Source organism: Mus caroli, unplaced genomic scaffold (genome assembly GCF_978045245.1).
Source record: "Mus caroli unplaced genomic scaffold, Mus_caroli_1 scaffold_16, whole genome shotgun sequence".
In the NCBI taxonomy this organism is placed as follows: domain Eukaryota; kingdom Metazoa; phylum Chordata; class Mammalia; order Rodentia; family Muridae; genus Mus; species Mus caroli.
Window position 1 is genome coordinate 90,898,550 of NW_028227271.1, and position 72,089 is coordinate 90,970,638.

A 72,089-nucleotide genomic window follows, 5' to 3' on the forward strand; every position below is an offset into this window, starting at 1 on the left:
ACATGTTTGTAGTACTAATATGATTTAGAAGCATTTCATCAGTTCAATAAGGGTCACTATGTAAATATATATATATATATATATATATATATATATATATATATATATACATATATGTATATATATATGTGTGTGTGTGTGTGTATATATATATATATATATATATATATATATATATATAATTTAAAACTCCAGAGCCTTTAACAAACTACAATTAATGAAGATTGCTTCTATGTAAAATGTATTTGTGTCAGAGAGAGGTACTAATGTAGCTGAGCAGGTGAATCTTCATTCACTGCATCATCACCTGATCCACAGAATTCTCAATTTTGCTGAAGTCTCTTAATGGAAGGACTTTTTGCCCTTTTTCCCTCTTTCCATTGAAAGTGTCCAGGAACGTGAGGCCTTGATAGTACTTCACTGAATTTACTTTCTCCCTACAGCTAAATAGTCATTAAGCCTATTTTTGTGAACAGCTAGAGAATCACCACCAGCCAGTGTCAGAATTGGGTTAGCTGACATACAGCAACCCCCATAACCTACTGAACTGACTTTGAAGTCATTGTTCTTTTTTCTGTCTTTCTAATATATATGTTTTGAGGCAATGGCTTTCTAAGTTTATTTCTAAAGCTTTCTCCCAAGCCTTAATCTTATCAAATCAGAGAAAAGGAATGAGACTGTCTTCCACCCTGGCAGCTTTCCCAGTAGATACCTGGGAATTTATGATGCTATGATCGGTCAGTCGGGCTTAATTGCATAGTGCCAACACCTAACAAAGTAATGGTACCTTAACTGGTTCAGTGTTAAATCGCTTCCCAAGCATCTTCACATATGTTATGTTATGTGATCACTGCAGAAGGCTCAGAGGTGGGCACAGACAAGCAGAGTGAAATCCCCACCGCTGCTGGAGCAGATGGGAAAAGAGGAAGCAGTTCTAAAATCCCAGTCTCCTGCATTCTTTCCCATAACACAATTCTTCTTATAGCATATGGAAACCGTTAAATGCATCTCTTGGGTGTCCCGTTTATGTTTGTATATTCTGGCACTGAGGCATAGGGACTCCATTTTAAGCAAATGGGTTGGGAACCAAGGATTTTGTGTCATCTCAAGTTGGTGATGCACAAGGAATGAAAGTTAATTCATCTTCCCTCATGTAATTAGTGACCCAAACTGCAAAGCTAAAGAGAACATTTATTTTCAAATTATAAATATTTACTGTTAGGTCTTAGTCTCTTCATTTCATTTTCCCATTTGCTTTTGACACAATGAATCAATGCCGCAAAGGTTCTTAAAATAGAATTTTTAGGAAATTCTATTTTAATACAATAGATCAATGTTCTCAAGGCTTCAAAGTATTAGGAAATTACATGCATTGAGTAGTCCAGATACCTTCTCCATTTTATAATTTAAATATTATATTCACATAGTTTCGCATTCTTGGTATCACATCATGAATGCTGGGTGTTAAAAGTGAAAGATGATACTGGAGTATATGGAAACTATCAGAAAGATGCAAGGCTGACTGGAAATCACCTGTGGGATGTTGCACAGCTTGTTCATACAGAGAGCAGTCAAGAATCCTCCACAACATATCAGTGCTTCAGCCAACAACACATGCATGGAGATCATCTCAAATGGAGATGAAAAACACTGTCCCCTGCCCCAAAGGCAATGACAGACAAAATCAATTTCATTTATGTCCTCTTATGAATCCAGTTTGATACTAGTTAAAACCAACTTTTTGTATTTAAATCTCAAGCCAAGTACCAGGAATAAACATCTATGCCCACTTTCAGAGTTCAGGCTAGCTCCACATTTCCTAAGCAATGAGAGTTCATCAGACCAAATGGATGGAGAAGCATACAATTATTCAGTAAATTGGTTTTGACCAAGAGAGCCGATCTGAGTAATTGAGGCCTTGTGATCTGTTTCCACTTGAATTTTCCTGAGCACATTCAACATAATACGTAATTATGCAACTCTCTGCTCCAACTGTTGGTCATGGATTCATTGCTAAGTGTGCGTTAGAGTTGTGAGATTACACTAATAGAAAAATCATTACAGAGATCCTTAAAGTTAACTGCTTTTGTGAACTTTTACTTTATTTTCAATCTTACAGTCTCATAGTGCATCTTGTCTATCTCTATATTAAGAAAAAAAAATCTCAAATATTAATCAAAGGCTGAAAATCGATTCCAACCAGTCTTTCTTTTATCAAATATATCCAGATTGATTTTACATTGCTTTGATGCATCCAATTAGTAATATTTCAATCGTAGGCAGAAAAGATATTTTAGTTCTAGAGACGTCAGAGACTCCTCCAAAATTATGTTCAGAAATGATTTATTGACTTTGGACATATCTGCCCTTTATCACATTTACTTGGCATGCTCTTACATTCTTTTATCCCAAAAATAGTTTAGTATTTTTCCTTGGAAAAAAATGTAGCATAGCAAAGGTGGAAGAAAAGTTTTGTCTATTTATGTTGGGTGAGTCAGAAGTCCACAGTCCCCAATAAAGATGGCTTTATATTGTTTTGTAATAAAAATAAGCATTTAGAAAATATCCCACTAGCAATCTGTCTCTGTAAGTTTCAGGGCAATGCTGAAAACATTATGATTTCTTTAGGCTTTAATCATATATAAAAGTATTAAATAATTCAACAGATGAATTATTTAATTATGAAGGTCAGAAAATATTAGTTTTATTATTACTAGTATTAGATTAGATTCTCTGAGGCAGTGTTGTTAAAAAAATGTGAAAGATTTTAATTAACTTCATGAAATCAATTATATATTTATAAATCATTTTCTAGTTAGATCTTTACAAACATTAATCACATGGCTCAGTAATGTGGGTAGGAGTAACCACAAAACAGTATATTACACAAAATGTCTTATGAGAAATTACGAAGGGCAACCAAACCATGTTGAGGATGATGGCTAGAAAGATATCAGAGTTCATGAAGTTTAGTTATAATTGATTAAGACTGAGACTTGTTCTGAATACACAGGCAATATTCTGCAATACATTGAAGCACAAGCTTGATACTTGCTAAAGAGTGGGAGCCCCTCAACCTCTGGTCCTTCCTTATGTACCCAGCATCACTCAGAAATAATAATAATAATAATAATAATAATAATAATAATAAACCCTAACACTCATCATTCCTATCGTGTTATTGGTTTAGAATTGATTCCATAAAAATATTCTAATTCCTAAGTGATTTGACCTGATTTATGAATGATGTAGTATAACTCACTGGGAAAAAAGGGGATGGAAAGTTATAATTCATTTTTGGTCTTAAGTTATTGCATATGACAAGGGTCATCTACCCAGTCAGATGCACAGGGAATCGGTCAGTCACCAAAACGTGGATACATAACCTCAGATTTTCAGGTACTAGGAAGTGTTCATTGCTCACTATTTACACAAGTGGGATCTCTAAAATCTCAAATTTCCTCACTCTTCCATAGATAATTGCCTAGCTAAACAAATTCCTTTTTACAAATAAAGGGAAGTGCAATTTACTATTTTGGGCAATAATAAACTTAACCAGAGCCATTTTACAGAAACCATGGTCCTTGCCTTTCCTAATTATCTCTGCAATTCCCATTAATGAGAAAACTTTAAGAAAATCAGAAGCTGCCTTTAAAACCCAGGGAGCTGCCTCTCAAAATCATCACTCCAGGATGCTTAGAGCCAAGCAGAAATTCTCTTTGGCCTTGGCCTCAAACAGCCTGGCTTCACTGTAGTGTCTGTCTATGTTCCCAGACAAGGAGTCATGACATAAACTTGGCTGTATTTTGATTGTCCCTCTGCAGCCATTCATGTGAATCAACAAAGGGTAGGCTGGGGGAATCAACCTTACACAAACTGACATATCTGAGTAGGTCAAAAAGGACCATGCTGTGGAGGGCAGCCCCTACACAGCAGCTTTCCAGAGATGGAAAATTGCCTCTGAGCTACTCCCCACTCTCTTTAGTACAAGTTTTCCTTTCATTTCTCATCCTGGCTCCTCTAGGATGGATCGGTTTTGGTTTTTTGTTTGTTTGGTTTTTTGTTTTTTTTTTTTTAAACGGTCAACTTAAAATGGAACTCTATTGTTTGTATAAAGCAAACAAAAACCAAAGAGAAAGAGAAAATAAACACATGCTACAAAAGAATAAAATATCATTATGCTGAGAGATATGCATAAAATAGTGAGATCAAAGAGGAGACAATGTAGAAAAGTAACCAAACTCAACTTCTGCCACATACTTGCTGGTCCTCGTTTTCACATTGAGTCGTTGAGATCTCTTGGCACTAACCATGATCTTCAGACATTTACCTATTCTTGACAACGAGACAACCCCTGCTAACTCAGACAACTGCTAAACACTATAGGACATTTCCCTTTTTAATCTTGAGCAGAATATAGATGTATTGGACCCAAAGGTCAAGTCACTAGGAGGTCTCTATACCACCTACTGTGGTTGGCTTTACTCTGGTTGAATTAATGTCTGCAGTCATTAATTAACTAATTAATTAGTGTCACCTTGATTATTCATCATGAGTTTCAAATCTTAGATTCTCATATGCCAGGGAAAATTGAAAGAATTATGCACATTTTATGGCATCAAAGACATTTCTTACAGTCACGTCAGGGTATAAATTTTTAAGAACAAGGTCCTTATTTTCGGGGTTTTCACTTCTACACAGCAGGAGATGGGCTCTCACAATGCATCAGCTCTATGAGAAGGTGGGAGACTCAATAAGTAAGCACTCCCTAGTAGGAATGCCCATTAAGATCTGATTGTGAAATGATAGCCATCATCTGCTGTGCCAAATACCTCCTGGTCTCACAAGTTCCCTGCTTTGCAGTTCTTAATGCATACCATCTTACACAGGCACTATCTATGGCATCCATAACTATAGGGCATTCCTAGCGGGCCATGTAAAGACCCTAATGAAAATCCAGTTCTCCTCTTCAAATTATGTTACAGAAAGTAACCCTGGGACCAATAGCTTCACAAATCCCGTTTCATGTAAAAATTTTAAAATCATTTCTTCTCAGTTTATGTTTTAGTCTCTCTAGTTATTTGAATAAACGTACATATTTGCATAGCTTAATGAGTGAAAATAATGTAAAACTGTGTAAAGTAATCCAACCTTGTCCTTATTAAATGTCAATTCCTTCAAGTTAACATAGTAACTATTGTTATTAACTCTGCCTGTCCTTCCAATATTTCATGCTTATACAAGCTAAGGAAACAATATTCTTAATTATCCATCCTTTAGAAATACTATTTTTATTAATTTTTTGAGAATTTCATACAATGATTTAATCATATCCATAATCCTCCCCCCACTCTTTCTAGCTCTTGCCCTACATCCTTACCCATCAAATTTCATGTTTAGTTCTCCTTCTTTGCCCCCTTTTTCCACTTGATAGGTAGCAGAATATACATCCCCATTGTGTCAGGAATTTCTTACTCAGTTTTGAGGGTTTGATTCTTTTCAAATTCATGATTTTTCAATTCTTTGATCTTTTTCTACTTTCTCTTGTTAATTATTTGCAAATTAATTTATTATGATCTTCCCAGGACTCAAACTCAGTTCTATCCTTCTCAGTCTCCACTAGAGTAAAGCATTCACATAAGCACAGTAAAGAAAACAGAAGTTGGAAGAAAACTACTGATCTTCCCTGGGGACAGGCTCTCTTTCTGGTCCAAAAAATGCTTTCTGGCTGCTGGAAGGCTGTGCTGAAGTTCTGAAATGAATTATGGAACCACAGGACCAGTGCATATCCACTAGTTAAAAGACAATCAGGTGGTAAATTTGTTTGCTGAAATGTATCAAAATTTAGGAAATATAGCCTGTATTTTCATTGAAATTATTTAATGGGCTGGGTAAGCAAACCCAATAGTGCTACATCATGAAACATATCATCAAAGAGGCAACAGAAACTCTCTCTCTCTCTCTCTCTCCCTCTCTCTCTCTCTCTGTGTGTGTGTGTGTGTTTGTGTGTGCATACGTGTGTGTATGTATATGTGTGTGAGAGAGGGATTAGGGACAAGCAGGTCTGTGCACATGCACATTCATGAGTGTGAATGCCCATAGGAGGTTAGAGGTGACCTTGGGTTTTAGTCTTCACCTTCCATCTTGCATAAGACTTGTGTTTGTTTGGCTGTTTGTTTTGCTTTGTTTTGTTTTGTTTTGTTTTGTTTTGTTTTGTTTTGTTTCTGCTGTATATATCAGATAAGCAGAGCATAAACTTCTGAGTAGTCTCCTGCCTCCAACGTCCTTCTCCTCACAGGAATTCCGAGATTACAAATGTTCACTCTATTAAATCCAGCTCTTACACGGTATATGGATATTTAAACACAGCACCACACTATTGCATTTTATCCACTGAGTCAATTCTCCTGCCCTCAAAAGTTGACTTTCAAATCTGAAAAGCCATTGTAACTCTAGAAGAGGTTTCACACTTTTTATTAATTTCTTTATTTAATCCATGAATTTATATATAATATGTTATATATTATATTATATATTACTCTTGCAACTGATTTTTGAAATTGTACATTACTCATATAGTTGCCTTTTAATATGCTTATACTCAACTTGAGTTATTCTGAGACTATCCACTATATTTTAATCATATGAATCACTGAATCAATATCATGCCAGGTTAAGTGCATGCCAAGGAACACCAAAATAAAGTTCTTTAAAACACCTCACCAAATTAACCCTTCTATCATTTAATTCTCCCTTGGAAATAATTAATAAACAGTAAAATTAATATAATATACACAAATTCAAGAAAACCTGATTGCAGAACCTAATTTTATGTAATTACATAGTTTAATAGAATATAGAAATATTGGCTCATTCTTCAAAGCCACTGGGTAAACTATGAAAATGCTCCTCTAAGTTATGATTTTGTGATTTACTGCTACTACTTAAAACTGTGAGATTTGTATTAGCATTATACTATGGGTTCTATGAAAAATTCCTAATACTCTCCAAACACATTAAAATAAATACGAAGGTGTGTGGGTGTTTCTTCTCAGAATCTAGTTTTTATTGCTTTGGGCAGAATAATGCAGCTATTTGACCAAATAATAGTTCTTGTTTCAAAAGAACACACATCTTTGGGAGAAATACAGAAAGAAAGAAAAAAGGAAAGAAGCCTCATCCCACCCACCCCTAAGAAGCCAGGCAGACTTGTAAGATTAATCCATGAATGATAAATGTCACATTCAAAGTGACTGGAAATCGTGCTAATGCTTCTGGCCCATGTCAACAAATAAATGGCCCGAACCATACCAATCCTCCTTGCCTTGGCTGTGCCAGACATTGCTACCTGATGACTGTAATCCTTCTGTGTTTAGACACAGCCCCAGAATGTGTTTCAGTATAGCATTGTGTGGTAGTCAGATTCCTGAGAAAGACACAAGCAATAGGATAGGTGAGAGGTGATTTATGAGAGGAACTGGCTAATATCAGTATGAAGGTCACTGCATCCCATGACAGGCAAACAAGACACTGGGATGCTGGAATCATAGCCCAATCCAAGTCTGAAGGCATCAGAAGGCATAAATTGAAGTTCATAGACTTCAAAGGACAACAGGTATAACTCTTAGAGCCCAGTCACCTGGAAGCCTGTAGTTTTGAGAACCAAGATGGACCAAGATTGTGTCTCAGCTTCAGGAGATAGGCGGATTCCAAATGCTCTCTCTTCCTCTCTCTGCTTTTGTTCTATCTGGTCCCAACCCTCTTGGACAGTGTCTGTCCACCTAGCAGGTGATCATACTTAGACTGACACGTAGCACACCTGGGTTTTCAAAAATACTTAAGTCACATACATTCTACCTTTTCCAAGGAATCCTCATAAGCCTTCTTGATATCTATAACTTTATAACAGATAATTAGGTTTTAAGAGCATCATTCATTTAGTCATAAAGTCTGGCTTGACTTCAGGAGTCAAACCACTGTCTAGTGTATTATAGATGTCCACCATTGTAGTGTCCTTTATTTTGTGTGCCTGGCCCTTTAAAGTATCCCTAGTTGCTAGGCAACTGTACCTTTAAGAGAACTGCTTAACCCTATGACCTCCAGTGTCAGTTGCCTCTTGGACTCCTGGGAACAAGAAAGGTTATCAAAAGCCAGTAGAGGCTGTGGGAGGAAGAGTAGGGTCCAAGTAGCAGAAGAATCGGGATAGAGAGTAGTGTTAGAGAAGACAGTTGATGTGGGAAGAAAGAAGATTGAATAGAGCCAAATTAGAGAAGACAGTTGTTGCAGAAAACAGATGCAGCAGAGTGAAAATATGGGATCATTGAGCCAGGAGAACCTGAGCTTGGCCAGAGAAGACATTGTTAGGAGACAGCTGAAAGTGAATTGGGATAGCAGAATGAAAAAAGGAGACAGTTGGTGACAGGAGACCCAGGAGAAGCTGAACTGAGCAGATAGGCTAGAAGAGTTACTATGGTTTGGAGGTGCTAGCATTGGGAAAACTGGGAGAAAAGACAGTTTCAGCACACTGTTGGGGACTGGGGGAGGAATGGCTGTTTGAAGAGTCTGTTCTGGACAGTGACCCACAGTTGAGGGAGAAACTAGAGAAACTTTTGATGGTGCTTGACTGAAACCTGGGATGATGGTTGGCAGGGACTTAAGAGAATAACTGGTCACTGTAAGAAAAGGAGACAGCATTAAAAGAAACATTTAAAAGAAAAACACATTTTATACACTGGCTCAGCCATCTGCCAAAGGCGCACATTAGCTGGCTATGATGCTGGGAAGTGGGCAAGGAAGAAAGATCCTCCAGCAGCCACACTGCTGATGTTCACAACTGAGGCATGATAGATTATTACAGCCTGGGACTGTCCCCTCTGGAGCAGGAAGAGTGCTTCTGAGAAGACCTGGCATTCTTAAAGCACCAGGAATATTGTAGACCTCCGAGGGTGGAGCTATCTTCATAAAACAGTGGGAAAAATTTGCTCAGCCTATATGAATTGCAACTTTTGTGCTGCTATGTATATATTTTAATAGATTTACTCTTCTTCCTTGGACGTTTCTCATTCACACAAGGTAGTAAAATCTTGCTCAAAAGTTCAGCACATCTTAGTTTTCTAACATACTTTCATCATTATTATATAGTTCAAAATTGAAGAAGAATCATAAAATATCTACCATGTTTCCTCTGAGACTTCCAAAATGGTGATTCCTCCAGAGGTTCTTTTATTGTTGAGAAGAGTTTTTGCTATCCTAGGTTTTTTGTTATTCCAGATGAATTTGCAAATTGCCCTTTCTAACTCAGTGAAGAACTGAGTTGGAATTTTGATGGGGATTGCATTGAATCTGTAGATTACTTTCGGCAGGATAGCCATTTTTCCTATATTAATCCTGAAAATCCATGTGCATGGGAGATCTTTCCATCTCTGAGATCTTCTTCAATTTCTTCCTTCAAAGACTTGAAGTTCTTGTCATACAGATCTTTCACTTCCTTAGTTAGAGTCACACCAAGGTATTTTATATTATTTGTGACTATTGTGAAGGGTGTTGTGCCCCTAATTTCTTTCTCACCCTGTTTATCTTCTGTGTAGAGAAAGGCCACTGATTTGTTTGAGTTAATTTTATATCCAGCTACTGCGCTGAAGCTGTTTATCAGGTTTAGGAGTTCTCTGGAGAAATTTTTCAGGTCACATATATACTATCATATCATCTGCAAATAGTGATATTTTGACTTCTTCCTTTCCAATTTGTATCCCCTTGATCTCCTTTTGTTGTCGAATTGCTCTGGCCAGGACATCAAGTACTATATTGAATAGGTAGGGACAAAGTGAGCAGCCTTGTCTAGTCCATGATTTTAGTGGGATTGCTTCCAGCTTCTCTCCATTTACTTTGATGTTGGCTACTGGTTTGCTATATATTGCTTTTTTTATGTTTAGGTATGGGCCTTGAATTCCTGATCTTTCCATGACTTTTATCATGAAGGGGTGTTGGATTTTGTCAAATGCTTTCTCAGCATCTAACGAGTTAATCATGTGAGTTTTGTCTTTCAGTTTGTTTATGTAGTGGATTACGTTGATGGATTTCCGTATATTAAACCATCCCTATATAGCTGTTTCTTGTGAGGCTATGCCGGTGCCTAGCAAACACAGAAGTGGATGCTCACAGTCAGCTATTGGATGGATCACAGAGCCCCCAATGGAGGAGCTAGAGAAAGTACCTAAGGAGCTAAAGGGGTCTGCAACCCTATAGGTGGAACAACAATATGAACTAACCAGTACCTCCCCCCCTCCAGAGCTCGTGTTTCTAGCTGCATATGTATCAGAAGATGGCCTAGTCGGCCATCATTGGAAAGAGAGGCCCATCGGTCTTGCAAACTTTATATGCCTCCAGAGGAACAGGGGAACTTCAGGGCCAAGAAGTGGGAGTGGGGAGGGGAGGGAAGGGGAGTGGGGGGAGGGTATGGGGTCCCTTTTGGGATAGCATTGGAAATGTAAATGAAGAAAATACCTAATTAAAAAAAAACATCCCTGCATCCCTGGGATGAAGCCTACTTGGTCATGATGGATGACCGTTTTTATGTGTTCTTGGATTCAGTTTGCGAGGATTTTATTGGGTATTTTTGCATTGATATTCATAAGGGAAATTGGTCTGAAGTTCTCTTTGTTGGATCTTTGTGTGGTTTAGGTATCAGAGTAATTGTGGCTTCATAGAATGAATTGGGTAGAGTACCTTCTGTTTCTATTTTGTGGAACATTTTGAGGAGATTTGGAATTAGATCTTCTTTGAAGTTCTGATAGAACTCTGCACTAAACCCATCTGGTCCTGGGCTTTTTTTGTTTGGGAGACTATTATTGACTGCTTCTATTTCTTTAGGGGAAATGGGACTGTTAAGATCATTAATCTGATCCTGATTTAACTTTGGTACCTAAAATCTCTGAACTAATGTCTATTTACATAAGTTGAAATAGTAGCAAATAATATTTACACAGGAACCCTTAAAGATGACTTACTATCTTACCAACACAAACACTGAAGAAACAGAACTATCCCCCATAATGTGAGAACTTGGAAGAGCAAAGCCGAGTTCAAATCTAAAACTCTTCAGCTCTAATTACTATATTAATCACCACACATTGCCAGTCCTGATTCAGACTTCCCAAACTAATATTTTATGTCATTGTTTCTATAATTGTACCAAGATTCATTGGCTAAACAAGGAGGTAAAATGTTTGCCATTCCTGTAATATTAAGTAGCCCTGTAGAATCTGTGACAATCACTCTTCTTACTGTGATTGCTATTGGGTAGATACTTGAACATGTCAAATGCTTATTAATTAAAAGTTATAGACCAGAATACATGTCACATGATCACAGTTTCATTTTTTGCACTAAAAGCAAAGCAGATGTTGTGCAGACCCACTTTTTTGAGTTCACTAGTCATATGCATTTGGAAATAGAAAACGATTGATTGTAAAATTCTTCTTTTATTCCTGGATCATAATGGGAAAGTTTGATGCTTCAAAATGAACTCTCAGTTTACTGGCTTGTCATATTTTATGCTGCTTGTTTTCCTTTTCTCTCCAATGAACCATGTGAAATTCAGAGGCAGCTACTTTCCTTGTCTTAGAATCATTGATAATGAATTATCTTAGAAATCTTCCTTTTTTGTAGCTGAAAATTTGTAAGCATGTGTTTCCCAGCATAATTTAAAAACTGGTATTCCCTGAGTTGTATCTTTAGAGAAGATAAGAGAAAGGTAAAGATTAAAAGATGTGTGTGTGTGTGTGTGTGTGCGTGTGTGTATGATTTCCAGGAATCTGGCAATGGAATTTTTGTGAATTTATGTTCTACCTTTCTCAAATGTCAACGCTTCAAATTGTGATAGTATTGTTATGCACCTGTATGTTTTGTTTTGTTTTGTTTATTCATTTCCTGAAATCAGCAGCATGGCCTGTGGTTATTATAGATTTTGTTTAAAACCAGAGTTGTGTCTTGCCCATGAAACAGCACTGACAAAAAGAGAGAGGCGAGCTTCTCCATTAATATACAGCTACCACAGCACAGCTGGACTCACCAAGAGCAAGCTCTGCTGCAGTTCACATTCTTAATGTGAATGTGAACTTTGCAATAGCTGCATGTTGTCATTCTTATTTCTCACAGTGTGTGTGCCCTGCCAACCCATCTAGCACGAAAGATAACATGTCTACCATACACAAACCTACTGTTCACTTGTTTGGGTGGTTTTTCCCAAAGATTGAAAAAAAATTGAGGATCACAATGCATTCAGATGCTGAGACACCTGTTATATTCTGATGTTTTGACATGAGCAATCTGTGGACATTTTTTTCAGTGCACAGGGAATAAATCAGCCTTGTCAGAAAATTATTGTTCTAGGCCTTTTACATCAGACATCTATTCGGTTTCTTCAGTATTTAGTTCTTTCTAACAAAATTTGCTCAGAATTGCATTACTATGTAGATATCGCAACTGTTAAAACTCCAGAAATAAAAGTATAATCAATAGTTGAATGGGCCAAAAATTAAATTACTTAATATGTTTCTGGTAGAATTTATTTAGGTCACTAGACTTCCATTTCTGCTGGCAGCCAGCATGATTTCATATCCCTGTATTGTCATAATAATACATGCTTCTACGTGGCTGCTATCTTACAGCATGTCAGATCAGAGGGCAGTTTAGCTGTGTTTTCTGGGGTTTTGTGAAGCTTAGAATAAGCTGTGGTCAAAGACACGGAGAGAAATGCTGGTGAAAAAACATAGAGTAGTATTTTTTTTTAAATATGCTGGACTCACAAGAATATACATAATCCACTTCAACATAAGCTTCATAGTGTGAACCTATGTCAAATCAAAAAATCCTTTGAAGACAGCCACAGCTGAGTATTGTATGACATCTAATATTATGCCAAAGGAGTATGCAGATGTGTTCAATATACATGACTTGGCAGAATAAAATACATCACATAGCATTGCTAGTCACATACATAGGCATTTTCTTTTTTTTTAAGGTTATTGTTACATATTTGGTCATTAAATTTTATGTTTTCTAAGGAACTATCATGCTCTTGAAATGACAGAATCACTCCCACATTCTTCAGTGTTCTTTGTAAGTCATTCGACCCAAAGAGAAAGGAGTCGATTCAATGGTGGCTTTTAACCTCTGGCGTCGATCTCTAACCTATCTGCTAAGATATCTCACAAGGGCTCCACTGTCATCTTGTGAAAACCTTCTTTCATAAAGACATGAGATAGGCATGCCTGTGTGCCCCAGATGAACCCTGTCTGGTTAATGGGCAACATGCAGCCTCAATTCCAGTCTTGTTGCTCATTACTAAGTGTGCCCGCCAGCACCTGACTTGACCTGTGACCTCTGCCTCAGACCACAGGGTGACCAAGTCATCCATCGTGGATTGTCTAGCGATCTAAGACTCTTCAGTCCTCCTAGCTCTAGCTGTGAACAAGGACTCTAAATAGCTGACAGCTGTCAAATAAGGAGGTACTTGTTCAGTTGTTAAATGAGTGATTCTGTTACTGCTACTTTTATCTCTTTTTTGCATGTCTGTGTGTCTGTATAAATGCACGTGCAAACCACAGCACACACATGTGGAGGTCAGAGGACCACCTGTAGTCGATTCTCTATTTTCATCATGTGGGACACAGGCACCAAGCATTCTTTCAACTGAGCTACCCCACCTGCATTACTGCTTCTGAACTAGTGACCTTTTCCTATTGCTCAGCCTTCCTAAAGGCTGAAGATGTTCTTGTTATCATAACTGAATAGAAAGGTCTTTCATTTGTAACATTACTGTGCACACTACTCTGCACAAGAAAGTATGCAGTGGGAAGTTGCAGGAGTGAAGGACAGATATGGGGGTACAGGGGATGAGCTGGACTGGGGAGCATGATGTGAAACACACACATACACACACACACACACACACAATCAATAAAGAACTTCTCTTAAGTATGCGGCAAAAAAAGTCACCCAGATCAAAGTGTCAGCATTGACAAGCTGAGGCATTCCTCAACAGTGCTAACATAAGGCATGAGCTATTTTGTCAGGTATTGTACAGTGCAGTGTAACCTCACAGAAAAAAATGCAAAGTAAGCAGCTTACATGTCGTTTGTAAGCAAAGATGCACAACTACCATTACTCTAAGTCTCTTCTTACACAATAAGCCCATTAAGAGCATAGCTTACAAGTGTTTACTCATGGTGATATCAAAGAGTATTTATGGGCTGAAATTTACTCCAACTGAACACGCAGTCCCCCCCCCTCCCCATTCAAATTTCAAGAAAAGTAATTAATAGATTCTTCTCACCCCCAAAAGTATCAAATACTTGTTTTCTTGTTTTAGGAAGGGAAGAAGATTTTTTTAAGTAATATTTTGACTAAAACACACTATCAAAGTCATTATGTCTTGTCTACTTTAAGCTCCTCATTCTAATAAACAATCTTGATAAATGACCAATGATAAAGAGGGTCATTATATATTTGCTCTTAAGTAAATCACCTGATTTCAGACATGCAGTTAGGACTAAGGAAGATAAAGATCTGTCTCCTAATGCCTGTCCAGCAGGGCATCCCCAGAAATCTCTCCCAAACTTAGCTCAATTACCATCTCAATTCCAGCAATATCACAATATGCAGTTTTCTGCCACAAGAATCCTTTGGTCTCCAAAACAACCCACATAATGTCATCTCAACCCTGTCACTTTAAAATCAGTCCAAACTCAAATCCCCAAATAAATTTCTTGTCTCTTTCTGCACTCTATCCCTGTCCATCACAGTGGCTTGGAAAAGAAATAATCCATTTACCAGTTCTTTTGCTTCATAGCTTTTATTTATTTACTCACTTGTATAAACCAAGAACCTAGAAAATGTTTTTAGGAGTCCCCTCCTACTCTTACCATATGCCAATCCATCAGCTAGCTCTAAAACTTCTCTCATGGATATTTTTAACATGACACCACTTCTCTTCGTTTTTCCCATATTGCCTAAAGCCACAGGCCACCAACTGCACTGGTCTCTGCCTGACTGCCTTTTTCTTCTAAACTTTTATATTCTAGCCAACTTTGTGACATTATACTTGATGCTGTTTCTGCTCAACATATACTCAATTTATTCCTTTATAATTAGAAGTTTATAGTTTTGATTCAATTGTCAACTACCATGCCCTTTGCTTGAGCAAATTCCCCCTGAATAACATCCATCAACATTTCTAATATCTAAAAATGAGTTTATACTATACATATTTGTTCTTGAAACAGCTTTCATTTTGCTTGTATGATTTTAATACAAAAATAAATTACAGAATGATTAACACATGGTTTTTCTCAATGTCCATGACACTCAAGATTCTTTTCTTGAATTTAGAAGAAAAAGACATGGAACATGGCCAATTTTTTTTTTAATGAATGCATACAATTTGAGAATAACACACTTATTCAATAAAGTTGAGTATGTTGGTACAAAACATAGATGTAAGTCATACAAAACAAAATTTAAGTCAATAAAAAAGTGTTTCTTATACCCATTTCTTCTTTTCCCTTTGAAGTTTTAGTATAATTTTAATATTATGGAACTAAATGATAGTACTTTCTCATAGGACAGAATATCATGACGATTTATAGGTCAGAATGCATATGCTCTGTTATATCTACAAAGAGCTTTAAATTTGTATCTAAAAGTCTTTACATGAAGTATATTTTCCTGTAAATAGGGTTCAGAGTTTTCATAAGCTTGTCACTTAGATACAGGCCTATAAAACTCCTGTATTAGTGTTTAACATTTTATTATTTTTCATTAAAACATAGCAGGAGTGGGTAGGTTGGGGAGCAGGGCAGGGGGAGGGTATAGGGGACTTTAGGGATAGCATTTGAAATGTAAATGAAGAAAATATCTAATAAAAAACATAGCTATTAATGAAGCCACTAAATGATGCTATCAGTGTTAGTAGGGATAATATCTCCTTAAAATATATTCTTGCCATTGCTTGAACTATGTAACTAAGAGAAAAACATAGAAACACACAAAGAGAGGAGATTGAATATCTGAGAAGTAAGAATGGTATTTTCCATAACTGAGGTCAAAGAGAACTTCTATGTATAACAAAAAAGAGATTCATTAATTATATAAAGAAATATCTATATTGTAGATAGTTTAATAGTGAATCAAAAAAGTGAACCTTATTTATCCAAAATTTAATTTTAGACAGATTACAAATCTAACCTAAAAGAATGCAAAATTCTGAGTGATAATATGAAAGAAAGGCTCATTGACTTTGAAGAAATCAAAAATTTTAAATAGGGTAGCAAAAGTATTAACCAAAAATGGAAAGACTAATTAATAAATTAAAGTACATTAAAAATAGGATCTTCTTTGTGTGGAGAACTCCTTAGAAGGCTGAAAAATCCACAAAAGATACAGTAAGAAATAAATGTATAAGACAGTGTACTCCCAAGAGATTTCGAGTGGAGAAGATATAAAACTCCATATCGGTCCTATAAAAGCATTGGTACCCTGCCCATCAAAAAAGGGGGAAAAATCTAATGAAATACTTCCAAAACAGCACATCCAGGCTCTTTGATGGACATGTGAAGAGGACCAACCTCAATCTCATCCACTCCTTTAAAGTCCCAGTGAGATTTCTTTGTACTCTCAGCTAACTGAGAGCATTTAACATATTGGCAATACTGAGAAGAAGATGGGGGTGAGAAATTCTTAGTGCCAAAATTTATATTCTGATACTGCATATAAATAGAAAAATTGAAATCATGTCTTTGAAAATCTTCTTGGTAGTGTCTTCTAAAACTGTGTACACAAATATTATGTGAGAAAACATTTCTACTCTTGGCATGTATTCAGATTTGAGTGCCTATGTTCCTTAAAAGTCATGGTTAATAAGAGTATATAGAAGCACTGTTCATAGTACTCAGAAACAAAAACAAAAACAAAAAAACCAAGAATTTCAACAACAATAAAATTGATGCAGTTTGGTATGTATTTAAGATCACTGAAGTAATCACTAGTTCATAAATGTCTATACAGTAAAGACATACACTGATTTCAAATTAATACCTGGCAACACTTGACCACATAAACTAAGATCCTAAAGAAAATGTTGAATGAGGAAGCCAAACTCCGAAGAAAAGTGCGTTGTCAATGAGTCTACTCTAATAAAATTTAAGAGAGTAGAACTTCACTGCAATATCAGAGTTGAGAAGAGTGCCTGTTTGTAGGGAAGAGGGGTGAAATGTCTGGGACTGAGAGGGAAGGTCAGAGTGTCCGAATTGGGTAAGTTTCAGGGGTACATTTGCTCTGTGAATGCTTATCAAGATGTGCATTTAATATTGCAAAACTATAAGAATGTTCTGTTTGGGGGAATAATTTTTAATGAAGGAGTACACTGCGCCAGAGATGAGGCTTGGTGGCTTCTGTCTCCAGCACTTCAAGAAATAAGGAAGGAAAGGAAGGAAGGATTGAAGGACAGAAGGAGGAAGAGAGGGGCAGGGAGGGAGGGGAGGAAAAGGGACACAACAAACTAACGCCTGTAGTAAAATAATAAACGTGCAGCTACATAGTATCAGTACCTGTTCATTGAATCATAAGGTTTGAAACCTATCAGTTTCTCCTGATAGTGGGTGACTTACAAAAGTCTTTCTCCTCTTCCAGGCTCTTAGAAATAAAATATAGGAAAATAAGAGATATGAATAAAACAAGAAAAAATCCCAAGGATACCTTATGTAAATAGGCTGTCGTCACACAATACCTTGACTTGTTGTAGTTGTTCTGTGCGTATCCCTCCTTGATGAATAATCAATTAAGTGTTAAAGTATTTTATTCAATTATATAGTTTTTTTTAATTTTAGAGGGAAAATAATTCAAGAATTAAATGGCTGATAAAAATGTGCACTGGAGTGCCAGCTCAGCCTGCTGAATCTGCCTGACTCTAGCTGCCTGTGCATATCCAACCTCCAGGTTTAGCCCAGGTAGCACATTTTGAATGCCAGCCTAGCCTTGTAAATGAATGTAGCAAGAACCTATTAGACTGAATGTGGTAACCTAGAGCCATAAAAATGAACCTGCATGTTCTCACTTATCCATGGATCCTGGATTTTAATACTAATCTTCAGATGTGAAGATATCTCCTGAAGCAGACACAGAAGCAGAGGGTAACTCATTCTGAGGAACAGATTCTCACAAAGGGTTTGTGGCTCATTCAGATTCTAAACCTGACACAGCACCACATGGTAGAAGGAAAGAAGCAATTGCTGATAGTCCTCTGACCTCCACACATATTCCAGAAGAAGCACAGATCCACACAGATGTACACGCACATATACACTATTAATAATAATGAAGGAGGGTGGGGACATGCCCTATCTGTGAAGAGAGTAAAAATGAAGAGTTTTTATAGAGAGGATAAAGTCCTTCTATGGCTGTAGCCGCCAGTTGAGAGATACAAGAATATGTTTTGCCAAATGTAAGAGTCTGCATAAGACTAACACCTCTGATTAGACTCTATTCCCTATATTTATTTTTAACAATTAAATCTATTCCCTGACAATTTTCAAACTAAATATGAATGCTAATATTCAGAGAAACTAGATAAAAATAACATAAGACTATGTAGATGTATGTCACAATACTGTTTATACTGTGATTGAGGGATCTCCATCCACTGTAATTAGACAAAAATCAGGAGGACACAACATTCAGGTCTTCTTAATTTGAAATGCACAGACATCCCTGTCTCTTCTACATCTGTCACCAAAAGAAGGTGGCAAATACCTATGACTGTCAATCATTCTCAACTAGTAGAATTTCATTCACCAATTCACTCAAAAATTTCTAATTAAGGGGATACACCAGCAGCTGTGCTAGTAAAGGGTTGGCTATGCAAACAGAAAGACCTGAGTTTGGACCTGCTGCCGCCATATAAAATCGACATACAGCAATAAACATCTGCAAAGTCCTTGCCTGAGTTGGAAGAAGGATGGCAGAATAAAAAAGATCCTTAGAGCTCATTGATCAACAAGCCTAGACAACTGATCAGGTCCAGTGAAACTCTGAAACTCTGACCTAAAATGAAGGTGAAGAGGCATCAAGATAGGTCCTGATATCAACCTCAAACCTGGCCTACATACAGTCTGTGTGTGTGTGTGTGTGGTGTGTCTGTCTGTCTGTCTGTCTCTCTGTGTCTCTCTCTGTCTCTCTGTCTCCCTCTCTCTGTCTCTGTCTCTCTCTCTCTTACACACACACACACACACACACATGCACAGACACATGGGGGGGCTCATATACAAATACTACTTCCTTACGTACACAACTACAAAGTTATGCTTACTATGCCACCTGCTTACTATGTGTAGAGTATTAAATCAGATCTATGGTCATTGTCTCCAGACTCTTACATTCTACAGATTTCATATGAGAGAGAGAGAGACAGAGAGACAGAGAGAGAGAGACAGAGAGAGAGACAGAGACAGAGAGAGACAGAGAGAGACAGAGAGAGAGACAGAGAGAGACAGAGAGAGAGACAGAGAGAGACAGAGAGAGACAGAGACAGAGACAGAGAGTAGAGAAAACTTAATAGCCAAGTAAGTAAAGCAAATTCACACTGTAATGATTTCTACACTGGACAATAGCAGAATATATGCCTGTGTGTGCATGCGTGTGTGTGTGTGTGTGTGTACAGATTACATAAATACATATATTTAGTTTCAGCCAAACTGTTCAAGAAGGATGGTGATGAATGTTAGAACCAAGGAGTTCAAAGGAAGCAACTATGCACAGAGGGTCTGGCCTAGCAGGTCTGGTAGGAAATACCACACTACCTAATACAACAACTAACTATTTTTGAGGGTTTAGACATGCTCAGGACTCATCTAAACACTTTGCATTTAATTCACAGAGTAACTTGATAGTGATGAGACTTTTATCTCATTAATTTACCATATTATGAGAAAATGAATTTACACTCAGAAAACATAAGTGATTTACCCAAAGCCACTGGGCTAGCAAGCACCACAACAAGAATGCAAAGTCTGCATACAGAAAGCAGGCATTTCATCGCATTCTTGTCCCATCAGCACCACGCCACTGTGCCAAGAAAACTACCACCCACGAGAAATGCAACAGAAACATACACAAACACACAGATCATGAAACTTTTTTTTTAAGTAGTTGTTGCTATTTATAACCTGAGTACCTGTCAATAACAAAGTGGCTGAGTATGTTGGGTATGTTCCTTAGCAAACCAATACACAGCAAGAGAAATAAAGTGAATTTCAGCATATTCAATACTGGGAGAAGCCTTGCCAACAAAAACTTGAACAGATGAAGCCAATATATACAAACTATACACTATGATTCTGTTTAGTTCAAGTTCAAAAAAGTATGGTCTTGGGAGAGGGTAGCGAACTAGAAAGGCTTTCAGGAACCTTATAGGATCATGGCAACTTAGTTTTTAGTTCATGCTATGTGGTAGTTGCCCGAATGTGCTCATAATAAAATATTATTGACATCTAAAAAAAGAAGAAGAAGAAGAAGAAAGAAGAAGAAGAAGAAGAAGAAGAAGAAGAAGAAGAAGAAGAAGAAGAAGAAGAAGAAGAAGAAGAAGAAGAAGAAGAAGAAGAAGAAGAGGAGGAGGAGGTGGAGGAGGAGGAGGAGGAGGAGGAGGAGGAGGAGGAGGAGAAGAAGAAGAAGAAGAAGAAGAAGAAGAAGAAGAAGAAGAAGAAGAAGAAGAAGAAGAAGAAGAAGAAGAAGAAGAAGAAGAGGAGGAGGAAGAGGAGGAGGAGGAGAAGAGGAAGAGGAAGAAGAAGAAGAAGAGGAGGAGGAGGAGGAGGAGAAGAAGAAGAAGAAGAAGAAGAAGAAGAAGAAGAAGAAGAAGAAGAAGAAGAACAAGAACAAGAACAAGAACAAGAACAAGAACAAGAACAAGAACAAGAACAAGAACAAGAACAAGAACAAGAACAAGAACAAGAACAAGAACAAGAACAAGAACAAGAAGTGGGCTTTAGGAAGCTGAAGGTTTATATGGATGGAATGGTCAAAACAGACACAGAGACCAGATTTTGCACAGCTTCATAGATATTGCAGTAAGTTTGACCTTCTGTTAAGTCTGTTGGAAAATCATCAAAGTATCTTGCACCATGCGGGTATAGTTTTATAGTCTGAACTTTAAGACTTTCACCCTGCCTCCTGCAGTATAAGTTCAAGGTAAAGACAAAAGTAGCCATTGACAAAGAGGCCACAGGCAAAGGGAAGATAGAAGCAGATCATTGTAGCACATATTGTGAGAAAAGAAAATAATCCACGGGACCTGCTGATGAGTCAGAAGAGAGGGCTGAGTGTGGAGTCCACAGAAGGGCCTTAGACTGAAGCCAGGACAAGGAGGCAGATAAGGTTTCCTTCCATATGATTGTTGGGTGATGCACACTGGAAACAAAGACTTCTCTGCACCCCCTATTTTATTTAATATATCTGCTTAGTCTACAAGATGTTTGGTGAATAACTACATATGCAAATGCAGAAACAAAGAAGAGCTTCATGGCTGGAAAGAAAAGATTTCATCAGTTTGCATGAGGAATGCAAAGACAATCATAGTAGAAGATAGAGATGGAAGGAAAGATCATAGACAGTAATGGAAGATTCTGACATAGAGTGGGAAAGGCAGAGAGAGAGAGGCCGAGAGAGAGAGAGAGAGAGAGAGAGAAGCATGAGTATCAGGTAAACTCAGAACACTGGGAAGACATGTGACCAATTGAATCAACATTACCAGCCTGAGTAATATGAAAAGGAAGAAATGCCAACAAGATCTGGCTACAGTTTGTGGAAGGTTAAAAATCTAAATTAGATTGAAAACCAAAGAAGCAGAGACAAGAGAACACAATTCTTCCTCAGGAAAGCCACTGTCATTGCGCTTGAGATAGACACCTCCATAGGATTCAGGTTTTCAAAACAACTTTATCTTATAAACAAATTCAAATTCTTCCATAGGAGGAAAATGGAAAGCACTGGACAGGCAGCAAACAAGAACAACTTGGCTGACTATACAGGAACAACTGTATAAAATATTAAGCAAATTATCAAAACTCAAAAAAAGATTTATTGTTCTTCAATTTTCTCTATATAGTAAATCCAGTAAGAAAGAAGACACAGATAAATTAAGTCTAGTTATGGCACGGCATACAGAGGTATAGAATCATCCTACCAATGTTTATTTCCTGCTGCGTTGTGGGATTTGGGCTGAACAGCAGAATTTAAAGGCACAGTGGCAAATGAAACTAAACCTTGTCTGAAAGGACCTTAGCAGTTCTGAAAGAGAAAGCAAAAAAAGTTACCTGCCACAAGAAATTTAATTTGATATTAGAATTATAATACAAAAGCAAATTCAATGAATGACAAGCTAAAAACTATGCTAAGGTATGCCTTTACTTTGATATTTGGGCCATCCCTAGAGACTTCAAAGTAGCTGTCAATCACCTAATGTAGAGCCATTTCCATGGCTATTTTGAACAATGAGGTAAATTAGGCTAACAGTATGCCCACTATATGCCAAATAATTACAGTGTTTTGGATGAAGCTATTGCTCTATACATAATTAGGGCATTTTAGAGAATGCATTTTCTGGATAGCTAAAAATATATGCACACAAATCTGTAACTTTGAGTATACTGATTTAAAATTTTAGAACAAAGAAAGAACATTAATAAATAGAACAAAAGAATATTAAAACATACTGATAAGTAGAAAGTTTTGAACTCTAAGTAAAATAGAAATATTTCCTCACATAGAAAAATTATACGAATACTTATCACTTAAGTAAATGAAGTTTATATCCTCTCAGAATAGTTTATCAAATATGTTTACATTTATATTCATCAAGTTTCCTACTTAACTATGTTTTGGGGGACAATGGGGAGTCTGTTTTATATAACTGTTCTGAGGCATCCATGACCATTGCTAAATTCTACAGTGGCAGATATGGGGCTTTGTTTTTATTTTGTTTCATCATTCATTAAAATCACCCAACCTCTTCAGAACAACAGAGAAACAGTTCTGGCTGCCCAGGTGGGAAAACAGCCAAGTAGGAGCCTGTGCAATTCCATGAGGAAAAATTTCATAGTGTAGTTTCTCAAAATGCAAGAAAGAAATGGAAAAAGGCCAAATGTCCATCAACAGAAAAACAGAGAAACAAATTGTGTTATACACTCACTCTGGAATGCTAATCAGATGAGGAAAAAAGAAAACTGATACAGTCCAAGTTTCTATAAACACATGGATGAGCCCCACAGCACAGTGTTGAGTTCTTTCTGTGTGATTCGATTACTATGAAATTGTTGGTCAGGGGAAGCTGAACTAGGGTGGTAGGATGTGAGCAATGAGAAAGTAGATATTTTACCAGCTAGAAAAAAATTACTAAGAAGGATCATGGAAAATGTTTCTAGAATGATAAAACATCATCCTTTTTCCATTTTATCCTTATTTTTTTATTTAGATCTCTTTTTCTTATTTGTTTTGTAACCACGAGGAGCCAGAGCTCTCACATAAACATCAGAGGATAACTTGTGGGAGTCAGTTCTCCCCTTCCTGTCTATGGGTCTTGGTCATCAGTCTTAGCAGCATGGCAGTTTTACATGCTGAACCACCTCTCCTGCTTCAGTATTATTTTAATAGCTGTATACATATTGTGTCAAGGTTGCTACTGCTGTGATGAAACACCATGACCATAGAGCAAGTTAGGAATAAAACAGTTTAATCAGGTTCCATTTCCATATCATTATTCATCATCAAAGAAACTCGGGACAGAAACACCAGGTAGGAACCTAGAGGCGGAGCTAGATGCAGAACCCATGGAGAAATGCTGCTTATTGGCTTGCTCCCCATGGCTTGCTCAGTCTGCTTTCTTATAAGCCCAGGGCCATCTGCATCGGGATGGCACCATCCACAATCTTCTTCCCCTCCCCATCATCAATCCTAAATAAGAAAATGCCTTACAAAACTACCTACAACCCAATATCACAGAGGTATTTTTTTCCTCTCAGATCACTTTAGCTTGTGACAAGTTGACATCAAACTCTCTAGCATACATAAGGAGAGCCATGTGACACTTCATTATATGTAGACATTGTGCAATGTAATTAGGATTGGCACACACATCTCTTCAAACAGCACAACTTATAAAAACAAGTTGTCTACATTCACTCTACTGTGCATTAGGGCAGGAGATTTCTTTTTCTATTTAAATGTGTTTTCAGCTTTTCAAGTCTTTTCTTTCCCCTGCTCTCTCCAGCCTCAAATAATTACTAGTATATCTACACTCTGCTTCTATGGCCTCACTGTTTTCTACACATGAGTATAAAATTTTCAGTATTTATCTTCCTGTGTTTTGCACATTTTAGTTCACATAATGACATTTACTTTTCTACAACAGTTATCAAAATCCATCTAACCAAAATACTTGATATCTGTGTATTTCCTTATATATACAGGAATAAATTTTTAAACAATAAAATGTGAATTTTATGGTAACCTAGAAAACAATGTTTAAGAATGGATTAGTAAACCAAATGTTGCCTGTGTGTATTTTAATGTAATATTGTATTAACTCTTTGAGACATCTTAAGAGGAAATAATCATAACATATTTTTGAATTATTTTCATTAATATGTTTTGATCATACTCACATCCTATCCCTCTCCTGAACTTTTGCGATATCCAACTCTCCACCTCTCCATCCCTTAACTTTTGCCTTCATTTTTTTAAAGAACCCATTAAGTTTGATTCGTATTGCTAATGTATTCATCACTATTGGTTCATCCATAGTTGACCTATCAGTGGCCACACTCATAATAAAAACCTATCCCCCTTCTCGAAAAAGCCAGTAGCAACTCTGCTAAGGGGGAAGGACCATGACCCCCTCCCCCACTTTCATCCTAGAATGATGATGGTCTTAACCTTCTATAAGCAGCCACAGTTCCTGTAAGTTCATGATGATCCGATCATGTATAGAAGATGATGTTTAGCTCTATAGTGCTCTCCAATCTCTGTCTGGTTTAGTCTTTCTGCATCATCTTCCTCAACACTTTCTGAGCATTACAAAGGTAATGGGTGAGATAGTGACTGGGCACTTCACTAACATTTATTCTCTACTCATTGACCAGCTGCTCATTTCTCCATTAAGCACCAACTACTACACAGAAACTCCCCAGATGTTGTCTAAGAGTTACACTATCTTAGAAGTGTAAAGATACAAATTTAGAGGCCAGTTTGAGAGTATATCTCGATGTAGTAAAATAATAGCAGCAGGTTTACCTCTGAGATCTCTGGGCTTCCCAGCCATGGGTTCTTAGCCAGATTTGCAATGACATCCATGAGTTTCTTCCTGTGGAGTAGGCCCCAAATGCAATCATAAAGCTCTTGGTTTACCTATAACATTTTTGCCCCTATTGTACCCATGGGCATATCTTACCACACAAGTCATTATTGGAGTTCACAGAGTTCACAGTTATGTAAGACTGTTAATACACACACACAGACACACACAAACACACACACACACACACACACACACACACACACACACACACACACACCTGTCCCCTGAATAGCACCTAGAAGTTTTGTGAAAGTTAGCTAAAAAGAAGGAAGTGTACTGGTCAATATCAACTTGATTCCTTCATATCCTGTGACCAAAGTGTATAACATCCTGGGCAGGAGGATCTTACAATCAAATTCCCTCCTGCCTTAGAATTTATAAGTAATTTTGTCTTCCGAAGTTCTCTTGTTAAATTTATTATCATCCCTTTTTAAAATTAAAAAGAGTAAAAGTTACTGGAGATCCTATAAATATCACATCAAGTTTTAGTCTTCCGATTGATGGAGGTATTTAATATTCTTTTTCAGAGGAAACACTTACTTTGATGTTTCTTTTAGAGATTGAAAATTCCCCACTTGGAGCACACACACACACACACACACACACACACACACACAAATCCTACAACAACAACTTTGGAAATAACGGACAACTCTGTTTCTCAGCTCTACGTTTTTCATTCTTTGCAAGCAACACGATTCAGTTAAAGGAATCGACAAGCCACAGTCCAAGTTTCACTGTCATGATGTAGCAGTTGACCTCCAGGGAGTTGTTTTGTTAATCATGTTTACATAGTACATGTTGGCTCAAGAAGCAAAATGACAGTACAGGGCACGTGTGTGGTTGCCTTGTAATTAACTGATATTACAAAAAAAAAAAAAATCTCAATAGAGCAGGGCAAAGAATGTTGGAACAAATAGTGGGAGTCAATGTTTGGAAACTCACATGCACTATTTTCCTTAAAAACTAGGTAACAGTAGGCAACTCTGATTAAATTAGCAACTATTGGATATGGAAATAATTAAAGAACAAAAATGAAGATTACTAGTGTCTCTGCCTGGCAAGACTCCTGTTGAAGTGGAGAGTTTCAGAACTTTATTCTTCCCAATAAACTGCATATCAAATTGATCCTTTCTGTCACTATAAAAGAAAAAATGGATAAGCTCACGGGATAGTAGTATCATGAGAAAATTCCTAGTTCAATTTTATTTTAAATATTTTCAATGCATTTGCATGTGTATTTTACTCATTTAAGGAGAAGGAAAAAACATGTGCATTCACTTGGGTAAATCCAGGAGGGTGGTTATAATGTTTTCATCTACAAAGACATGAATGCACACCATGAATGCATAGTGACCTTTTGCCGCATACCAATTGGCTCATTTTCTCACCAAGACAGCAAGTCAATCCCACAAGTCTCCTGATGGGAAGAGCAGACTTTAACATGTCTGACATAGGATGTTTAAGTTAGAGTTATAGAACTCTGAAGAAAAGCAAAAAAAAAAAAAAAAGAGTTGGAGTTAACACAGAGATAAAAAAAGAAAGTTTCTTGTCATAGCTCAATTGACTTTGTAAATAATGCCTGGCTCCCTGATGTGACATAGTGTTACCACTGAATTTGCATATTATAAATCTCTGGATTTTGTTTACTTATGTAGCTTTAACCTGAAACACAAATCCTGCCCAATTATAACATTCTAAGAAATACTCGGTGTGCTAAACACGTACATATACAGAGCAAAATGTTTTATCTTTATATTGTTATCATTGTTTTCCTCAGCCTTGTCTGACTTAAAAATCCCTTTACTTTCTTTTAGGTAAAGACTTAGTTTTCATGCTATAGAAACTCATTATTTTTATGTAACAATGCTGATGTATATGAAAACAAACTAAAATACACAGTAGGCAGTCAAATGAAAGAAAAACTGTGAAATGACATTTTCTAAACAGGTAGTGTATTTTATTACCTGAAGTCAACTTGGTTGAGACAAAACAAAAAACAAACAAACAAAACCAGAAAAACAAAAAAAAAATCAAAAAACAAATTCACTTTTCCCTTTATTTCCCATAAATTTAATTTAAGTGTTGTCTTACATTATTGATACACTATATTATTGTTGTTTGTAAATGGAATAGCATTAACATAAACCCACAAATTCTGACAGTATTATTTATTTTATGCTGGTTAGGATCAATTCCACAATGTCACAAATGATATTTCTGAATATTTGAAAGACTCCATGAAATATATTTCAAATCAGGTAAGAGAAGAGGCAATTAGCCCAGCCTACATGAGAAACCCAGGCTTTGAACTTACTGCTTTCGAAAAATTATTATTTCTTTTTGAACTTACTCTTGAAGGTTAAGTAAAAATTATGAATAGTAGAAATCTAATAGAAGTTTATAGGTAGAAGGCATAGCTTTATAATCCAAAGAGCACAGCAGTACTTCGGGTCATACTATGAAGTTTGGTACTAAGTTTACACATGAAAGAATATCATCCTAATTATAAGAGCAGGCTGGTCATAATTGTGATTGAGGAATATCCTCCAGACAAAAGATAGGACACTAGTAATACTAAAGAAGAAAAGACTAGTGAGAACAGTTTAAGAAATGATATACTCCTGCAGCTAAAAATGAAGAAAAAGTAAGAAATATTTAAGATGATTTAAAATGATTATATAGGGAGAATAGAATGGAAATGCATGGGATGATGGCTAACTTCATCTTCAGTTGAAACTGGTGAGTTGGCAATTATTTGGGATTCAAGACAATGAATTCTCAAGGCAAGGCATGACAATAAACTCATTATTGAACATGGCTAATCTGAGGGACCTGAAGAACTCAAGGGGAAGGCAGAGAAGCCTGTGCAGCCCTAACTCACATGGAACATCCAAAATAAGTAATATACATTTGATCATCAATAGCATTGAACTACTTATAAAGGATGAGTGGCATAGTGTCTCTAAGGAAAAGAATGCAGACTGAGAAAACCAGTATGAAGAAGGGAAAGTCTAAGGGAGGAGAAGAAAAGAAGAGGGAAAGGAAATGAAGGGAAAGTAGGTACCTTGTAAAAAGAAACTGTAGGAAGTGATAAAATGAAGCCCAGTTGTGGGTTTTCACGAACCAAGCTACAAAGAAATCTGTACGGTGCATGAACAACAGCACTGTGACTGAAAAGATTCAGAGGCAGCAATGAAACACTCAGAAGGATCTGAGCTCAAGGCAGCAGAGATAAAGCACTGACTTGGATGGAGTGAAGCAGAAGAGGCTGAGAAACTGCTCTGAGTATGAGTTTCTGCCAGTCCTCACTGCTAGCCTGTCAGTTCATGGGGGTCTGTAAAAGAACACATAGTTTGCGACTCAATTGCATTACAATTGAACTCCAGCCCTGTGTTCAAGCACTATTAGGCTCAATCAGGGAACTCTTAACAGTTGGTAGACTTCACAAATCAGAAGGAACAAGACAATTTCCACAAAGGACTGAGTCTTCAAGTTGTTTTCCTCTCCTCGCTTTATAATGCTGTCTTTCCTTAGACTTCCAGACACTATATAAAGTGAAACCATTCACTCTGGCTGACATTTATACAGGCTAATCAAATGCCTGTGAGGTATGTAGCAAATAACTGTAGAACCTGAGAGAAGCTGAAAAAAATCATAAAATACATTCAAAGCATAGCCTCAAAAGCCAGCAAGATTTCTCTCAGCAATGAGATAAACTTTCCAAAAGGTAATTACACAGGCCATTCAAAGCCACTGAAGTGTGTGCATTGTAAATGTGCCCAACCACCTCCCACTACCAGAAGACATCCTACAGCAAAGGCAAACTGAAGTCAGTCTCAGTTTTAACACATGTTCCTCTCCATTTGCTCTGCCAAGCAAAGCTACTTACCCAGGCTTCTTCACACTTTTTCAAAGCTGGGTGGGCATGAATATATATCATTTTTAAACAGTCATTACAGAAGGGGACCTTGAGCAGCAAAAGTGTACAACATCATTCAAGAACAGCCTAAGAGCAACTGAAGAGTAACCTTGCTTTTTTGCCTCTGTTTGTTTCAAAGATTCAGGAAAGATAGCCATGTGTGTGATTAGAGTGGGAAGCTCCCAGGAAACAGTCAGTAGCTTTAAGTTATTCTGAGATAGGTCAGTAGTACTGACATGCTTTGAGTCCAAGTAGGGCTAGAGAATTTTATGACAGGTTTAGGAAAGAAAGTGAAGGAGCTACTAAAGTCAGGAAGAAGAATATCCTCAAATTCAGGGTGAAACTTGGCATGCAACAGTATGGTCCTAAAACAAGGTTTTTGTTTTGTTGGTTGGTTGGTTTTTTGTTTTGTTTTCTTTTCTTTTCTTTTCTTTTGTTTTCTTTCTTAATCTTTGACTCTTTCATATCTAGTGCTCAGGAAAATATAGACTTAATTTTTCACAACCTACTTTAATAATGATTCTTAAATGTGTTAGTCTCCCTTCTAGCCCACCACCCACCAGTGGTAGAAGAAAGAAAAGATTAATAGGTCAAAGGGAGATTTGGACCTGTTTAGAAGTAGTTCTTTGGGGCAGTTTCAAGAAATCAGCAGTTCAATTCACACAAATCAGCAGCTGAGGCTTGATCCACTTGCAAACACCATTCACAAATCAGCAACTGCAATTTAGCAGTTGAAAGCAATCTGCCTGAGTCTGGAAGCATGAAGAATTCATGGGAATAACACAAGAGGGAGTATCACAAGTTTTGTTTTGTTTTGTTTTGTTTTGTTTTGTTTTGTTTTGTTTTGTTTTGTTTTGTTTTGTTTTGTTTTGTTTTGTTTTTTGAGACAGGATTTCTCACCTATCCTGAAACTCACTTTGTAGACCATACTGCCCTCAAACTCAGAAATCTGCCTTCTTCTGCCTCCCAAATGCTGGGAATAAAGGCATGCACCACCACTGCCCAGACAAGAAATTCTTTGGTGCCTCTCTATGAAGGCAAGGCAAACTAATGTCACAGGGTCATCCACTGTGTTAGGTTATATTTATATCCTTTCCAAACATCACATGTCCTCTTAAGTCTCCACTCTAGCAAAACACCACATGCCCTTTTTCCAGATAGCTTCCAGAAAAACATCTTCCTAAGTATCTGCTTCAGCAAAAACATCCTCTCATATACAGCCTCGTCTAAGACAGTTTTAGAAAAATACCACATGACACAACTGAGTCTCCAAAGGAACCAGAAATTTCAGGAAAAATCAATCACAAGAAACATTAAGTAGGGTTGCCTTCTATACCCAGAAGCTGAGGCTGTTCCACAGACCTCTGTACACACTTTCCGCCAGAAAAGAGCTGTTCCCCTAGGAGTGCTCTCACTCCCAGGCACAGAGGAGCACACAGGGCACAAGAACAAGGGAGCAGCTGGAACAGGATACTTCCAGTCTCCATCTACATTCAGGAGCTGAGGCTGTTCCATAGGCCACTGTGCATGGATTCTGTCAGGAGAGAGCTGGTATCCCGGGAGTGCAGCCACAGGCTTAGAAGCCCACAGGAAGCTCCAGCCAGAGACAATAAGACCAACTAGCACCAGAGATAACCAGATGGTAAAAATTAGGCACAAGAACCTTACCAACAAAAACCAAGGCTACATGGCATCATCAGAACCCAGTTCTCCCACCAAGCAAGTCCTGGATACCCCAACGCACCAGAAAAGCAAAATTTGGATTTAAAATCACATCTCATGATGCTTATAGAGAATTTTAAGAAGGACATAAATAACTCCCTTAAAGAAATACAGGAGAACACAGGTAAAGAGTTGGAAGCCCTTAAAGAGGAAACACAAAAATCCCTTAAAGAATTACAATAATTCCAAACAGGTAAAGAATTAAACAAAATCATCCAGGATCTAAAAATGAAAGTAGAAACAATAAAGAAATCACAAAGTGAGACAATTCTGGAGACAGAAAACCTAGGAAAGAGGTCAGGAGTTATAGATGCAAACATCACTAACAGAATACAAGAGATAGAAGATAGAATCTCAGGTGCAATAGATACCATAGAAAACATTGACACAACAGTCAAAGAAAATGCAAAATGCAAAAAGCTTCTAACCCAAAACATCCAGGAAATCGAGGACACTATGAGAAGAACAAACCTAACGATAATAGGTATAGAAGAGAGTGAAGATTCCCAACTTCAAGGGCCAGTAAATATCTTCAACAAAATTATAGAAGAAAACTTACCTAACCTAAAGAAAGAAATGCCCATGAACATACAAGAAGCCTAAATAACAACAAATAGATTGGACCAGAAAAGACATTCCTCCTGTCACATAATAATCAAAATACTGAATGCACAAAACAAAGAAAGAATATTAAAAGCAGTAAGGGAAAAGGGTAAACTAACATATAAAGGCAGATCTATCAGAATTACACCAGACTGATTGCCAGGAGACTACAAAAGCCAAAAGGTCCTGGGCAGACATCATACAGACATTAAGAGAACATAAATGCCAGCCCAGGCTACTATACCCAACAAAACTCTCAATTACCATAGATGGAGAAACCAAGATATTCAATGACAAAACATTAATTAAACTACACAAAGCACTTTTGTCTAAAGATCTCACGGATCTAACCTCCTGAACCACTTAAAAATAATTCAGTACACCTCTGTCTCACCTCTGGATCTTAGATATGTTTATAAATATAAGTTATACCTGTGAAAGAGGACTGAGCCCATGTTTTGGGCAAGCAATCTGCAAAGAGACTTAACACTAGCCTGCACTGCTATGTGAGTCACTTGCAGAATTAAAAATAAGTCCTAGGGGTCTCTGCTGCCTCCCTGCTCAGACATTTCAGTCCTTGTTTCAAGTCACTAATTCTTCAAATATGGTAGAAGATGTGACCCCAAAGATAAGAAGGTTTTGAAAGTCAGATATGTTGCCTGAAACAAAAATATATTCCAGCTGCCTAAACCCTCCCTCCCAATTCATACTATTCCTAGGACTCAGGAGTTCCCCATTCTAACGTGAGCACCTTTTTTTCATTAAACAGGCCAACTGTGGAAGTTTAAATGCTTGGTGATCATGCAGTGGTACTACTTAAGAGGGATTAGGGGGTGTGGCCTTGTTAGGATAGGTGTGGCATTATTGCAGAAGGTTCATCACTGGGAGCTGTCTTTGTTACAGGTTTCCTCAAGCCAGTCCCCAATATCTCTCTGTTCCTGCTTCCTTCAAAACCTGATGTAGAATTCTTAGCTACTTCAACAGCACCATGTCTGCCTGTGTGCTGCCATGCTCCAGCCATGATGACAACAGACTGAGCCTCTGAAACTTTAAGCAATCCCATATTAAATGCTTTACTTTATCAGAGTTGCTGGGATCATGGTGTGTCTTCACAGCAATACAACACTGACTAAGACACCAATGCTTTATTTCTGTCTCAGTCTTACTCTGGTTCTGTCTCTGTCTCTCACATACTAACTTTTTAAGAGAAATGCATATTAACAACCCCTTTGGATATTTCCTTCTCAGAAATGCAGCGAGGAAACTCACAGGAAATAAAAACGGCATCTAGGTGAGAAATTAAATGTCAAGTAGTTCATGTTCCAAATCTACCCAGAGAGGTCCTTAGTTCTGACAGAGTCTGTGAGGAGGAAACTCAGGAGCAACAAGCACATCAAGTCCTCACTAAGGACTCCAACCAAGTCTCAGTGGGGGAGATGCATTTCTACACTTCATGGTAAGTGGAGGCTTCAGTATCTCAGTATACTTCAGTATATGGTACTGGACACAGTTTCACATTTGTTCCTAGATAAAAGCTGTCCTTAATTCCTCTCTATATATCCATAGTTCAGGGTTCTCTAGAGAAGCATAACCACTAGGGTATACATAAAGGAGAAAGAGAGAGGAGGAAGGAAGGGGGAAGAGGAGGAAGGGAGGGAAAGAGGGGAGTTAAAGGAAAGGAGGGGAGGGGAGGACCAAGAAGTGGGGGGTGGAAATCATTAATGTTTAAAGAGTTGCTCATAAAACTGGGGAATTGCCAAGTCTGAAAGGCTAACCATCAGACAGGACAGTCAGGGCATAATGGACAGCAAAATGGCAAAATCTCCACTAAAAAGCATTCCGTTTGAAGGATTCTTCATTCCTCAGAGACCACAGACTTTTTTTCTTAAGGTGTTCAGCTGAGAAGATAGAGGATAATTCATTTTGGACTGTAGTCTACTTTACTTTAAATCTGTAATTTAAATCTTAATCAGTTTGGAAATACTATTATCTGGATTAACCTTTGACCAACCCTTGGAACTATAGTGACAATAACATAAATACTTAAACCTCCCCAAAATTTATTTGTTGAGATCCTGATACCCACAATAAATGTGCTAGAAAATAAGAGCTGTGGCATGTAAATGGATCATGAGGTTGTAGTCCATAAATGAGGTTAAAATAGTTTTAAGAGAAACCACAGAGGCCTGCCTTGGCCTTCTCTCTGCCGTGTGCAATCATACTGAAAATATGAACCAAAATGTGCACTCTTCCAGGCTCTGACGCTGATAGCATCTTGTTCATAGACTTCTTGGTCTCCAAACAAGTTTTAAAACAGGGTATGTTGCTTCTAAGCTACCCAGGGTACAGTCATTTGTCTCAGCAGCAGGAACAGATCAAGACAATGATATCAGCGACTTGACACATGAAACTAACAATCAAGCTCTCTAACATGACAGGTTGCTTCCTCAAAGCCTGGAAGCCATGAAGTTAAATGAGAATCCCTAGGTAAACTGGGAGTGACAGTCTTCATGGAAGACTAAAGCGGCACCACGTTCCATTGGTTAGAAACACACACTCCAGGACAGTGGATTCCACAAAGGCAGCAATGTGAGAAAGAACAAATGATTAAAAAAAATGCTAATCCATCTTAAAAACTCTAATTTATACACCTTGTGATAATAACTTTACCTCGTTCAGAATTAATCTTCATCTAATTTTTAGAAAAATGCAACCTGCTACAAGTTTAGGACCATTTAAATGTTTCTTGGTTATTATTTTAAAGTATTTAAAAGTGGATTCTCATCATCATTGACTGTAATCCTTGACCTTGGAATACAATCTAGTATAGTTAGAACTCTTTGGAAAGAGAAGCAGAGTAATAGTGATAGAAAGACCATGTTCTCCAGCCAGTCCTCAGATTTCTTAATTGTGACGGGCATGCATATCATTGTATTTGACACGGTTACCATCTGTGAGTGTGCATTTCAGTGATATTACACCATTTGTAATGTTGTCCATCATTATTATCTATATCAATAACTTTTCATCTCTCTCAATAAAAAATACAATATTCATTAACTGTAACTTCTCTGGTCCTTCCTCCTCTATCTCCTGGTATCTATTTCACTCTCTATAAATTCTACTATATGGACACTTCCCATGAAGGGGAACATAGGATTTCCCTCTAGCAGATGGCTTATTTCAGTAAGGGTTTTTCAAATAGATCTATACTTATCACTTAGCAAAATTTAAATTCTTTTTGTCCCTGAGTAATATTCCACTGAGTCTATGTAACATATTTTGCCTGCTTGTTCATTTCAATATTTTCTACTTTTGGATTACTATGACTAATGCTGTTATAAAATAGGAACACAAGCATGAGTCTCTGCTTAAAACTGATTGGATACACACTCAAGAGTGAAATTCCTGAGTCATATAATATTTTGTGTCTAATTTTCTAGCAAACAATTAAAATCACTTCCAAATGTTGTTAAATCTAGGAATTTCAGGAATTAAACAGGCATATTCAAGGCACAAATAAATACAAATTAGAATCAACACAAGGGAATTTGTAGTTTCAAGCAAAGAAGCCATAACATTAAAATGTGCAAAGAAATCTCTTTTCTGTTACAACATATTTTAAAATGTTGCCAGAAACAGGTAGGCTAAATACGATGTTAGACTACAGAAGGATGCTTTAAGCTTTCCCTTTGTAGCCCTCATATATTTTTAATTCTTAAATTATTTTCTTTCAGGGGGATATTTTTTCCTTCAGGTCAGTAAAAACTTTGATTTCATTTAGGAAGCAAGGACAGGAAGAGATGAGTAGATTTCTCAAGGATCACCAATCTGGTTAGACATAGAACTTGCTGTAAAACTATTACGTTACTACATTTTTCTTCCCTCACTAAAGAGGCAGAAGCATGGAGGGAAACTAATAGTTTTAAAGATTTGTATGTGTGGGCTTGATAGTCATGACTGAATTGAAAATTAGCATCTAGAAATCTCTCTGATTACAATCTCCCAAACTTGGCACTGTCCTTCAAAAGTTTGCCAAAATAAGAAATTTCTGTTCTGTCTCTGTGGCTCTTCTGCACCCTGTGTCAGTTGTGGCTCTCAGGCTCTGGCTGCCATGTGAGCCAGTGTACACTGAGGTCTTCTCTCCTCTCCCATCCCTCCACTTGAACGGCTGTGCTGATGATGACATGTAGGAGATCGTCAGTCCTTTCATATCTTTTCATTTGCTCTAACCTCGCCTGAACTGGGAGCTTCTCCTTGAACCATTAAGAGTGCTTGAAGTGAAAAACAGGTCGCACAATTTCCCCTAAACTGTGTTATTTTCCAAGTTACAATTATGCATAATAAATAAGGCCTTTCTGGGCTCCCTATTTTAGATTTCATGTAGTTTTTATCTTAAAACATAAACAATATATTAACAGCTATGAAATTATAGTTAATGGATTTTACATCAGTGTCCCATCCAAGCTGCCTCTGAATTTCACTTAATTTAGAAACTTTCAAAAGTATTTTTATGTAGTCTATTTTGATCACATTCTTTCCTATAAGCTAACTCTTCTCTGATCCTCTGCAACTCCTTACCATTCAATTTCATCTATTCTCTCTCTCTCTCTCTCTCTCTCTCTCTCTCTCTCTCTCTCTCTCTCTCTCTCTCTCTCTCTCTCTCTCTCCCTCTCCCTCTCTCTCTCTCTCTCTCTCTCTCTATATATATATATATATATATACACATATATATATGCATATATATGTATGTATGTATATTCAAAAATATAAAACAAAAACTATATAAAATATGAAGCTCATTTAGTGTTGGCAGGTTTTCCCTGTGCATCATGGCCTGGAGTGTAGCTGATATATATTGTTACAGTTCATTGGAAAAAACTGATTTTTATTTTCCTTTTCCAATGGGTATCAATTGCTAATACCTTCTTAGTTAGGTGTGGGTCTTTCAATTCAAAACTCCTTGAGTAAGGACCTATTACAGAGTGGATCTGGAGATAATTGTTTGTAAGCAGCCTGGGAGTGCACATCTGTAATTTCAAGACTCAACTCAGGAGACTGAAGATATCCCATCTATGGTCTGCCTTGACTACATAGAGAGACTCCATGTATGCAAATGTATCCATCACATATACATATATGTACGCATATGATCAGTCAGTCAACCTAACTCATAATGAAAATAACTCAAAAAAGGTAAATATAAAATCTGAATTAAATGACCAATGTAATTTATCATTAAATTGTTTAACTTGGCTGGAAATCCAATAAAATGTCCCCTGCAATTCCTAGTCTACACATAAATGGATTAAATTGGTTAATGAATTTATCTGATATGCCACCTTTGCAGAGTTCCCCATTGAGTGATTGATAGCTGCGCAGAACAGAAATCCTGAGGGGAAAATAGTGGCTTTCATAGGCTGAAGAAAGCAAGACCTTTTATTAACTGTTTAAAGTATTTTATACAAAATAGGTATATCAAGCAGGGCATATTACTGGGTTATGGACATAGATCAATGCACAGCCAATGGAGAGGGAGAATGTCCCTCTGCAGAAAGACACATTTTTGGTAACTGGACAGAGTGGAGAAGCGACCAAGTAATCCACATTTTTTAAAGAAACAGTTCTCTGAGAGTCTCACATTTCTGCATGTGCATTGTCTGTACAGAGACACTGGTTGCTATTGTTTCTTCTTCTAGAATGCTTCTCCAATGATATCTATACAGTAAGCAGCCTTGGAAGATGAAAGCTTTCCATCCAGAACACAGAACACATTAGTGTCCTGGCCAGGATAATGAAAATAGCATCTTTCTTAGGACAAAAGTTAGCCTGCTTTTCTTGCCTCCTTTCATAAGACTGGGGATTTCATGTACTCGGGGCTTGAACTCACTGTGTTCAGAGACTCTGTCTGAGTCCTCATTATCCCTTCTGTGGGGTCTCTGGCCATAGGAAGGGGTGGAGATATGAAGTTAGTGCTGGATTTGGCTGTGCACTGCATAATAAAGTCCATTATCTCCAATTCAGCAGTATATGTTTAGCCAGGGTCTATGAAACTGAAGGAGACCTAGTTTTTAACATAGGATGTACATAAGGCCTCTCTACCAGTTTTGAGATGCTTACATTTCCAAGTTCTGCTCTGTCAATGAGGTCCTATCTTTAGGTCCCTTGTGTTATTTCTGCACCTTTTCTTTGTGGCTCCAATAGGAGTCCTTATTCTCCCTCCACTGTAATATTAGCACATTTCTGTACAATATGAAAGGAGAAACTTCAAAAGAATGGTTTTCCAAATGAACTGCCTTTGATTGAACATAGGCATGTCCTATGGCAGTACACTGTACATCAGTAACAAGCAGGAACACCCTAACACCATACTGTTTTGCATAAAATAAAATGGAAGGTGTGATGGTTTGTATGTCCTTGGACCAGGGAGTGGCACCATCTGAAGGTGTGGCCTTGTTGGAATAGGTGTGACCTGGTTGGAATGGGTATGTCACTGTGGGTGTGGGTATAAGATCCTCACCCTAGTTGCCTGGAGTCAGTCTTCCACTAGCAGCCTTTGGATGAAGACATAGAACTCTCAGCTCCTCCTGTGCCACGCCTGCCTGGATACTGCCATGCTCCCACCTTGATGATAATGGACTGAACCTCTGAACCTGTAAGACAGCCCCAATTAAATGTTTTTCTATAAGACTTGCCTTGGTCATGGTGTCTGTTCACAGCAGTAAAACCCTAAATAAGAAAAGGTAATTCTGTCTCTTTGTGTGATGAAATTTATGGTCTTGTCCCAAAATGCTGATGGTACTTTATACAGCTTACATAGAAATTCTTTCTCTATAGGCAGTGATATTGTTAAATATAAGAGCGTTGACAAGCTCTGTAGATTGGCAGCTGAAGCAGCATGTAAAGGACATTGGTTAGCTAAGGACTGAGCTGAAATATTTCATGTCTAAAATAGTTTCACATGGAAGCTACACATGGCTACTGTCATGGCAGTTTTGATTTCATGGATTGATCCAATCGGTGAAAAACATTTCCCCTTCAGTTTCCACACTATCACTGCTAAAAGCAAAAGAACAAACAATCACTACTTTCAAGCCTTAAAAACCCAATTGGCAAAATAGTAAAATAATATACCTGCTGTCATTGCCATTGTATCAATCATTAGCGAGGCTGAAAGTTACATTGATATTAGCTTTCTTTCTAGTAGCTTAAAAGCTACTATTTTTAATGTTGTAGTAAATAAAGTTTATAATGATAATGATGGGTGGATAAGTGTGTGTGTGTGTGTGTGTGTGTGTGTGTACATGTGTGAGCATGTGTCTGTATGTGTGTATATACATGTGCATAATTGTATGTATGTGTTCGTATTTATGTGAGTGTGAATGTATATGTTTATATGTAAGTATGTGTACACATAGGTGTAATTTTGTGATATGTTTGTATTTGTGTGAGTGTATGTATATGAGTGTATATGTATGTGTTTATGTTTATATGTCAATGTGTATGCATGAATGTACATTTCTTATTGTGTGTATTGTCTATATATATGTTTGTACATGTGTGTCTAATTGTGTGTGTGTCTGCATTTGTGTAAGAGCATGTATGTGTATATGTATGTGTGAGTGTGCATATGTGTGGGATTGTGTGTATATATGAGTGTGTATCTATGAGTATATGTTTGTGATTTTATATTTGTTTGTATATGTCTGGCTATATTTGTTAAATTGCATGTATGTGTGGGTTTGTGATTGGTGTGTATATGTATGTAAGTCTGTTACTTGAATAGGTGTATGAGAATCTGTGTGAGTGTCTGTGTGAACATGAAAAGAGTATTTGAAAATCTTTTAACCTGAAACAAAAATTACTTAATCAGACAGGTTGGAAGCCCTCCACAAATATAAAGAACAACGTTATTTTCTTGTCACAGTTCTATAGGGCTAACTTTTTCAAGAAATTGGAAGTCCATAGATTGAGTCAGAAGTTAATTTTAACCTGTTCAGGAATCATTTAATTAACAGAGCAATTCAGTAATCAATGACAGGCATTTGTAAAGTGCCTACAATGAAACCAGTGCTGTTAGATGCTAAAGACTTGTGCTAAATAAAGGACTTAGTGGTAACGATCTGGGGTGACTGACATGGAAAGTGGTGACAATTTCCTTCAGAAGTGATCCATGCATTTGATGGACAGCACATCTCCAAAATCTTAAAATCACAGTTTCCAAAAGTTATAATCTTGGGAATCCAAAATGATGACAGGGTAGTTTTGACAACAGTGAAGATACCTGACTTCAAAAAAGTATTTGTCTTCCTAGTGGAGATTTGGGATTTATTTAATTCATATATCAAAAGTGATATTTTAATACATTTGTCATGCCAGAGATAAGATTCACAATAATTGTTTAAATTATATAATGCATATGATTGGCAAACATAAAATACAATATATATTTGATATACCAATGTGAGTTAACAGTAATTTTACAGGTGCTTAACATGTTTTTAAAAGCATATAATAAACTTAAAAACTGTCAATCTAGAACTCTTCCAAACTAAAGTCTGAATTTGTTATTAAATATAGACACTAGAATTTGAAATAGATACAGTTGCTTCTATAGGCTAATTATAAATGGAAAAATGGCCCTATAATTACTTTCTTCCATTCAACATTGCTAAACTGGGGAATAAAACTCCATGCCTTAGTATATTTGTGTTTCTTTACCAAAATCACTATATCTGGTTAATTGATAAATAATGGAAAGTGATTTTTTCTTCATACTCTAAAATCTATGAAGTCAGTGATCAAGGATGTAGCAGGCCAGTGTCTGCTAAGGGCACCTTACTATTCTCACACGGAGGAAGATGGGGGCAGTGGCATAAAAATAACTGGCATACACAGTTTCTTCTGGCCATTTTATAGCAGACCCACCAAAAATTACAAATTTTTCCAAAATGTCTAAATTTCATGTCTCAACAGTGATAAGTGAGTTTCATGAAGCCTGAATATGTATATGTGTATATATATACATATATGTATGTATGTACATATACATATATACAGAAAGACTTCTCTATAGGGAATATATGAAAGCTGACTTCTTTTCTTTTCTAAATCCATCCCCTTCCTGTGCCATTGCAATCCATCCCCAAAATGACACATTCAAAGACAAGTTGTCCTATCCTACTGTAACACACTACCAAGGTACTTGCATTGGTTGGGGCTCTCCATTTGGGAAATACTCATTCTCAGACCCATTTTCGCAGTTTTCTATTTCCATGAAGTGCAAATCAGGCCTCACTTCATTGCCCTGTCAGAAATCAACAAGAGAGGGAGAACTGGCCTTCTGGAGTGAAACCATCAGTGGTTCCAGGCTGATGTAGGAGAAGATGAATTCAGATTCTCCTACAAAGAGGGTTAGCATGAATTACATCGTGTACTCAGAAATGCCTTTATTAAAGCCATAGCAAACTGTTACAGTATTTGGATTCGGGGACTGTAGTTTGTATTAGACGTATTAGATGAAATCATGAGGGTAGAGCGCCTGTGACAGGATTAACAACTTTATCAACAAAGACACCAGTGCTCACTTGGCCACTCCCACCTCCCTCTAGGACAGTGGTTCTCAATGTTTGGGTCCAGGCCACCTTGGCAAACATCTATCTCCAAAATATTTACATTTCAATTCATAACAGTAATGAAATTACAGTTCTAAAATAGCAACAAAGATACTGTTATGGTTGGGTTTCACCACAAATGAGGATCTATATTAAAAGGTTGAAGCTTGAGGAAGGTTGGGATCCACTGTTTTAGGATAAAAAGACAGAGTGAGGAAGTTTGGAAGAGAGAAAGATTCCCCCTGAAACCGAATGTGGGGCCACTTTGAGGTGGGTCTCTTACATCTAAAGCTATGGAAAAATACTTTCCATTGTTTTAGGGACTTGGTCTATGATATTTTGTTACAGCAGCCTGAGCTGTCTAATACAGTGCAGTACTATGATTCAGATTCGAGGCAGAGTCCCTAGCGAGACTTGTTATAAGGGGTAAGAAATTACAGTATCAGCAACTGAACAAGGAGCAAACAGCTACGCGTGATTACCCAGAAAACTGTGGCACAAAAGCCAAAAATAGGTTAGTTTTATCATGGAACACTTTACAACTTTCTTCTCCAAAGTCACTTCCTTTTAGTCAAATCTATTTGTTCATCAGCAGTCCCCTCCACTCTTGCCTGTCCATCTGAGTTTAGCACAGATGGGGTGTGCAATGCTAGCCAAGCAAAGTATGATTTGGGGTATTCACACCTTCATCTTCTGTCCCAAGAGCCTAAATTGGATGTCCGCATCAGAAAGAAGGACACCAGTGGTCCAAGGCAGGTCTCACACTATATCTATCCACTCAAACTCATAACTGCACTTTGCAAGAGCCTCTATACTACCAACATGCCAACATCTAGTTAGATGTTTTTAAAATTTATGCTAACCCTTTTGTAAATCACTTCAAACTACAAAGTGTATGTTGGTCTCTGAGACAGTTAATAAATATCATCCACACTTGCCCTCCGGACAACAAAAATCCAAGTTTCATGGACTAGACTTATTTGTAACACATCACAACAGACACAAAATACCTTCATAATAATCCCCAATGCCAAAACAGAAACAAAACCATTTTACAATTTCATGAGTTAAACATTACTTATGTTAATATGACTAATAACTAGATCTATACCTATTCTAAAACACATTTCTAATGAAAATATATTTCATTTTTATTAGATTTTTAAATTTACATTTCAAATTTTATTCCTTTTCCTGGTTTCCCCTCAGAAAACCCCATGTCCCCTTACCCCCTCTCCCTTTATACAAACCCACCCACTCCTGCTTCCTGGCCCTGCCATTCCACTTACACTGGGGCATAAATCCTTCACAGGACCAAGGGCCTCTCCTCTCACTGATGACCGACTAGGCCATCCTCTGCTACATATGTGGCTGGAGCCATGGATCCCTCCATGTGTACTCTTTGGTTGGTGGTTTAGTCCCTGGGAGCTCTGGGGGTACTGGTCAGTTCATATTGTTCTTCCTCCTATGGGGCTGCAACCCCTTCAGCTCCTTGGGTCCTTTCTCTAGCTCCTCCACTGGGGAACCTGTACTCAGTCCAATGGATGGCTGTGAGCAACCACTTCTATATTTGTCAGGCACACCACTGGGCAGTGATGGCTATGATCAAAGCCTAAAAATCGCTGAATTTCCTGTAACTATTATTCCCGTTCACAAAATACATTGTTTCATCTTAGGCTGCTATGTCTCGTGACACTTACGTACCTTTATCTCCATGATAGCATTAAAATTCATTATATGCTAAAGCACTTACTGGATTGAGTCAGAAATCAAGGTCAAAAATATTTTTGAAACATAGCATTAAGCAAATTTATATTTTTTTTTATTACCGTAAGGCTTCCCAGCACCTAGAGTGAACTGTGTTCCCCTGTGCTGTAAATCTCCAAGAGATTCTACATTGCTTTCCAGTGCTTTCCAGAGACATTTAATAACAGAACTTTTGATTGTTTTCATAAAATACCTATTAACATCTCTCTCACAAGAGTGGGGATTTGGCAGAAGTCTGAGAAGCAGCACACTAGTGAGTAATGGCTCTCAGAATACACATCCCAGCCACCCCCTGGGCTCCTAGCAATTTGAGGGCAGAGGCTGTATCTCTGCCATCACTTTACACCCTGCAGTTCCTTCTATCTAAAGCAAGTTCCCTTGTGATTCTCTCTCACATCCTCCACTTACTCATTCTTAGCACTCATCACCATCCACAATATTATTTGTATTTATTTATCCTATTCCATCACCCCCGCTGGGCTTATGTAAGCACCATGCAGGCAGAGACCTTGTCTATTTTGTACACTGCCGTCTCCACAGCACCACGGGAGTGCCTGGCATTCAGTAAATATTTGAAAGAAGGGTGGACTCGTGGAATAGAGGTGGTCAATATTTCATCAGCTTGATATACCTGAGAACATGTGCATGCACATGTGAACTGACTCACTCAAACAACCAGTCTCTTTACTAAATTGAAATGAACTGCTTCATTTGTAGAAATATGCAAAGGGCTCTATCATAGGGATAAGGTTTGTCCATCTGGCTTTAAATATATTTAAATGTGAAAATATTTTAATTATGTATTTCATCTACTATGTTATATGAGATACTTTTGAGATATATGAGATATTATATGACAAAGTGGGATACAAGAAAAAAACCAAAAACAAACAACAAAACATCATGCTACGTCCTCTATAAACCACATTATATAGGCTATAATAAATTGCTCATGCATGTGTCCACATGCTTGATAAGGCCAATGAAAAAGATTACATGAAAAATTGGAGATCTAGAAGCAGAAGTGAAATATTTATTAATATTAGAGTGTCCTATTTGGAAATCTCTAATAAGTAGTTCTTTGTAAAGGTAGTCATAGTAACCATTGAGTAGAGGTTATTTTAGAACTGAGGAATACCTCGATACAATTCATCACACACATTGGCAGATTTTATAGCAAGTAGCAGTCCTGGAAGCAAGTAGGAACTGATTCAATTGAGCAACCCTACAAGTGTCACATTTTGACATTGTATGTCAAAAAAGCTCATATATGTTACAAGTGGTGTGCTTAAGATGATAATAAAGAAATTATTCTAATAAAAACTTTGATTCATTCTACTCAAAACAGAACAAATGGTCAGTGGATTTCTCACTCTAAAAAATGATTACAGATCAATATTACTTGGCAGTTCATCTGTAAACATATTAGGATATATTACATATACTGAACTCATAAAATATACTTTGTTCCAAGGGACTTAAATATTTGAAGTTTCAGAAAGGAGCTACTTGTACCAAGATTTGGGTTTTTTCTTCCTCTGTTTTCTATTCGACATTTTGTGAACATATAGATGTACTGCTTTTTTCAAGATTTTTTCCAATTTTTATTAGATATTTACTTCATTTACATTTCAAATGCTATCCCGAAAGTCCCCTATACCCTCCCCAGCCTGCTCCCCTACCCACCCACTCCCAATTCTTGGCCCTGGTGTTCCCCTGTACTGGGGCATATAAAGTTTGCAAGACCAAGGGGCCTCTCTTCCCAATGATGGCCAACTAGGCCATCTTCTGCTACATATGCAGCTAGAGACATGAGCTCTGGGGGTACTGGTTAGTTCATATTGATGTTCCACCTATAGGGTTACAGACTCCTTCAGCTCCTTGGGTAATTTCTCTAGCTCCTCCATTGGGGGCCCTGTGTTCCATCCAATAGCTGACTGTGAGCATCCACTTGTGTGTTTGCCAGACACTTGCATAGCCTCATAAGAGACAACTATATTAGGGTCCTTTCAGCAAAATCTTGCTGGCGTATGCAATAGTGTCTGCGTTTGGTGGCTGATTATGGGATGGACCCCCGAGTGGGGCAGTCTCTGGATGGTCTATCCAAGATTTATTTTTACATATTATTTCTGTAAGTAGACTTCTACTTGGGTGAAGGTACCTGTGGAGGCCAGAAGAAGGAATTTGATCCCACTAAAGTGAAGGTACAAGCAATTGTGAGTCGTCTGATGTACATGCTGAAAATGAAGTATTCCATGGCTCTGGTATCTCCAACATCTTGGGGTGCCCAATGAAATCTAGGCTTCACCTTAACTGCTTCATAAAATGGCCTCTCTACACCTCCATGCAAGAACACTCCTGACACAGACCTGGACTTCCTCGGCTTCTCTCCTTGGTCATAATGGGAGATTCCACAACCCCTTTCTTGTATTCTTGACTCTATAGCTAGAACCATGTGGTCAAAACTGCCAAGTTTTTCTGCTTGCTAGGGCTAGCACTTGCCCCCTTGTTGCAATACATGTTCATCAACATTCTGACTTAGATTGCTTCCTTTACTGCTGAAGATTTTCTCTGAGTAATTTTCACCAGTTCAGAGCTTAGCTGCAGGGAGTCTCACCCTGAGGTAACCACCCTAGTTATTCCACTTAGTATCAAACTTTTCATTAAACTTTTAAAAACTTTTTAAAGGAGCTTTCTTAAGTTCCCTTCACACTGGACTTAGCTCCATTATACTTCCTGGTGCTTCTTTCCTTCTCAAACTGTACATTTTGTATTTTTCCTTGCTCAGCTTGCTCCATTTCATTATAGATGTGGCTAAGTGTCCTTTTCATTATAGATCTGCATAAGAATGATCACTAATAACCACATGACAGAGTCAATACTAGGCTGTCTGGAAATATTCTCTGCCAACACTATTAATTCAAAACCCTACAATTTAGCTTCAGGCAGATTTTTTTTTTTTTTGATCAAGAGCAGAAAGCAACCACATTCTTCACCAAAATAATATAAGAATAGTCTCTAGTCAAGTTATTAAAATTTTTATGCTCTGATACCTCTTGAGCTGGGCACTTACATTCCATATTATGCTCAGTACCACCAACTTCCATGCTCCTACTAGTCTGGCCCATTAAGCCCTGCTTAAAGCATCCAACTGTTTTCATAGTTCAGAAACTCAAAATCTTCCACATTCCTCCAAACAAAAGTATGGTCAGGCCTATCACAGAGGAAAAAAAAAATCCACTCCTGGTACCAACGTCTCTCTTGTTCTGTGTTCCTTTGTTGCTATGAAGAGACACCATGACTATGACAACTCTTGTTAAAGAAAGCACTTAACTGGGGCTTGCTCACAGTTTCAGGGGTTTATTACCATCATGGCAGAGAGCATGGAAGCAAGTAGAAAGATATGGGTGGTGAAGAAGTAGCTGAGATTTTTACATCTGGATCTGGTGGCAACAGCTAGAGAAAACAACTGAGCCCAACTTGGGTTTTTGATATCTCAAAGCCTAACCTCAGTGACACACTTCCTCCAATAAGGCCACACCCACACCAACAAAGCCACGCCTTCTAATCCACCTCAGGTAGGCCACTCCCTAATGCCTAAGCATTCAATATAAGAACCTATATATTTGGAGACACACTTAAACATTCCATTATCTCCCATATATAAGCTAGGAAACCAGGAAAGACCCGAAATCCCAAAGAGGCAATCATGGAAGTCCTGCAGTCTGAAAGCCCAATAACTTGAAACTCTGGTGTCTAAAGGTGGATGGATGTCTCCTATAAGATAGATGAATTTTTTTTTTCAGACCTGGCCTCCAGTTGAGCCATCAGCAAACTGGATAACGGCCACTCAGACCGCTAAGAGGCCATTTACTAATTCAAAAGGCTTTTTCTTGTAGAAACAACTTCAGAGACATACCCAAAAGTAATGTTTGTTCTAATCCTCCCTTACTCCTGCAAAGGTGACACATAAGATTAACTTTCACATATTTATTCATCCTAAGACACCCTTTCTATGTAAGTACTACAGGGGAAACAAATAATTTGAATATATTAAGTATTCCACATAGAAGATGAAATTCTAAGAGGTCAAATGCTGTATCCATTGACCATGCTACTTTTCAAAATAACTTTATGGTGGAATGACAGCTCTATGAGTTTCTCAATGATACAGACAGTCACAGACAGACTCTGAGCACTGGTGAATTGTAGTAATGACATACCCCAACCAAAGTGACACCATTTGCCCACCAAAGGCACAGCAACTTGGAAATTTGACTTTGCTTTCTCACCAGGTCTTGTCAGACTCAAGACAATCTTTAAACTCCTATATGCAGTATGGTCATTTGAAACTGAGGCAGAACACTGTTAGCCAAGATTCTTGGCATGTCTTTGCTATAATCACTGCTACTGCAGAAGGGTATGGTCAGAAGCATGTTTCTGGAGAAGGAAACAGCTCTTTGTACTGCTCAAAGAATGAAGAGAAATACAAGATTATCTTCCCCCAGGCTTCTTCTTCTTGGACATTTGCCACACCAAAGCAAACAAGTTTAATCTATTCCCCTGACCTACCTCACTGTGATCTAGACTTCATACATGTTTCTCCTCTCTACCTGATGCTAAGCCCATACTCCAAAAACTGTGTTCTCCCCTAGCATTGAAGTAAAACCCCAACCTAGTTATACATTTTTTTTTTACAAACACAAAACAAAATCAGTAATAAACGTCTATAACTACAAAGAACCTAATAAAAAAGGTGATCCAAGACAGTTTTCAAAAACAATATCCCTAAAGCATAAGTGTGCACAATGTAAAATTGGCTACAGGTGAGTACATTCTTGGAAGAAACTGTGTGGTGTTAAGAAACTATTTTCATATCCTAATCAATAGCACAGGGACCCAATTGAATTTGACCTAAGCTAATGCAGACTTTATGAATTCTGTGAGACATCCTGTTTGAAAGATACTATCCTGCATCCTCATTCATTCAAATGCCAATCTAATGAGACTGTGATTCATATGTATAGTTACCTTCTAAATTTACCTGAACAGGGTTGTATATTCTTAATAAACTTTGACATTTTAAATAGATTTATTAATGACTTTAAGGCATTTAGGAACAAATTGAACATTTTACATCCTGCTTCCTTTTTATATCATTGAAACAAATGTCAATTGTTTTATAAGGAGAAGTGAAAATATAAATAAATAAATAAATAAAAGAATAAAGTAGGCCAAGAAGCAGTAGGCATCCTGGTACTTAGATAAGGATTCCAGATGCCCTGGGTTTTGAGAGACAGCACTTGTTGTGTGGGATTTGCTTATTCTTGACCTCAGCTCTTCTCTGCAGTCACTCATAGTCAAAGATTTGAAAGTCTCAAGTGGAAATTCTATCCAAGAGCAATGTCAAAAGATCTGTGTGAAGGTTTATAAATGGCCATGTTAACATTTCAGCTTATAAAGAAATCACTGATTTTCACAAGCCACTCACTTTAGTTCACAATTTCTTTAAAATGGTGTAATATCAAAAGTTTTACTGCCGCCAAAAGGGTCTGTTTAAGAGCTGTGTAGGAAAACCTAATCATGGGCCAATCTCCTGCAGTAAGACATTATGGCTAATTTTACTAGGATTTTCTTAGAAAAGCATTTTACCCTTTATTGATATAAACATGATATAACGCTGACAATTTAGGGCTCTAATGTTAACACCACAGTGGCAGCACACAATTCTTTGCCAATATGCCAAATGCATGCCTTGAAAACTTGCAGATACCAAGAGCCTATGTAAATATGTACAAATCCCTTCATTCCGTGGCAACAGCTGGTGCTTATGTAGCATCTGGGTATTCATGAAATAGATTGCAGCTTCTTCCAAAGCCTGTTTTGTCACGTAAAATAGTACTATGGGTTTAGGTAAGACTTTTGTGGTTTCACTGCAAACATCCAGTTAACTATAGACAAGGAAGTTTTATTGCTTCAGTGGTTGGCCCTGCTTATCATTAGGAGCACAGGGAAAGCATGGAGCACAGGAAAGGCACAGAGCACACGGTGTGTTGATAACAGCAGACTGCTTACTTTATGTCTCCATCCATCCTATAGGTCTTTATTCTTACTACTCATTGTGCAATGAGAACAGCTTCGTTTTCTTTCTAATAATTCATTGAGAACTTACATAAACCTAATGGGCTAATATTGACTCCAAAATACTACGTAGTTTAAGAGGTATAAATCAGTATTCATATACTTTCTTATTCATTCAAATCAAGTCCAGTATCCTAATTTATTAGTATCATACTAACCTCAGAGTATCCTATGATAACCACGGGATGCATGACCACCACTTCACAAAGCAGCCCCACATGTAAAGCAATCACCCAGTAAGATCTATGGCTTAGACAATGTATCCCTTGGGAAGCATAGAGCCATTCACATGGCTTCCTAGCTTTATTTAGCTTCATTTGATTGGGTGTTGAAACTTTGAGCCAAAGATTCTCATCCAAAGCCCCACCCCCACTGGCTGGTTATGAATTTCATTCCTCACTAACCTTGGAGAAAACACTTATACTCAGGGAGACCAAATTTCTAAATTCTAAGACAACCTAGTGTGATTCGGGGATCTTTGAGTCCCTTCCAGCTGTAGAATTTTAGATTTCTTGATGGAAATGGGTCTACATAACAGATGGACCCAGCAAGATTTTTTTAGCCGAAGCAACTTATGAAATATGGCCTGTCCATTCACAGCTGAAGACAAGGGAAAGCAGGGTAGTTTACCAGGGTAATGAGGTCAGAGAAAAAAACCAAGAACTCATTTTGGGATGCAATTTTCTTTTATGGTTTAATTCTGTCCTTAATATGAAGCATGCATTTTGAAGACCATGGCCTGCTTCCATTAGGTAGTCGGATCCTATTTGACAGGGAGGGGAAAGAATAGGAGGATTAGGAAAGAGTTGTAGCATATCTGTGTAGAGAGCAGAGGTGGGCCAACAAGCACATTTGTGGAACTCAGAAACACACACACAGAAATGTATAAGCGCAGAGCATGGGTAAAGAGACAGGGAAAAAAATTGAAGAAAATGTCTCCAGAAAAAAAAAAAAAAAGACTACTCCCCAGCCTTTCATGCTTACATAGAATGTCTGAGCTGAACGATATCTAGATTAATAGATAGTATGGAAACGTGCTTAGAATTTTAATTAAGATAAGCCTAGCATTGAGAACAAGCTACTTATAAGTTATAATTTAACAGCACCTTTATTTGTTGTCTAGAAATGGGAATAATTCTCATCTGAAATTTAATGCAATATATGAAAAGATAGGGACACTCAGAGATATTTTCAAATTGGGATCTCATCTGCCTTTCATTTGGAAAATTGTAACTCAGGGAAATTTATTCATCTTCCCAGAATTCTACATCAAATTGTTGATGAAGCTAACCCATTAAATTTCTTTTGTTTCTCCTACTTCTTTCTGCCTTATTTTTTCTTTAATGTTTCCTCTTGATTTGAGATCCCACACCTCTTAGGAAAGACCCATAATATCAAAGGTACTAATTTCAGTCTAGCACTGATGAAGATTTTCTAGATAATGGTTTATTCAGAAAATCCATTCATTACGGCTATGCCTGTGGGGCTTAAACAACCTAATAGTGGAAAGAATGAATACAGAGAGTTCCTCATTCAACCTTAGAGAGGCAAAGCAGATATTCGTCTACAGAAAAAGTAGCAAGAGTTTAGCCTTCCATTTATAATGCAGCCATGATACAAATGGTGTCTTTGTTGGAAAACATCTGTATTAGTTACTTTTTTTTCTGTGATAAAATATCCTGATCAAAAAATGATGTGTTACAGAAAGCATTTATTTTAACTTATAGTTCTGGTCAGAGTCCAGAATGATGGTAGAGACATAGAGCAGAGTATCTGAAGCAGAAAGCTGAGCAATCACATCTCTGTCCATACCCAGGAAACAGATACTACAAATTGGAATATAGCATAGTTCAACTAGGGGCAAGGTTATACAATGCCTGCCTCCATGATTTACTTTATCTCAAGACTCTACTCCCAAACATCCATAGTCACCAACCTGTGACCAAATGTTGACCTACTAAACCTGTGAACACAGTCTCATTCAAATCACCACAAGGTTCATCATATGATTTGGCCCATATTTCTAGAATGAAACTTCCACAGTGACATTTTTACCTCTCTTAGAAAGTCTGAGTTAACCCTACATCATTTACTGTATTTATTTTAAAGCCAAATTAGTAGTCTGCATTTATTGTGATTAAAGACCCCAACCAATGTCCTGAATTTTAAAATGAGTTACAGACACTTTATCCCAATTGAGGAATTGATACGAAAAGATTTTAATCAGGATCTCCTAATAACTACAATTAACTTCAGGAAACTCCCTCATTTTCCACTATTTTCAGTGATTACAGATATGAAAGTCACTTCACTGATTTCAAAAAATGCCTCTATTCCTGGCCTTTTATTTTTTACATATAAAACTATTTTTTTATTACATATTTTCCTCAATTACATTTCCAATGCTATCCCAAAAGTCCCCCATACCCTCCCCCCTACTTCCCTACCCACCCTTTCCCATTTTTTTGGCCCTGGCATTCCCCTGTACTGGGGCATATAAAGTTTGCATATCCAATGGGCCTCTCTTTCCAGTGATGGCCGACTAGGCCATCTTTTGATACATATGCAGCTAGAGTCAAGAGCTCCTGGCCTTTCTACGTAGATTTTTAAAACTATAAAGTAAATTGACAAAAAAGGGAGATATTTAAAATAAGTTCACCTGTTGACTAAATGTGAGACTTGTAGTAGTGAATGAGAATAAGTCTGGATGACTAAAGATGTATCCAAAACTGGATCTTATCAAATGATTCTAGAATCAAAGTAAGTATACTCCATTTCCATCACCAGTCCTATCCTTCTCCCAAGAAACATGCAATGGGACGACCAAGATTCACCCTCACAAACCTGCTAGCGTCTCGTCAAGCATAAGGCTGTGTGCCATTATCATTTCCATTTATTTATCAAGAATCTACAACTTGGAGAACTAAATTGATCAAAGTCCCAGAATACTAAGTGATAGATAGATCTGAGTTTAAGTGAAGTGGCCCTGAGCGTTTCTCCATGTGATTGCCTTTCACTCCAGATATCTCCTGGCCATGCTGCTCTAAAGCCCAGTGGTTATAGCCAGTTCCTGTTTTACTTATCCAAGAATTGGCCACTCTTCATTCTCCAGCCCAAAATCTTAAGCTTTGATGAAGTTTACATTATACCAGCATTTTTTTAAAGAATTAATATGGAATTTGTTATCACATTTTACGGTTTTACTGTATATTATTTTGTAGTAATCATTTTATATGTATTTTCTTGCCTGCTCTGGGAGAGTCAATGCCTATGGCTGTGAGATGATCAATTTGGAATGTTTATAATGACATTGCACAGCCCTTTTCTTAAATATTCTCTCACTTCTGCACCATAAAGGATATAGGCATCTTGTTCACATTAATTTTGATCATGAGGGGAACAGGTGATTTGAATGACTGAACACCTCCTTGATATTAACTTCTTTGTGGATTTTTTTATAACTTATTGAAGCAACCATTTCCCCAACACTGTTTTAAATAATTCCAGCATCCTAGTAGCAAATTCTATTTTTAAAAGTGAGCTCAATGTCAAGTGATGTTAGTTTACCCAGAAAAAAAAAATCATATGGTAATCCATGAGGGGAAGAATGTTTATTTCAGTTTTTCAATTTCTTTGTTGCTTTAGAGATTTTGTTTCATCGTTTGCTTGGTTATGGTTGGTTTTGTAAAGCAATGAGAACATCCCACTGCCCTTTCATCATGACCTGCAGGAAACAAGGGAATTACACATGCATTTAAGTACAAATAAAAATAATTTAAGCCCATTAGAAATACTTGGCCGCTGAAGGGCTCAAGTGAGGATGCCTCAATCCCACTTGGGAGGGAGAAGAAAGCAATCACAGGGAGCAGAGGGAGAGAGGGACATGGGTAGGTGAGGGGACAGGGAGTAGAAAAGGGTAACATGATCAGGTATTGGGGGGCAAACAGAAGTGAAGCCCTGAGGGCCAGCAGAAAAAAATGGAAACAGACAACCTCGGAATGTAGGAGTTGGGAGGGACCCTTTAGAATGTACCAGAGACCTGGGAGATGAGAGACTCAGGACTCAAAGTGAGGGATCTTAGATGAAAGCCCAATAGTATGGAGAGAGAACTTGTAGAGTCCACCTCCAGTAGAAAGACAGGGCATCAAGTGGAGGGATGGGGTTGCCATCTCACAGTCAGAACCTCTGACACAGAATTGTTCCTCTCTAAAAAAACTGCAGGAACAAAAGTGGAGAAGAGACTGAGGGAAAGGAGGTCCAGTGACAGACCCAAATTGGGATCCATTTCAAGGGGAGGCTATGATGTGGTTATAGACAGGAGCCTAGCATGACTGCCCTCTGAAAGGCCCAACAAGCAGCTGAAAGAGTCAGATGCAGATATTTACTCCCAACTAATGGACAGAAGCTGGGAACCCCTGTGGTTGAATTAGGGAAAGGCTGGAAGAAGCTGAGGAGTAGGGCAACCCCATAGGAAGACCAGAAATCTGAACTAGCCTGGACCCCCTGAGATCTCTCAGACACTGAGCCACCAACCAGGCAGCATACACTAGCCGATATGAAACCCCCAACACATATACCCCAGAAAACTGCCTGGTGTGGCCTTAGTGAGATGCACCTAAGCCTTGAGAGACTTGAGGCCCCAGGGAATGGGGAGGACTAATGGGATGGGGTTTAGGGTGGGGACATCCTCTTCAAGATGGGAAAAGGAATGGATATGAAGAACAGTCAGAAGGTGGACCAGATGGAGATAATGACTTGACTGTAAAATAAAGATAGAAGAAGAAGAAGAAGAAGAAGAAGAAGAAGAAGAAGAAGAAGAAGAAGAAGAAGAAGAAGAAGAAGAAGAAGAAGAAGAAGAAAGAGGAAGAGGAAGAGGAAGAAATAATAATAATAATATTTGACTTCTTATTAATCTAAACCATGTAGAGATAGGCCTTCAACCCCCATAATCAGACTTAAGTGCAACAGAGATGCATTGATACATCAGTACATCAAACTTACTTTTCATAATTTATATTAAATGGCTCAGTTACTACCCTCATTGGTATAGAATTCCAAATCCCTTTTTACACTTTCTGTTTAAAGTACTAATGAATAACTATTCTGCATATAATTGCATGCTTTATCTTCAGTAATCTGAACATCCATTCTGTTCCTGAGATTAAATTCTGAATGTTAAGTTTATAGATGCCATAAGGATGGTTTTAAACCTCAATATAAGGCTCTTGAAAACAGTGTAACTTTATCTCACTGAGTGCTTTTTCCATGGAGATTGCCTATCACAAGAGTCAATAGTATTCATTTTGGCTGCCCTGGTGATTTTATAGTTATTGCCTAGAGAGGGAGGCTGGGAACTTTCAACACATTTTCTTTTTTATTTGTGTCCAGTTAAATATTTGTCTGGTGTCACTCTTTGTCTAATTGATGTGAGTCCGCTGCCTGTGGGAGAATCAAGTCATACACTCTGGAGAGTCTTTGTAAATTACTTTGCCAACAACTAACCATGGTGGGATATGACATACAGCTGGAAAGCTGGAATGGATGTATTAATTATGCTCCAATTAGGTTGTTCTGTCATATAGATCTAGCCTAGAGTAACAGCCTGGGGGTTCATCTACAAACACAGAAATTTTAAATAAATGGTGAAGAAAATGACTATTTAGAGTGTATTATTTAGAGTGTATATTTTTCATCATAGGATTGGACTTATATAAACTGCTAAGGCTGTCAACATTTGTGTGAAAAAAACACGGATAGATATTTAGCAAATGCCCTTTGGAAGTTTTCGCTGACACAAAGTTGAGTCATTTCTTTAACACAGACATACAAAATTCAGACTACAAACAAATGAGCAAAAGAAGAAAATAGACTCAGAAGACAGTGTTTAAAGGGACACAGGCTGAAAAACCATCCTCCCTCCTAGGATGTCTTTAAATGCCCATGAGATAGTTTCATGTTAGAAAATCATAGGCAAGACACCATTTCTTTATACAACAACCATCACCTGAGGGTCACTATGTGCCAGAGGCTGTGCTAGGCACTGAGAACCAGGTGGTAAAGGAATAAACAAGGGAACTAAATATCATAGCTCTGCGGAAAAAGAACCCCAATAAACAAATTACTTCATAGATGGTTAATAAGGCTATGTGTGTTGAGTGCTTTAAAGGGTAGGTACCTAAGGTGCTGTTCAGCACCTCAGACTTACTCTATTTAAGTTTGATCCCAGGGATCAAACTCAAGCTATGAGGCTTCATCACCATCACCTTTATGTACTAAGACATCTTGGTGGCCCTAAATTATTCTTCCTAAGTGCAATGAGTATTTCTCCTCATTCTCTCTGTTTAGCATCTGCATGTTTTAGACCTGATTGATGTCACCTATAATCTGAAAGAGCTACTGGTTGTCTTACTATGTTCTTGGACTTGTCTGTGTAGTATGTTTTGGTTGTCTTGATATATCTTTAAGGAAGCCAGATTTTTAGAAACAACATATATACCTAATTCAACAAAGATAAATCCAAACCTTTCTTCTGGGTGTTATTCCACAAAAGGCACCTTTTAAAAAATAAATTATTTTATTTATTTACATTCTAAATGTGTCATGCTCCCGAGTCCTCCTTCCCAGAGTTCTTCATGCCTGACCCACTCCCTTTCCCCTTTTCCTCCCCTTTGCTCTGACAATGCTGTTTAGGACACATTAAAAAAAAAAAAAACCCTCCTGGTCTGCCCTGCCAAAGTTCCTCATCCCAGTCACTCTGTCTCCAAAAGGATGTCCCCACCCCTATCACCCACCAGTCCTCCTCACTACCTGGGGCCTCAAGTGTCTCGATGGTTAGGTGCATCTTCTCCCACTGAAGCCAAATCAAGCAGTCCTCTGCTGTAGTCAGGACCTCTGACCAGCTAGTGTGTTCTTCCTAGTTGGTGGCTTAGTGTCTGAGAGAACTCAGAGGTTTGGGTTATTTGACACTGCTGGTCTTCCTGGGGGGTTTCCCTTCTCCTCAGCTTTTTCCAGCCTTTTTCTAATTCAACCACAGGGATTCCCAGTTGGGTCTCTCCTTTGGTTGGGTGTAAGTATCTGCATTTGTCTCAGTAAGCTGCTTGTTCGGCCTTTCAGAGGGCAGTCACTCTAGGCTCTTCTCTGTAAGCACACCACAGCATCAGTAATAGTGTCAGGCCTTGGATCTCACATTGGGCCAGTCACTGGACCTCCTTTCCCTCAGCCTTTTCTCCATTTTAGTGATAACTTGACTTCTTCTTTGCCAGTTTGTATCCCCTTGATCTTCTCTTGTTGTCTTATTGTTCTTGCTAGAATTTCAAGTTCTATAGTGAATAGATAAGGGGAGAGTGGGCACCTTTGTCTTGTCCCTGATTTTAGTGGGATTGTTTAAAGTATCTCTTCATTTAATTTGATATTGTCTATTGGTTTGCTGTATACTGCTTTTATTATGTTTAGGTATGGGCCTTGAATTCCTGATCTCTCCAATACTTTTAACATGAAGGGGTGCTGTATTGTGTCAAATGCTTTTTCAGCATCTAATGAGATGATCTTGTGATGTTTTTCTTTGAGTTTGTTTACATAGTGGATAATGTTAATGGGTGGTATATTGAACCATACCTGGGATGAAACCTTCTTTATCATGGTGAATGATGGTTTTGATGTGTTCTTGGATTCAGTTTGCTAGAATTTTATTGAGTATTTTTGCATTGATACTCATAATTGAGATTGGTCTGAAGTTTTATTTCTTTGTAGGGTCCTTTGTGATACCTTGGTTTAGGTATCAAAGTAATTGTGGCTTCACAGAATGAATTAGGTAGTGTTCCTTTCATTTCTATTTTATGGAATAGTTTGCAGAGTATTGGTATTACCTCTTCTTTGAAGGTCTGTTTGAATTCTGCATCTGGACTGGGCTTTTTTTGGTTGGAAGGTTTTTAATGACTTATATTTCCTTCAGGGATGTGGGCCTTTTTAGATAGTTTACCTGCTCTTGATTTAACTTGGGTACCTGTATCTATCTTGAAAATCATCCATTTCATCTAGATTTTCCAGTTTTGTTAAGTATAGGATTTTGTAGTAGGATCTGATGATCTTTTAAATATCCTTAGTTTCTGTTGTTAGGTCTTCCATTTTGTTTCTGATTTTGTTAATTTGGATACTGATCCTGTGCTCTTTAGTTAGTTTGACTAGGGATTTGTCTATCTTGTTGATTTTCTCAAAGAACCAGCTTTTGGTTTTGTTGTTTCTTTGTATCATTCTCTTTGTTTCTATTTGGTTGATTTCCACCCTGAGTTTGACTATTTCCTGCCTTCTTCTTCTCCTGGGTATGTCTGTTTTTGTTTCATCTGGGGCTTTCAGGTGTGCTGTTAGGTTACTAGCGTAGTCTCTCTCCAATTTCTTAATGAGAGCACTGAGTGGTATGAATTTTTCCCTTAGCACTGCTTTCATTGTGTCCCATAAGTTAGGGTCATCATTTTCATTGAATTCCAGGAAGTCTTTAATTTCTTTATTTCATCCCTGACCAACTTATCATTGAGTAGAGAGTTGTTCAGTTTCCATGGGTATGTGGGTTTTCTGTTGGTTTTGGTTGTTATTGAAGCCCGGCTTTAGTCCAGAGTAATCTGATAGACTGACTATGTGGGGTCATTTCAATCAAGAAGACACCTTTTTAATGCATAACCCAACACATTTCACTTGTCAAAATCAGACTGTCAGGAAATTAAAACTTGTCAGGTACTACAAGTTTTAAGGTTCACTACTTCCGCTAGGCTTAGAAATATCACTTCCAAACTACCCACTGCCTTACTTTTTATAGCCTTTGTTTTTTGTTTTTTTTTTTTGTTTTTTTTTTTTTTTTTGTCCACTATGCCTAACATAATCTATGACACAAAATAGATTGTAAAATGATGTATTCTCTTTGAACTTTGCAGATATTCCACCAACACTCTTAGAATAGCCAGAGTCCTGGGTGTTATTGTTTCTGTCTTGACAGCACATGAGATTTATAGGTTAAGTTAATAAAACATCTCAAGAAAATCAGGGCAACTATTTTTATAGGGCCAAGTGTTGTGTTTTGCAATCTTATTGAGGTTGATCACCATTGAGGCATTTAAGTCGTCTGCAATTTGAAGTCACATCGAGTGACATCGTGGATGTGCTCTCCTCAAGCTCAGGCTGGGTTTATAGATTTGTTTTCATCTTTGATCAGGACATTGTTTTATATCATACTGCTGAGATGTCAGCATAGTAATGGTTTTTCTCTCCTGTGTGGCTAATGGAAATTTTTTTACTGCTTGAAGATTCTTCATAAAACTACATTTTCTTCAGGCTTAAGTCCATCTGACTGTCTCTGCTGTGAAAAATGACCTGTTATCCCTTGCAAATATCCGTGTGGAAGCCTCTCCACATGACTCATTCCAGATCTTATCAATGATACCAGTAGTATATTAAGTCAGAGTAGCAGAGTAGCTTGGCCAAGGGTTTGAGGTACCACAGAATAAAAATTGTTCTTTTCATTTGTACTGTATCCTCACCTCTGAAAAAAGCTATGGACTTAATAAATCTAAGGCACTGGATGATGTATTTCACTTTGTTTCACTAAAAGCATCAAGTAGCATGCAGTCGAGTCCTGCCACACATTCTGGATTCACATCCTAGGAGTTTTATAAGAGAGTGGTATCACAATAACATTTGCTGTTATAGTTCTTTTTGTGGTTCAGCAAACCCTCAACATCAGCAAGTATGTACTGAGACTCAAAGCATGAGATGATATTCAAGATTTGTAAATAGACGTTGTTGTCACAGTAACTAAACTCTACTTGTAGACTAATGTTCTAGCTACCTTGCTGCATATTCAGTATCCTAAAGAAAACATCTCTAGTAGAAAAAGCTTAAAGTGGAAATTGCACAGCTAATGACACCACAGTTTGAATGGTTGCCTTCAATTTAAAGAATGACACTTCTATGTCATATATATATATATATATATATATATATATATATATGCCTATGAAAAGAGCCAAGTGAGTTGGGGTTCAACTCACTTTTTTGTTTACTTGTTTGCTGCCTTGGGTCTCACTTTATAGCACTGGCTAGCTTTGGAAATTTCTGTATAGACCAGACTAACATTGAACTCACAGAAAGGTACCTCCTTCTGCCTTTCAAGTGCTAGGCTTACAGACATGTTTTCATGGCCAACAAATGAGCTTAATAGAAAGAAATAAGAGCACCAATTTTCACAAAGGAATAAGGATCAGCTTAAATCATTTTGTAAATGGTTTTTGTTTACTTCACATCCCAGTCACAGCCCCCTCCCTCCTCTCTTCCCAGTTGCACCGTTATAAATCTCTTCCTCATTGCCCCTCTCCCCTTCTCTTCAGAGAAGGGGAGCCTCCCTTCTGTGCCACCCCACTCTGGGACATCTAGTACCAGTAGGACTAGGCACGTCATCTACCACTGAGGCCCATCCTGACAGTCCAAGTAGTAAGAAGGGGATTCGAGGGCAGGGAACAGAGACTGAAACAGGCCCTGTTGTTAAAGGATCCACATGAAGACCATGCTGCACATTTACTACAAATGTGTAAGGGGTCTGGGTCCAGCTCCTACATGCTCCCTGGTTGGTGGCCCAGGCCCTGTGAACCGCTATGGTCCCAGGATACTTGATTCTGTGGGTCTTCATGAGGTGACCTTGATCCTTCTGACTTGCTCACTTCTATCTCCCACTCTTCAGAGGAGGCTTTGTTGGTGTTCATGGACACCGATACCAAAAAGTGAAACTCTTTTCATATCGTAAGTCTTACCATATACAAATTTAAATGTTTAGCCTTTCTTCCACAATCTGAAGATTTTTAAAAGGTGAACTAAGCTTCACACCTATTAGAGAGAAAATTATGAATGCTAGAGTAGCGACAGGAATGGTTATTCCTGTTACTTGGTGCTCATGAATCAATAATAGAAACTTTAATAGAGGAAAATACATCCATTCTTAGTGAGCAATTTGAATATAGAAAAAATATTCTATATTATAATTCAAGAATTTTTCATTTCCTCCAAGCACAAAAATAATTTACTAAGAGATATTGGGTGGGTTATTTATTTCAGTGGTAAATGCTTTTCTAGCATGTTCAGATCCCTATGTCAATATCTAGTATGGAAGAAAGAAAGAAAGAAAGAAAGAAAGAAAGAAAGAAAGAAAGAAAGAAAGAAAGAAAGAAAGAAAGAAAGGAAGGAAGGAAGGAAGGAAGGAAGGAAGGAAGGAAGGAAGGAAGGAAGAAAGGAAGGAAGGAAGCAAACGGCTAAGCTCTAGTTGTTTGTAGTAATTGTTCTATGATACTGCCCATACCTCAGCGAAAAAATGATGTATAAAAGACTATGAATGTATCATAGCCACAGAACTATAAAACATTCTCTTAACCACCTGATAAGATTCTTTTGCTTAAAAGACATCACAAAGATGTGTATAATGTAGCTTTATTTAATTGATTCTGAATGACCATCTCTGAAAATTGTGTTGGAGCCAGTGGCCTTACCATGGAAGTCATCAGCCCTTCTGTGTAAGCGCCTGTGTTGCTGGAAAGTGTCTAGCATGACTAGAAATGTTGGAGTGGCAGCCCTTGACACTGTCTCATTAACCTTGCAGAGTGCTGTGCCATGCCATGCTCAGATGGCCTGTTTAAAACACAGCTGCCTGATGATGCTGATGATAATGATGATGATGATGATGATGACCACTGATGGGTTAGTTGGGGACCTTCTGTTGTCCCCTAAATATGATTCCTTCCAGTTGGTCAATTATTTTCCTTGCTATACTGATAGTAAATGGCAATTAATATATAAGCTAAAGCTTCTAATGCTTCATAAAATCTTAGTGAAGCTAGTAAATGTAATTTATAAATAAGGGTAGGAAAAACTATGCTTATCAAACATGGCATTTAGAAAATATTTTAACTGTATTTATGATGTGTATGATGTAATAAAAGTTAAAATATAAAATATAAATACATTATATTTCAACATCCCCTGTATTCCTTTTTCTTCTCCATATGGCTTTGCCATAAATAGAATAATTATTAGCATAAGTAGCTATGAAAATATGTTTTTATACTTGAGTTTGTTGAATTGTTGCATAGTTCCAGGACTTTTGTGGCAACTTTATTCTATTCGGAGGAGAAAGCATTCTGGGATTTGAATGTCCTGGATTGTAAATGCTGTGAGTTATATCAACATATGGAATAAAAAGCTCTGAGCAACTCTTGGCACCTGTCCTATTGCTTAGAACTTATACTGAGGACTAACCCTTCCTGATACCAAAGTTCTTCTCTCTTCGATTTGCTATGTAATCATCAATAAAAGCCCCGCTACTGAAGCACTGGGCCAAGGCAGTCCCGTCTAAGTCTCCACACAAGATGGAATGGCAGCTAACTGAGAACAGTGGTGCCATTTCAAAGATTCTTTGGCCAGAGCAGAAGGGCTACCTACTGTCTGACAGCCGCAGGAAGGGACAATCACTGGTCATTCTGCAGTAATTTAGAGGCCAAACTGAAGCTAGGGTAAGTCAGTACTCAGCCCTTCTGAAAGTGGAAATAATTGAAGTAGCTATAAAAACTCAGGGAGAGGTTATGTTTCTTGCTTTCAACCTTGAGTTGTATTAATGTGGGGTATTGCCAAAGCATTTGTCTGTAAAAGTGTCCTTTATTTAGTCTCTGTATTAGAGTTCTTTTATTTTTACAAGCACAGAGCTAATTTTTCTTTCTTTTGCAGCATATATCTGATGTTTTGGCTTTTCCCAGTCAGTTATCAGATGAGGAGTGGCAGGCTGAACAGCGAACAAATGGCTATAGAAGTTTACATGTCTAAAATGTTCCCAGTCTTGCCGCCTGTACATAGGACAAAAGTGTTCTGTGTGCAGTGGCTCACTAAAGGTTGGTACTGAACAAGGAGATGAAGGTTTGGGCATTTGATAATAAGGGCTGCCCAGTATCAGTAAAAGCAAATGCAGCATCTTGCAAAAGGACACAGAATTTATTTTCTTTAAAATAAAAGTTTAACATTTTTTTTCTCAATATCTTAGGAATGGAGGCAAATCATATAATGCCCCCCCCAAAAAAATCTAAAATTAATGTTCTCCTAGAAAGGGTTGAAGTTTGGTAATGCATTTTTATTATATAGTAACAGTTAATGAAAATCCTTTGCATGCTCTCAAAAGAGAAATGCAAACACCAAAACAAACACAAATCCTTTATCTATAATGGTGTCTTGCCTGCAAGATGCATGAGCAAACCTTGTGGGAGTAACAAAACAATAATTGATTTGACTCAAGACCCATTCCACAAGATGGAATCCATTGCCAGTAATACTCGCGTGACCAAGAATCTGACACTAGATAGCCCAGGAGCCTAGCATTAAACTAATAATACTGCTCTAAAAAGGGAGAAATGTACTGATAAAAATGACTCCAAATTATAATCTACTGAAATCATTGATCGGTAACTCGTTCAGTCAGAATCTTCCTCTTGCATCAGATGGGAACAAATACAGAGTCCGACACCCAGACATTATGCAGAGTGAGAGACCTTGGAACACTCAGCCCTAAACCGGATATCTCCATTAAATTCCTCCCCTCTGAGCTCAGAGAACCCTGCAGAAGATAAGTTCAAGTGTAAGAGTCAGCTGTAATAGATGAAACCAAGACTACAAATCCCTCTAAATCATCATGAGCAAAGCTCATGTGAACTCACAGAGACTTAAACATCAACCACAGGACCTGAGCAGGTTTGCAACAGGTCCTCTGTGTTTATATTATGCCTTCTGGTTTCATGATTTTATGGGATTCCTGAGTGTAAGAATGGCTGCGTCTCTGATTCTTGAGCTTTCTCTTGGGCTCTTTTTCCTCTGTTGGTTTGTGTTGTCTAACTTTGATGTGATAGTTTTAGTTTTATCTTATTAGGTTTTTTTTACTTTTCATATTTTAAAAAGTAAACAAACAAATAAATAAATGAAAACCTAACCACTGGGATGAAAGGTAACAACTGAACTGTCAGAAAAATCTATTTTCTGCAGTAGAGGGTATATAAACCACTTCAAGATAAAATCTCATGTTTAGAAGTAGCTGGTCAACATAAAATGGACTCCACAGTTTTTATTTTTCTTTCTTTCATTTGTGTACTTCGTTTTCTTTGGTTGGGGGAGGTTTTGTTGTTTTATTCAGTTTTTTTGTTTGTATTGAGAAAGAACTTAACGTTAGAAAAGAATGTGGAGAAGTTCTGGAAGGATTTGGAGGTAGGGAAAACATGATCAAAATATATTTAAATTTCAATATCCTTTTAAATAATAAAAATATAAATGCCAAATATTTAACATAATGGAGAACATAAATGGAATAAGGTGACATAACAGTGCTTTTATTCTAAAACTTTCCAGTTTATAATTTTAAGGTTTTTACCACTCTTCAGGGATGATTTAGACAATTTTAAAGAAATCAGATTAGTCTCCATCCAAGTGTGTAGATATTATCCTAATTATATTAGTTGAAGTGGAAAGACTTGCCAACTGTTGGTGTCACTATTCCCTAAGCAGAGTATCTTGAACTGGATAAGAGTAGAGAAATTAACCTGAGCCGTAATGTACATGCATTAAATTATTCCTGTCTGCTCTTAACTGTGGATATACAGTGACCACTTCCTGAACAAGTCCCTGCTTCTCTGACTTCCCTGCTATGGTGTACTTGCACTGAAACAGTGAGATTCAAGAGACGCCTTTCTCCAGACCTTCCCCCTAGAGTATTTATCTATGGTAACTAGAATGGAAACTGGGCAAGTTCATTTAATTTTTGTGAAACAGTAAGAGACACTAGCTTTTCCTTAAAATATTAGTAGAATTCATCGTTGGATCTTCCCAAACCTGGCCTTTTCTTCACGGGAAAACTTGATGACTATTGCTTTCATTTCATTGCCAGTTAAAGGTTTGATTAAATTGCTTGTAGGTTATGTGCTCTTAGAAACATATCCATTTGTTATGGTTGCTTTTCAGTTTGTGGAACACGGTTTTCTTAAGTATTCCCTAGTGATTTTCTGCAACTCACCAGACTGTTTTAATAGCCACCACTTTAGCTCAAATTTTGTTAGAGTCCTTTCTCTTTCTTTGTTTTTTTAAGCTAAAGGTTTGTCAATCTTGTTAATCTTTTTAAAGAATCAATACTTTGATTTTTTTTTCTTTTAGGTATCTATTTCATTGATTTCTGTCTTAAGCTTTACTAATTCTTACCATTGATTGCATTTAAATTTGGTTTAGTTGGGTTTTTTGTTTTGTTTTGGGTTTGGGGGTTTGGTCTTTTTTTTTTTTTTTTTTTTTGGACCATTGTGTATTATTAGGTCATTTAGGATCTTGCTGATGGTTTAAACTGAGCACTTATAACTAAAAACTTTCCTCTCAGAACTGTCCCAGTTGTTTTCAAATTATTCTTCTGGAATATACTGTGTGTCTAGGAGTTTCAATGCTGTTATAAAACACCATGACAAAATAAAGCAACTTGTGGGATGCAATGTTTTGTTTCATCTTACATGTCCAAGTCACAATCTACCCTAGAAGTAAATCAAGGCAGGAACCCCTGGCAAGAACTGATGCAGAGGCCATGAAGGATGCTGCTTACCCTCTTGCTCCTCCAGCTTTCTTAGCCTGCCTTCTTATACAACCCTGGGCTACCTGCCCATGAATGAAACTTCTCAGGTAAGCCAGGGTCTCACACCAATCATTAATCAAGATGATTCTGCACAAACTTGATTATAGGCCAATCTTATGATGCCATTTTCTCTATCGTGACTTCCCATATATGTCTAGATTTGGGTCAAACAAATTTGGTCAAAAAGCCAACCAAGTGTTGTTTTCATTTTATTACAGAATTTTTAATTCCCTCCTTAGTCCTTCAGTGACACGTTGATTATTCAAAATGTCTTATTCCTTCTCAATTTGTTCAATTTCTGAGTCTTCTCTTGCTGTTATGTTTACTTTTATTCCACTTCAGACTGATGCTATAAAGAAATTATTTTAATGTTCTGTTTTTATGAAGGATGCTTTATGTTATATGATGGTATTAACTACAGTAGAAAAGTTTCACAGGTTACTGAGAGGAATGTATACTCTCCTGTCTCTTGTGTGGAGCATTCTGCATATGGATGGTAAATCTACTTGATCCATGCTATTCTTTATTTACAAATTTCTTTACTGATTTAGGTTCAGAAGACATATCTATATATGAGAGTGGAGTGTTGAAGCTTCTGACCCTTATTGAATCAGACCTATTGGGTCTTTTATCCTTTAAGACAAAACTCTTAAGTAATTATAACTGTTGTATCTCCATGATGAAATGTTAATTTGGATGTAATAGCATTCTTTATCTCTTTTACTTGTTTTGATTTGAAGTCAACTTTATAATATATAAAAGCCACTGTGCCCCTTCCATTCACTCAGCAGCTCAGTTTCCAAGCTTTGGCTCACAGTTTGGGGATCTTTGTCAGCTAGTGGGTTTCTTGCTAATAATGTAGTCACATCTATCTTTAAATGTAGTCCGTTGGTCTGAGTCCATTCTGCTCATGAAATGTATTCTTAGATTCTCATAAATGAAGCTGTCTTTATTACTTACTTGAATATGACTTTAGGAATTGTGTTTGTTGACATTTTTGATTCGCACAAAATTTGTCTGGAAACATAAAATACTACAGATATCAAAAAGAGTACTGCCAGGAGTTTAGCAACAATCACTGTTATACTAGCATTGCCCTGGTTCTGGCACAAACCCAGAAATTTAGGTCAATGGAACTTAGTAGTTGATGCAGAAATAGACACATCAACCTGGCCACTTAATTTTTGACAAAGATGCTAAAGACGTACAAGAGGTAGATTATGCAGTAAATAGTACTGGCAAACATTTACCAAAAGAGGAGTGAATTTAGATACAACCTTTTACCATGCACAAAAATCAATCCAAATACATCAAAAATCTTACCTGCCTAGAGAGATACTTACACTGCCATGTTTGTTGCTGCCCTAGAACTATATCTGGCTAATGGAATTGGCCTAGATGTTCATCTGCTGATAATTAGATAATGAAAGTGTGCATGTATGTAGTAGAATTGTATTCAGCTATAAGGAAAACAAAAATTACAAAATTTGCAGGAAAAGGGATGTATCTGAAAAATATTGTGTAAAAAAGGGGTGGCTTAGGCTCAGTCTCGTATGCAGATCTTAGCTTCTCATTGCCATAGGTTTGTGTTTATGTGGTGATGGATGTAGGTACACCATTAAACTAGAGAGTGACGAAGAGAGGGAGAAAAAGAGGTTTTAAGAAAATGCAGGGGAGGGAAGGTATCAAAAAACATGAGACCCAAAGGTGGGTTAGGGAATGCAGGGAGAATATGAGTGAAGAGAGAAGGCAGAGCAAGATCAACAGAAATGAAGTATGGGTGGAAATGCCTTGAGTAAATTGATTGCTTCATATGCTAAAATTCAAACTTTAAAAATGGAAGATTCTTTTTGTTTCTACACTTTTTCTAAGTCTGAGTACATGAAGAATGCTGTACTATGATATTGTATTATGAAAAGAATCCACTCCGGACTTGCTTCAGATGGGAACGAGACAAGGGAAATTCCTTTGTCTCACATTGCTTTAGACAGTTAAGGTCTTGTATTTTATTTATTTTATCATGATCCTTACATCTAATTTATTCATCCATCAGTTTCTCAAATATTTACTGAGCATTCACAGTGTACTAGAAATATTCCCAGCTGTAATGAAACATCGTGTCTATCCCAGCCAGACAATAGGGAAAGAACCATGAAATTAAACTCACATGAATAAGGTGGTACATCCCCTGTGGTTAACAAATAGCTGGTGACTCTTAACAGTGATGCAGCCGTGCCTTATTTAGATGGTGGGCATTAACATGTAAACATGATCATTAATTGGGACCTGAAGAATAATTATGAGACAATGAGATAAACTGTGAAGAAGGAAACTGACATGCCACAGGCACAGAAGAATATATATACATCGTAGATATAGAAGCCAGGCAATTTGGAGACAGATGAGTCAGGCAGATGGAACCCAGAGAGACAGTATCAACCATGACTAGACCAATCATTTTCAGATAAGTCACCTGTGTGAAGCTGTACAGTCATGGAAAATCTGTTCAAATTTGAAGGCAAAGTGAAATGAAACACATCTATAGTTCTGGCTGCAATTGAGTATTAATGCATGATACCTCTACTGCTCAAAATTAAAAATAAAACCTTGCTTCCAGATCCTACAATTTCCACCCTTTATTTCTTTAAAAAGAGCCACCTCACGGGGAGCTGTGACAATTCCATCTACTCCAGTTGGCTGCATCATCTCAAACTTCCCCAGTAAGGGTTCAGATGAAGCACAGGAGACCTTGATCAGAGTCTCACCAGGATTGTGAACAGGAAAAGGAAGACAGGAAAAAAGTAGGCTCTAAGTGGCTAATAACTTATTCATGAATTCAAACTCTCTAGAATAATTAAAACACCTACTTTCAGCAAATAAGCCATTAAGTACAATTTTGCTATTTTTTAATGATCTAATTTGCACTGTTTCAGGAAGTTTCCCCTAATCTATGTATATGATTATGTAGATCAATGTTTACTTTATTCCATTCTCATAGACATGCAGTGAAAATAAAGTGCATAAATAAATTTTTCCCTGGTTACCAAAAAATGCTTAATATGTATATAAAGCATATAGATTGGAATAACCCAGATAAGGGTTTGGGGGTGAAAGACACCAAGCAGTTTCCATTCCCGATGTTTTTCGCTGTTGCATGCAGATGTGCAACCTCTAGAATCCCTAAGGTTCTTTCCTTTATGATGAATTTGCCAAGTTACTACTCAAATGAACAGATCATTGTAGAAGTTGGTAAGCTTCCGTCACAGGGATAGAAATATGTGATTTCTGTTCAAACAGATTTTTGCTCAAGTAACTTGAAGAAGGAATTTGTTTTTCACCACTTCAACCCTGTCATTTATTTAGGCCTCAGTGGGGAATAGTGTCTTTGCTTTGGCGGAACTTAGCAATTTGTAGAGGGAAGGATAGGGTCCCTGTAGTAAGTTCTAAGGCCAATCTTTTATAGATCACTGGCACAGGCAATGATCGATTATTTTCAAAGACAAATACACTTGGCTTTTAATCCTTCTTTCTCAGTGAACCTAATTTTGATGTCCTTCCTTGCCATTTTTCCTAAACAATAATATTAATTCTATTCTTTAAGAATGTAAATTCTTATAATAAGCAAGAGAGACTATCCAGTATCTAAAATAATGCATAAACTTGTTCATGTCTTTGAGCTTTAGATTTGATGATGCACTTAGCAAAACAATGAAACACAGAAACATTGAATCTATGACCATGAGCACCACTCATTTCATAATCTAAGAACAAAAGAGAATAGAGATATGCTAATGATAAACATTGGGGATATATTTTTCTGGTCATCAAAGTTTTGAAGCTCAAGTACTTTCCTAAAGCCATCCTTCATTCCTTTGAGAGTTCAGAGTAGAGGAAGCATTCTGAAAAAAAAATTATATATACATATATATACACACACACACATATATATAAAAGACTTATGTTAACACCACTAGTTTAGATATGTTTCTGTTGCTGTGATAAAACACTATGACCAAGGCAACTTGAGGAAGAAAAAAATCTTATTTTAGTTCCCAGATACAGAGGCTAAGTGTCCATGATGGCAGAGCAGACATAACAGAATGAGACCAGGAACAGAAGCAAAGAGGGAAAGAAGGAGGTAAGAAGAGAGAGAGACAGGCAGATAGTGAGAAAGACAGAGAGAGACAGAGAAAGAGAAAGACAGAGAAGCAGAGAAAACTTGCAGTGGGAGGATTTTCACTCTCAAAGGCCACTCCCATTGACATACTTCCTCCAGCAAGGCCACACATCCTAAACTTACCCAAACCAAACCACTAATTGGCGACCAAGTGTTCAAATACTGGAGAATATGGAGGGTTTTTTTTTCCATTCAAACCACCACAATCCCTATTCACCAATTCTGCAGAGCATGTGGACAGATTGATTGCCATACATATTAATGCCATCATCCATGCAAGTTCATTCCCTTCACCTGCTTCTATCAGAGGACATGAAGAAAGGGCAGAGTTAAATAACACACACACACACACACACACACACACACACACACACACACACACACACCAGTGTCTTAGAACGAATTGGAAATAAGAAAAACAAATCAAAGAATAGGGTCTCTAAGGGCAAATGAGACCGTAGAACTGTATTATATAGCTATAGCAAGTAATAAACTAGAACAATGATTTCTTGAGCAAAGAGTTCTCTATAAACTGCCCTAAAAATGTCCTAACCCAGCCCACAGAGGAAATTTAACCCAAGTGTATCCACAATGTCGAGGGATGAGAGTTCTTTCCATCTCAAATCTGTTGGGCACATAGACCCTGCACCAAAGAGTCTGTTCCACTTTCTGGTAACAGAGCTTTAGTATATTAACTAACAGTCATATTGATGGTGACACCTACCAGACTACTCAAAGCTGTTAGCCATTTTTCCTGAGAAATTCAAATGATATCCTGAACTCGGGGGATAGATTAAGCTCAGTGGTGTATGTCTATTTAAGGAGAAAGGAAAACTATTTCTTGGATCTATAAAGCTTGAGACTCTTAAATCAATAACTAACAATCTTCTAAACCCTGCCTGTCTGTAAGCAATCAATCCACAAACTCCTAAAAAGAAAAAAAGTATACTGGATGTGGCTCTGTGGAGAAAAATCACTCTAAACAATTCTAATCTCTTGAAATAGACACACAAATCCTGTTTTTCATGACTAGAAATCAGTCATTCAATTTTTTTCCCTGTAAGGGTCAATTTAATGGGCAAAAAATGATCTTTAGTCTAAATTCAGGGAATAATTAATGTAGAAGCTTGATTTCAATCACAGCACCCCACGAGCAAGATTCAACTATCCATTTGCCTCAAATCAGTAGTCAGCTAGATAGCAATTAGGCAGGTGCAAAGCTGCTTCTAACACCCTTTGCTAGGACCCAAGTCCTGCATCTCTCTCTGCACTCTGAAATTTAGAGAACATTATTTATGGTTTGCCCTCCAAAGTGCTTTATTAATGAGGCAGTGGCAAGAAAAGTGATAACTGTTGTTATCAACAAAACTAATATGCAAACCTAGACTTTCAGTTAGAACACAGTATCCATATGTATGGTTCTCACTCATATAACCAATAACATGTATACATCTTATGCTATAGAATTGAAATTAAGGTGTTCTCGAAATGTTCTAGACATTGAAATTACACCTGTATTTTGCTTTATGATATAACTTAGTAAATGTGGTCCATTACATCCCAGGTATATCTCATGTTAGACAGAAAATTTGTAATGAAAAATGTTAAGACTCAAATGAATAAGTTTCAAAGGCTAACTAACAGATGATAAGGAAAAGACTTGAGGGCTATAAATCTATCATAGGTGTCTCTGGATGCCATTCTGTAGACAGACATTAAATGCATTTCTTATATTTTCAGAAAATAACTATCTCCATATATAAAAGTTCATAATTATCGACTCTCCATATTATAAATAATGACCTGCATAATATTACAGTAAAGTTTAATTACATAAGCTTCCATACATCTCTACTTACATTTATGCACTCTGTTATTTCCTTTAAAGTAACATGCTGTATACGGCTTCAGTCTCAAAAAATTCATTTCCAAATATGAAAACTAAGATTGCCACCAGAAATGTTAACTTCAGTTTATATAAAGTCAAGCCAAATTATACAAACTGCCCTTGTAATGAGAAATATTTAAATAATTATACAATTGGAAAACAAATTGTTAAGAAACCATATACATACAAGACAAGGTGAAGAATTAATAAATAAAATGACTTTGCTTCAGAGCTATGGATGTGGTTTGCTGCATCCATGTCCCATGTGTGCACATTCAAAGTGAATGTTCTGTGTTAATTCAAGAGGTGTTCTTGCTATTCTAGAAATTACTATATCCTTGTTTTCAACCCCAGTGACTACCAGAAATTATTTTGTAATTAAAATGGGTCTTCTTAACATGCATGCCTGCTAGGAAGAAAGTATTGTCTGTCCAAAGGATGTCAGTTTAGGATCTTACTGAGTTTACATCTTACTTCAAATGAAACTGTCTACATTGTTCATAAATATGGCTGGCATAAGCCTGGCATGAGAAGTGGAGACATTCTCATTATTTCCCAAACATCACGTTCTGAACTTACAAGGCTGAGATTTAACCAAGCAATACAAAGAGTGCACAGAAGAAGCACCCTGGGTTCTCTCCATGGGGTTACATTCTGATCTGATATACATCCTTAATTTATGGAATCAGAATAAAAGGGAGAAAGCTGCTAGACAGAGGGAGTGGAGTCCAAGAAACATGAGCCTAGGCATGCCGTCACTCCTGCCAATGGAACACTGAAAGCAGGAATAAAAAGGTTCTAGAAAACTTGCTGTGTATTGGAAAGACAATGAACTTTGGGTGCCCACGACCATGCTACTTCTCTGAAACCGACCTTTAGCAGCACAATAAGAGGAATAATGACAGTTCCTCTAGATTTTTATTAACACAAACATGACCTGTTAAGCAGAGTCTAATAAAGATACTTAACACATAACTTATTTTGCTAGTATCATTTTTCCATTTTATTCATATTAGAGCATTCTGCTGTCTTATAGAGAAGTTGAAAACAGATATAGCTAATCTATAGCATCTCTCTACTTATCAGTGTGCCTTGATCCTTATGATATGGTTCATCTGCCATGAATGAAGAGAGAAGAACACATATTGCAATCTGTTCTGTTGTTGCTGCCTCCTCTTTACATAGT